This window comes from Pinus tabuliformis, chromosome 4_1, assembly GCF_031772625.1.
Source record: "Pinus tabuliformis cultivar Carrire ecotype Pingquan chromosome 4_1, CPIR1, whole genome shotgun sequence".
NCBI lineage: Eukaryota > Viridiplantae > Streptophyta > Pinopsida > Pinales > Pinaceae > Pinus > Pinus tabuliformis.
In genome coordinates this window covers 181,791,868-181,863,956 of record NC_142303.1, presented here as the reverse complement: position 1 = coordinate 181,863,956, position 72,089 = coordinate 181,791,868, and positions in this window count along the sequence as shown.

The window sequence follows — 72,089 nt, the reverse complement described above, 5'->3', positions numbered from 1 at the left end:
GAGCTTGGAAGTGTAGGGATCGCAACAGATGACAATGACATGGTGAGTCTTGCACTCTTTGGTCTTCCTAAGAGCTCGCATAGCTACTAGGAGAAGAATGGCAAGGAGAAGGATTCTATTTCCAATTCGAGTCCTTCCCATGGTGGGAAGAAGTTTGAAAAATCGAAAGTGTGATGTTTTCATTGTCATGAGGTGGCCATTTTGCTACAAATTGTCCACAGAGGAAATCCAAGAAGGGATCTGGGGAAGGATCAGAAGGTGAGGCACTTGCTTCACAGTTCGAGTTGGATTTCACACTCTTCGCATGCACGGTTTCATCCATAGTGGGAAGTGGTTGGTTTCTTGACAGTGGAGCTTCTTTCCACATGACTGGCAACAAGAGTTTTTTCAGTACCTTGGAGGAGAAAGATCTCTAGATACTCATAGCGATGGGTAATGATGAAAAGTATAGTGTCTTCGGTGTAGGCACGATTATTTTTCAGAGGGAGCATGGAGCTTGAATTACCTTGACCGCTGTCAAGTATGTACCAAGACTGAAGAGAAACTTGGTGTCGATCGCGATGCTGGAAGATAGAGGCTATGATGTAGTCTTCAGTAAGGGAAAGGTTTTCCTTAAACACATCTTCACTGGACAGGTGAAGCAGATCGGTCCAATGGTCAAGAACTTGTATGCTCTTGAGGTTCAAGATGCATGCAAAGCCTTGAGTAGCAAGGCAACTGCTGGAGACTTAGTGGTTGACAGACAGAGTACATTACCTCTCAACATGCAGTGCCAAAAGAAGTATCAAACGATTGTGGAGGAGCCATGATTGGTGAAGCAGCTTCAAGAGGTTGTCAAGCCGCCACAACTAGAGAAGATGAGAGGAGATCGAGTAGAGACATCTACTCATGCAGAGACCTCCAGTAGGGGGAAACTTTGAGCCAGGTGGGAAGTGGGATCACATGCGGCCATACCTCTAGGTAGGAGGTGGGGTGATGTGGAGTGATTTTCCAATGGAGGCTAGGGGCAGGACCCTTGAGGTACCCAACCTCTTTGATTCAAATTTGCTACAAGAGCCCCGACGAGGAGTAGCAAGACTGGCTAATTGGGTAGAGATAGATGCGGATGGAGCGGCAGAGAGAGCCACAGTGCAGGAGTCCCAGGATTGTGTAGAGCTAGCAAGCTGCAGAAATGTGAGAGGCACAAGAGTGTTGCACCAGTGTAGGATGGCACAAAGAGGTGTGCAACGATGCGAGGTGCATGGAGTGTTGCAGCAGCTCAGAGGTCAGAGAGGGAGCACTTGTCAGCAGCAGGTAGAGCTTCAACATCAGAGTATGTTTCTAGCCCAACAGAGAGGTCAGTTGGGAGGTTTTTTTGTTCCGAGAGTTGCTGGAGCAACCACACTTGGTAGGAGTGTTGCATGCAAAACATTCCATAGGTACAGGATCGGGTTCAAGCTGAAGCCTTTCTTGTTGAGAGGGAGTGTTGAAAAAATGGCAACAAAAAATGCTAAAAATGGAAGTGCTAAAAATAGCACTCCTAAAAATAGTAGTTTGTGTACCAGTGCTGGATTGAGCAATAGGGAGTGAAAAATGGAAGTGCTAAAAATAACATTCTATTTTTAGCAGTTCAGGATGGATTCCTATTTTAGTCAGTCCTTGGACTAAAAATAGGAAGTAAAATTTGAATTTGAACTTAACAGCTGTTTGAAAATAAATTAATTAATTCACCATGAGTTAATTAGTTGGGAAAAATCAAACATGAAGTCTATGTGAGGACCTGCAACAGTTTCTCTATTAGTTGAGGAATTTATCCATCAGTTAAAGAGATAAGGATGAATTCTAATTTGAGTAGTAATTAGTTGGCTCAGTTAACAGAGTCAAGTCCAATTATATTTGATTTAGACAATTTGTTTAAATTAAGTAAGTTTAGTTAGTTAATGCATACTAGCATATAACTATTGTACTTCAGATAACTGAAGATTCTCTCATGAATAACTCATGCATGTCAATTCAGACAGAGACCCGGTTGAGATCAGAGAAGGGACAATGCACTATTAGTTGGATGAATATTTTTCCTATAAAGGAAGCTCATCCATGATGAGGATTTATCTCCATCAGGACTGCGTAGTTGGATCAGAGGTTAGTGAGTGTGTGAAGAGGCCAATTCACACAAATGGCTGCACTAGACCCCAATTAGAATTGCGCAAAGAAATAGGAGGCTTGGAGGGCAGACCAAAGGTGAGATAGAGGCCTTTGACTATCTATGAGCAGCAGAGGTATTGCAGAGAGAGCATGATAGCTTTTGAGCTGATTCTTTTTGTAATATTGGTTATATTTCTACTTGTATGATAATACAGAGATGGGATTTTATGCTGGTGCTTTCCCTTGGTTATATCTTCTGTGTTATGTGTGTTTGATTTCTCCATATTAGTTATATGTGTTCTTATTTATGTTGTTCAAATTGATTAAGTTTCCGCTATATTGATTGTAGAAGTAGATCAAGTATTTTGCTTTAGTATATTGCATTATCAGGTGATCTACAGGTGGGAATTTCTATAGATGCAACACACTATTCATCAAGCACATGAATGTAGTTGGAGCATTAGTTAAGCCAAATGAAACAACAACAAACTCATAATGCCTATACCTGGTGTTATCGGGAAATCTAGTGTCTATGCAGAGCTGCTAGTCCCACTAAGGCTGGTAGCTACCTTAGAAACAAACAAACTAAAACCACTTTCGTTTTCCTTTATGAGAAGTAGATGAGAGAAGAATAAAGGAGACCAACCTTAGTCTTGCACTTGGTTCCTTGCTTGATTCCCCTCCCTTCTGATAGATCTTTGCCACTCGCTTCCTCGTCTACCCAGCTTCAAAGAGCACCTGCATAATCAAAGCAGCATAACACTATCCAAGAACAGAGATCTATTATCATAAACAATATAGGACCAAATATATATTGACCACACAAATGCATATAATTTCAATCATACAAGAATGTGGAGGAAAACTTGAATAGCTTTATTGATAATCAAGAAAGAGCGAAGAGGATTACAACCAATTGTTCTGACACAGCATCATCCTCTCAGCTAGAAAGCCCTTCTTCACCTCATGAAAAGCTTAGATCACCCAACACTATGATGTTACATCAAGAAACCAGCAGCACTTCCTTACAAGATACAAAATCCCAGCCTCTGGATCTCTAGGATGAGGGATCCATATATAGATGTTTGCAAGGGGGGTGAGTCAGCTTTTGAGATTTGATTAGTGTCCTCTCTTTGATAGTTCTTGAATCCACTTGGTGATTGATGATCTCTTACTCATCCCTGGGCGAATGCAGAGAGGCAAGTGTCATAGGAGAAGTTTCTAGAAGATTCTTTGCTCCTCCACCTTGCAGATTGACCCTGCTATTTGTCCACTCTCACCCATCGCACCCCATAGAAGGCCTTTTTAACATGCATCGCACCTACTATGTGTATTTAGGTGGGATGCAACGCACTTTCACCATGGAGCAGGTGAAATGGTCCAGTTTTGACTAGTTTTGAGCAGTTTTTCATGGAGAACTTTTGGGAGAAGATGTAATCAGTTGACCTTGTTCTTTTAGGGGTCGGAACAACACTTTTAGGGACTTAAGAGCCCTTGGTTTATGGACATTTATGATTGGGGTTGCAGTGCCCAAAAATGTCTATAACATTTGCCCCCTAAAGTATGAGGTCGTTAATTTGTTGATGTCGGGTGAAATGCTTTATCATGAGGGTCTGAAGTTCTTTCAAGCTGGAAGGCGACCTGTAATAAGATACAATACAATACATTATCTTCATAATATTTTCATGATCTAGCTGAGGCGGGCATTTCCCATGCTCAGCTTTATAAATTCATTTTCATGTACATGAGACATACAATCGTCTGAGTGTAGACTGATGATTCTGGTAGAGCCATCATCCCTTAGATTGGATGATTATCTGTGCAACAATGATGTACATTTGATGTATTTATTTTCCTGAATATATATCGCAGCCCGGATGGATGAAACTAGATCTGAGGTCTTCAATCTTGTTCGATCTTCACTCAAAGTACAAGTCGATCCATGTGAGAGATGTTCTGAAGTCGAACATGCAAAGACATCGCCTGATTACCAGCCAATGATGTAAGCTGTTAATAGGCACGAGAGGAATCACCGATAATGATGATGACCCTCAAGGTACTACAGTACAATTCACGTGGTGTGAATAAGTGACTTGGCGTCGAACACCACACAAAATCTTTCGGTCGAAGGCCATTGATGTAAACCTGTCGCCGGAAGTGAGAAACTTGCCATTGAGGCATGCAAGCTTCAAAGTACTGAAAGGGTTGTTCCTAGATCGACTTCTTGGATAATGAGCTGATGTCGACAAGAAGCGATCCATCATAGGAGGGCCTTAGTGAATCCGACATCAATGACACGGAACAGAGCAAATGATTTTAATGGAGGTGAAAACGATCTGGTGATATAAGGTTCAGGGTGGCGGTCATGAAAGAATGGAGCGTAAATGTATTGCAGTGGGTGAGACACAGGTGAATTCTCTGAGCGACTTCTCTTGAACATATCGGAGACACTGACATGATGGATCGGTAGCATTAACCCCAAATATGGATGGTGTGACGGAACCATGGTGATGTGACCAGTGAATGGAACAACCCAACCCAACTCGGATGCGAAGTGAAAGTGTCATGTTCAAGGGCGACTTGCTACCAATAAAGTTTCTTCAAGTTTTCTTCCCAAATTTTCCCCAGCCATTGCTGACCAGTACCTCTTTATTTTTGTCAAGCTTGAGGAGGATAACATATGCTTGTTCTATAATTTGCCCTTCGGGCAAACCCATCGCTATGTTTTAATGAGTCTAGCGATAGTGAAACCCGTTCTTGTCTGTTATGGAAATGTTTGTCGCTATTCGATTTTAATGAGTTTAATGAAAAAGGTAACTCGGTCCTTTTTAATTTTAGAGAGTCTGAAAAGGGACGTAAAGAAAACTCCAAAAATCCTTTTTCATCACATAATCCCTTGAGTCCGAAAAAGTATAAAACAATACAAAAGGGATGAATTTTCGGTACTTTTAACGAGTCGAACAAAACAAGCGCTCGATCTTTTTGTGTAATAATCCCTCAGGTCCAAAAAGATTAAAATCTAAAGGAGGGATAGCACTTCCGGTCACTTTAACGAGCTAGAGAGGCCAATGGCTCGGAAATCTTTTCATATTTTACGAGTCAGTTGTAAAGAGCTTAAAGGAGACTCGATTTTTGAGGAACGAGTGATAGATTCTGGTAGCAGCTGATTCCAGGTAAGGTTTGGAAATTTCTAATCATGACAGTGTCATAAGGATGGCTAACAGGATCACTCTTCGCAGCTATTCCTCAAAAAGGGTAAACAATCAAATGGGGGTGAATGATTGGCCAATACAGAGTGGAGGTGATGATGAGAACACGACCAAGGCTTCAAAGGCTGATGGTAATACATTCACAATGGTTATTTACCGGAAACTGGTTCATTTTTTAATGAGCTTAAACTCTGGAGGAACATTTGCTCATTTCTTATGTTTATTTTTTAACGAGCTTGAATTCTACGTTAAAACTGCTTGATGCTTATTTTTATTTTTTAACGAGCTTGAATTCCACGTTAAAACTCCTCGATGCTTATGTTTATTTTTTAACGAGCTTGAATTCCGCGTTAAAACTACTCGAAATAATGGTCATTGATTTTCTTGATTTTACCATTAATAACTTTGTTCCTTCAAAGGTTGTACTGCCTGCTCAATTGCTTCATCAAACAAGTTAGAAATGAACAATATATGTTTGAAAAATGAGTCAAAACATTAATATTTTACTTGAATTATGTGAAAAGTAATTTAAAAGTGGTTTTTTACCTCTCATTTTACCATTTCATTTGAACTTTGGTTTGTTGGAGCTTTGGAGGTGCTTTCCCCCTTGATTTTCACTAACTGATTCCAGGAGATTCTGTGGACGATTCTCGGCACCGTCTGGACTAGGTAGGAGCTAAACTTGAGCTCTTCAGTTTCATTCTTTCCTTTTTGAATTCTGAGCATGTTTTTTGGTTTTTCTGAGCCTCTGGGGTTTAAAAAACTTGCACTGGTGATGAGCCCCAAAAATGGATAATTATATGGGCTCATTCAACCTCCTAAATTGACTTAATCCACCATTCTCATTATTTTATTGCATGTTTTTGATTATATTTGTGCTAATAGAGTGAATTGGGTTAGTCATTATGCCAACAAGTCTAATGTGTGCTTTGTGTAGTCTTTTTGGTGAATTTGGAGACAAAATCAAAGGTTTTAATGAGAACTTGGTAGCCAAATACGTGGGAGAAGAAGGGAGAGGATTTGTAGGAAGGTGTCCCCTTCATTTATGGGCCCTTACCTCGAATTCTCCACCATCAGCTTAGAGTTCAAGGGCCACCAAATCAATTATCACAAGGGCAGCCGAGCAAGTGCTAGTAAAAGTGCTATTAACTACAAGTTTTGGCAGCCGAGTTCCTAAAGATTAGGAGGGCTATTGGGGTCCTCAATTTGTATAAATAAGAAGGCCTAGGGCCTCATTTTGGTTAGCCAGTAGTTAGTCACTTTGTAGGACAAGTTAGCTAGTTTGTATTTCGATTTTAGTCAGTAGATTAGCTTTGGATTTCAACACATTTTCAAGCTTTCCCTTGTGGTCAGTTTTGATGTAACTCTTCTTTTCTTGCTCAATAAAGATGAATCCAGCTTTGCACCAGCTCAAAATCTCTCTTAGGAGGCTGTATCTCTTGCGATCAGCCCATCACAAGTCCCCAGTACCTCCTTTGTTTACTTTCATGTGTCTTTGCTGTATTCTTAGAATAAACTCTCCTATTTAGATTTAAATCTTGTTTTGTTATTTAGGTTGCTTTTGATGATTAAAGTAGCTTTTCATGTTCAGATTGATTTGATAGGTTAATAACAGAATGGATCCTTGGAAAAAGGCCTCAAGCACCTCTGATCTCACCTCTCTCTCAGTGGGATCGTGAGCTGGGACAAAGGTGACATTGCTGCCAACAAAAACACTAGTTTGCTTTACCATGCAATCCTTAGTGTACTGTCTTGATTTGCAGAAGTTGGTTATGTGTTCAGATCTCTGAAATGTTTCATTTCATAGTTGATATACATGGTTCTCTCTCAAATAAAGCTGTTGTTCATTCACTTTATTGTTAGTTAGATAGCTAGGACTTTGATTACTTGCAAGACTTTGTTGATTCAGTTGAATGTATATGATGCAGAGCATCTATACCACTCTTTCATCCACCTAAGCTTCATCAGAGCCATCTTCTCCATCTCCTAGCTAGGTTCCTATTCTCACATCTGTCCTCATGCCCACGTAACCCTACCTTTTTGTGCAATCATTGTTTCAGCCTTCTTTGAGCCAATTTAACCATCTACACCTTCTCACCACTCCATCTACTAGTCCCTGGGCCACTTCAGACCCCTATCCTACCTCCATATCCATTCATGCATCTTCCCTCAGTCACCCATCCTCCAAAATCAAATTTTTAAACATCCTGTAGAAATTTCTGAACATCCTGTAGAAATTCCTGAACATCTTGTAGAACCTCCTCTAGACTTCCTGTAGAAGCTCACAAATGAGGTTTCTTGATAGCCAAACTTTGTGAAACTCTCTGGAATGGTGTTAGGGACTCCTTATACCCTCTCTGAACCTTCCCTACCTCTTCCAAGAATTTCTCCTCCTTGATCCACCCCTGCATAGTCAAAGAACAGTGAAAGCATATGCATGATGAAACTGACGACTTAATCAAAAATACAAAAAGATGTTTTCTTCGGATAGAGGTAGTCTAGAGACATGTATTTTACCTTCATAGAAGTAATGACATCTCTTTCAGTAGTTTGCATTCTCTCCTTTGCATCAAGAGGACTAGCTGGTAGAATTAGGGTTTGCTAGGGTTTGCGTTTTCCTTCAGTTTTTCAATCTCTTTTCGCAAATAGATTAGCTTCCTTCGGGTTAGCTTTAATCCATCAATTAAAAAGCTTCTTCTAAGAGCTCATAGAAGTTGGCTTAAGCTCCTAGCGGACTTGTGCCAGCTGACCAAGTGACAGCTACGACAAGAGCTAGTACTTGTGCATACAGCACTGTCGCTTCCAAGTTTGTTACAAACTACTGTCGCTTAAAATTTTAGATGAAGTTAAGTGCATCAGTTTGTTGTGTTCTTTATCAGATTCATGGGATAGTCTGGCTATTGCAATAGGTAGCAATGCAACTGCCTTGCATTTTGATGAAATAGTCTCATCCTTGCTGACGGAGGAGATGAGACGGAAAAATATGGAGCGCCAGAATGGTGATGCCTTGTCTGTACGAGGACAGTCCCAGAACAAAAACAAAAATAAGTCATCGAGTGGGAGATCTAAATCTCCAGGAAAACCTATAAAGGTGGCATGTTGTAAATGCGGAAAGGTAGGGCACTTTAAAAGGGACTGTAAATTTAAAGCTCCTGATAAAGGAAAGGGATCTGATGATGCTCCTTCTGTAGAGGCGAAAACCACCTCAGATGAAGGTGGAGATGTGTACTTGGATTCTTCAACTACACATGTAGATCACGAGGCATGGTTGATTGATTCAGGTGCATCCTTTCACTTCACTCCCCATAGAGAGTGGTTTTGTGAGTACGAGAAATACGACGGTGGTGATGTCTTCTTAGGGGATGATAGGAAGGCTCGAATCATTGGTCAAGGAAAAGTAAATTTGAAGTTGCAAGGTGGAAGGATTAGAACACTTCCGGGTGTTCTACATATTCCTGCATTGGCGAGAAATCTGATTTCTGTAAGCAAGTTGAATGATGCAGGTGTAAAAACAGTGTTCGAGAAGGATACCTGCAAGATGGTTTGGGGAGCACTAGTATTGATTTGGGGAGTTCATACTAGAACTCTGTACAAGCTGCAAGGTAGCACTGTTGTTGATGGGTGAAATAATTCTGTGGTTCTTGAAAGTGGAGTAGAAAATCTAGTGGTCTCTAGAGAAAAGACCATGTTGTGGCATCAAAGGCTTGGACATATTGGAGAGAAGGGCCTTCGAATACTTCATGGTAAAGGTATGGTAGAAGGTATGAGTAATAGCTCTCTGGATTTTGATTTCTGTGAAAATTGTGTATATGGGAAGCAAAATCGGGTGAGTTTCCCCTCTGGTGGTAAGAGGACAAAACAAATATTAGAGCTTGTGCACAAAGATGTGTTTGGACCTGTGAGGGTTCCATCATTGGGTAAGTCTGTCTACTATGTATCATTTATACATGACTTCTCAAGGAATACATGGATATATTTCCTTAAGAAGAAATCTAAAGTCTTTGATAGGTTTAAAGAATTCAAGGCTCTAGTGGAAAACTAGACAAAGAAGAAGATAAAGGTGCTGAGGACAAATAATGGTGGAGAGTTTTGCAATAAGGAATTTGAAGAATTTTGTAAGAAGTGTGGTATATCACGAAAGAAAACTACTCCACATACACCTCAGCAAAATGGAGTTGCAGAAAGAATGAACAAGAGGTTGATGGAAAGGGCAAGAAGCATGCTCAGTGGTGCCGGGTTAGGACAGGAATTCTGGGCAGAGGCGGTGGATACTGCATGTTACTTGGTCAATAGGTCACCTTCATCAGCGTTGGAGGATAAGACTCCACAAGAGGTATGGATTGGTAAGATACCCTCTCTTTCACATCTGAGGGTATTTGGATGTGATGCATTTGTACATGTTCCAAAGGAGAAACGAACGAAGTTAGATAGTAAATCTAAAAAGTGCATCTTTGTTGGGTATAGGGATGGTTTAAAGGGTTATAGCTTTGGAACCCAATCACACGAAAGGTTGTGTACAGTCGAGATGTGGTGTTCAGAGAGGTGAAAGATGTTATTAAACATGAAGTCTAACGAAAGGAACTTGAGAGGATAGAGTTTGAGCTAAAGGAGGAAGAATCACACTCTACAATAGAGGAGGAATCAGAAGATGAAGAGCCACAAACTCCGGCTGTGAGAAGATCAGTTCGAGAAAGAAGGCAGCCTGAAAGGTATAGTCCATCTACTTTTTGTTCAAATTTTGCTTTATCTATTACTGATGATGATCCCAGAACCATGAAGGAAGCAGTAGATTCAGAGGAAGGAAACCAAAATGAGGCTTGGGATCTGGTGGAGTTGCCGGCTGGAAGGAAACCCATTGGCAACAAATGGGTGTTCAAAAAGAAGACAAATGCAGAAGGAAAAGTGGAGAAATACAAAGCTCGGTTGGTAGCAAAAGGTTATTCCCAGGTGCCGGGAATTGATTTTGGTGATATTTTTTCTCCTGTTGCCAAGGTAACTTCTATTAGATTACTTTTATCTATTGCTGCTGATTTTGATTTTGAGGTAGAACAAATGGATGTAAGGACAAAATTTCTTCATGGGGATCTGGAAGAGGAAATCTACATGAAGCAACCTAAAGGCTTTGTAGTGAAGGGTAAGAAATAATTGGTATGCAAGTTAAAGAAGTCTTTGTATGGGTTAAAATAGTCACCAAAGATGTGGTATCAGAAATTTGATACATTTATACGGGGACTTGGCTTCACCAGAAGCAAAGCAAATCACTGTGTGTATTTTAAATTAATTGGTGACCATGTTATTTAACTGGTCTTGTATGTGGATGATATGTTGCTGGTTGGAAATGACAAAGAAATTATCCAAAATTTGAAGACCCAATTGTCCTCCAAATTCGACATGAATGATCTTGGTGCTACAAACTATATTTTGGGCATGGAAATTAAAAGATATCGGGCAAAGAGGAAGCTCTGGTTAAACCAGAGGAAGTATGTCGAGACAATGCTGTAGAGGTTTAATATGTAGGATAGTAAACTGGTGAAGGTTCCTATTCCTGTAGGGGTGAGGTTATCTGCTGAACAGTGTCCCAAGACACAAGAAGAGGAAGAGGACATGTCCCGTGTTCCATATGCAAGTGCAGTCGGTAGCTTGATGTATGCAATGGTCTGTACTAGACCAGACATTGCACATGCAGTGGGAGTATTAAGCAGGTTTTTGGACATCAGTGAAGTGGGTTTTCAGGTATATGCGTGGCACTAGTGATTATGCTTTGTGATACCAAGGAAGACCAGGATTGGATAGAGTGTTGGATATTTGTGGATTTGTTGATGTAGACTGGGCTAGAGATCTGGATCAGAGAAGATATACAAGTGGGTATGTGTTTAACCTATTTGGAGGTGCAATCAGTTCGATGAGTAAGAAACAATCTGTAGTGGAACTATCAACTATAGAGGCAAAATACATGACAACCACTCATGCAAGCAAGGAAGCAGTTTGGTTGCAGAGATTGTGTTCAAGTATGGGTTAGTACAGGAAGCTATAAGGATAGACTGTGATAGCCAAAGTGAAATTTTCTTGGCAAAGAACCCCGCATATCATTCAGAGACAAAGCACATTGATGTTCAGTATCACTTTGTGAGGGATATGATAGAAGACAAAAAGGTGTTGCTGGTAAAGGTGGACACTTTGAAGAATACTGTAGATGCATTGACAAAATCTGTGAGCTCTAAGAAGTTCTCTTGGTGTAGAGAAACAATGGGCATTGCAGGGCTAGATAAATGACTAAGCTCACTTGTGGCCCCCTGTGGAAAGAAAACAACAAGTGGGAGAATGTTGGGTTGTGTTATATTCTTTCCATGTAGTTAACAGGGGTTTTGAGGGGTACCTGTAACCCCACTTTATGGGGTCTAGGCCAGTGCCCTGGAAAATTTTGATTTTGGACCCTATGTTAGGTTGGCAGACCTACCTATGGTTTTGTGCATGATTTTCACACGTGTCTTTTGGACGCAATGGTTTTCAGTCCATGGTATTTGACGCAATGGTTTTTGGTCCATGGTATTGGATGCTTCGGCATGTATAAATATGTATTATAACATTGAAAGGAACATAATGAAAAATCAAGTTGGTAGTCCCAGTTTTGGGATCCAGGGGAAAATCTCTATGTATATGTGTTTTATGTGTTATGGTCTCGCATTGTTTATTTTCTGTGTTTTAGAATTCGTATGGAGGTAATTTCTATACGGGGTTAAAACCTACACCTTTTTTCTTGATTGCTTTGGTCTTGTTCTTTGGAGTTGTGACATTCTTCTTTGGCTTTTCAATTTGATCAACTTCCTTCTTAGAATCATCCTACGAAGCTGTGGAGCTTGTACCTTCATCAACTAGAGCTTTACCATCTTTAATTGCCTTCATTTTCGCTTCTTCATATGTCTTATCTTGTAAGTATTATTTTTGTGATCCCTTGAGTTTGTTGATCTCATCACAAGTTGCATCAAGTTCTTATTGCTTTTGAGCAAGATCTTCTTGGAACCATCTTTTCAAGATCTTCCTTCTTTTTTCTGCCTCCTCAACCTGTAGCTTGAGAAGAGTGGTCTTCTATACTTCTCTGTTGAGAACCTGTATATGTTCCTTCTGCTTCTCATTTTCAATCTTGAGCCTGCTTCTTTTTATTAAAGATGTTTCTAATTCCTTTTGATTTTGGTCAACGACGGATATGTATCTTTGATCAGATTCCTTCCTTTACATTTCTTCTTCCTGCATCTATTGTGTGATCCTGCTAATCTCTGCAAATGCTATGTCGAGTTCTTGTTGCTTCTGTTGGACTTCTCTCTTGAGGTCTCGTGTCGTTGTAATATTGATTTCTCCCAACTTATTTTGAAGTGACTGTTCAATACATTTGTGTTCTTCAACTTCAATTTTGAGACCTTGAACTTGTTTTTCAAGAGTATTGGAACATATCTTCTCAGCCTTGAGCTCTTTTATAAGCTTGATTGCCTCCTTAGAAAATTATTCTATGGTCAACCCTTCTTCATCATACTTAGAATCGTCCGAGTTTTCAATAACATCTTGACCTGATTTCTTTGTTGAATAGAGATTATGAAGCTTTTCCCAAAGAGATTTAGCCGTTTCACATTGACCAACTTTTGTTTTCATACAATTTGGAAAAAAATTGAAAATTACATTCATGGCCTTTGAATTGTACCTTTTAGAATTGTCAGTAGATGTGTCTCTATAAACAATTTATTCCCATACTCCATGTTCCTGCAAAGATACTTCCATCTTGGATTCCCATATCCAGTAATTATCTGCATGAAAATTAGGGGTTCATACATAATAATCACTTTCTTGAGATTTTGTTGTACCTGTACCTTCCTTTGAAATCCTTGTAACCTGCTTCTTTGAATTTCCCATCTATATGCTCTAAAAACTGACCTCCAGTGGTTAAGCTGTTACTAAAGAAACCAAGCTCTAATACCAATTGTTGGAAAATACTGAGAGGCGGGGGTGAATCAATATTACTTAGCAATTAGCACTTTTACATCTTTTTAGAGCATTAGTTAATCTTCAATTATTACTAATGTTTATGTAGTAATAACAGTAAATAAAAGAACCCAGGAGGCACAAAGATTTTAGGTGGAAAACCCCCTCCGGATCAAAAACCATCAAACACTTTTCTAATAATTCTTTAGTCTACAACTCCAATTGAAAAGAAAGCTCCAACTTCCTAGAATCTATAAAAGCATTCTTCTCCACCTCCCACCGGATGGATGCTCCAACACCTGATATTCTTCAGTAGTCAACTGAACGGATGCCCCAACGTCCAATGAGCTACAACTCACCCTAGCACCACCATACCACCCTAAAGTTTTCACAAGCTTGAACTTGTTGGTAACTTCATGCACCACCCTAGCACCACCCTACCACCCTATAGAAGAATAAAAGAAGAATGGACTACCGTACCAGGGAAAATGGTCCACTTTACAATGATATAGAATGATGTAGAAGAAGAAGACACACTAGACCATAACCCCAACTATGACACAACCACCTAATGATGATCCTAGAACTCCCAACACTGCCTCTTCAACTCTTGGTAGATATACACTTGTAGAACTTTTACAATGATGCTTTTACAATGACTCTGTACAATGATACTTTTACAATGATTGTATGTAGTGCTTCCCACTTGAAAACTTCATATGGTGAACTTCTTGCTGTTGTTCTGCACCTTTATTGCTACTCTTGTCATGCTACCCTTTCTCACTCTTCAGAACATTAGATTATGCATTGAGTCTTCTCTTGATGAATATATAATACCCTCAAAAAGTTTTCAAGGAAATACCCATGACATGATAATAGCAAAACTTTCCTCATCCTCCAGAGCATATGTCAGTGCTAAACAAAAAAAAAAAAATTAGAATACAAAGAACCTAACGCAATTAAAAAATGAACATGCATATATAGAAGATACTTATATTACCTGTAGCTTACCTCTACTACATCATTTTGTTGCACCTTGCTCTTTGTTGCCCTAGAAAGTATGGTCCTTTCCACCCTTTAACAACACTTGATCTAGTTTTTCTCGCCTTCTAGGAGCACGATATTTAATATGATGTATCTTTGTGATTTCATATCCCTAATATGTGATCTTCGGTCCTGTAGTATCCCTATGAGTCTGCTTTCCAATGCCATAGGTCTAACTCGATTTGGATGCTTCTGTTGTAGCATTTTTTGGTTATGATTAAATAGAATATTTGAAATGTTTCTATGCTCATAAGGAAATTATACAAGGCAAATGAAGGTCTACAGATCGATTAATTAACTTCCCATGTCCTCATTCATTCATCTATTGACTAATTTCCTCTTATTACATTCATACTCATTCATTTTCATAAAATCCCCTTTTCCTATGGTAAAAATCCTTTTGACCCAGGAAAAGTAAAAACCCAATGAAAAATCCATTTTTACTTTAAAAACCCATAAAAAGTCATTTTCCCTAAGTATGATGCATATATGAAAAGTTAAACAACTCATTTAAAACATTATACTTAGTCATTTTCCCTTCCGCTCATATTTGCATATTAACACTAACCTTATAGTAATAAATCCCTTAAAATTTCCTTTTCCCATATATAATATAGCTCCTTATTAAAATATATCGAAAACCCTTTAGTTTCGATAGAAAGTATGCATTATATAAAATATCGCATCGCAAATCGGCAAAGCCGCGGGCCTTTAAAAACATGCATATACATAGTTTTATTTGATAAAACTATGTAATAAACATATCGCATCGCATATAACCACGGGCCTTTAAAACGTGATATACATTAGTTTCGAAATAAAACTATGTATTATTTGAAAAAGCGCATCGGCGAATAGCACAAGTTCCCGCTCAAGCTTAACCCTCCGCCTATTGCAATCCCCAACTCTGATCTCTGATCGCGATGGGACCCAGACCCGAGACATATATATATATATATATATATATATATATATATATATATATATATATATATATATATATATATATATATATATATATATTGACCTAATCCCACATCGCATCTGCCTCCGTCGCAGTGTCCCGTTATAAGCATTCCCCTTCGCCGTTGCGATCTCCAATTATGATGGACCTAATGCTATATACATAATAGTCTATCACCACATCGCATCCACCTTATCGCCGCTCCCCACCAAAACAATACACCTCCGTGGTTGCGATCGCCGATGTGCGATAAGGGGCCTAGACCCAACCCAATATATAATACAATTCAATGTTATGTCGCATCTGGCCCATATCACAGTCCTTTGTAATGGGCCTCCCACCCGCTAACTCCGATTGCGATAAGCGATATCTGCCCAGACCCGATGCCGTTATCCGCTCAAGTTAATAAAATTTCAAGTCCGCCATATGTCTTTTGTGATGATTTTATGTGCTAAATTGATTTATGATTTAAATGTGGAAATGAACCAAAGAATCATTTTTATTATTAATCACGGTTTTTAACCACCATTAAATCATTCCCACAATGAATTAATCCCTCCGTATTCCTATTTTCTCTCCACCATTGATTCACCTTCGCACGATAGTTCAAAAGGAGACTATTTAACTGTTTCAAGGCCATTTTTTCCTTGATCTGCCTATTTTACACAACGCAACCCAATAATTCCTTTGCAGCCATTATAAGTCTTGGACTCCTTCCGATAGCATTTTGTGCTGAGCAGAGCCATCAAGACCTCCTTTGTCACAGTTTGAAATGAATATGAATATTTACTGTTAAAAATAACAGTAAAAACTGGAATGTGCAGTCATAATCACTCAGCCAGGTGAAAGCCAAAATTATAGAGTTTAAAGAAGATAGGTGAAAGGTCAGAATGAAGAAATCTGCCAGCGTAGAGGACACACCAGCTAAAGGTGCAAAATATCAAACAGAAAGCCAACACAACCTGAATAAAAGGGGACAACAAGAAGCAGTTCAACAGTTGCCCCTATCTTCTTGCCAAGAAGATCTTCTCCATTCCTTGATTAAATATTAAACAATTTTTAGATATTTGTAGTTTTATTATTGTATAAATAACTCTCTTTTTGAGATGTTATAGGTTCGGAGTTGAAGATTCACAGAGCATTGCTTATAAAGTTCTGACTGTTTATACTACTTTGAACCTGGAAGTGACCTTTAAAGGAAGCTTTTGTAGACACTTGATGTACTCAATCTTTCTGGGGCCTTAATACAAACAAGAGGATTCTGAATCTAGTTTTACACAGTTTTTTGTAATCCTGTAAGTTTTTCCAATTATAAATCATTGTGTTATTTCTTCATATGCTTATGACTTGCAGAGATATCTAGGTAAGAACAATTAGAGTATCAATTGATTCCTATAAGCTCCTGAAGTGATCATCTATTAAGATATTGGATTAATGCAACTGTCTGTGTAGCTAATCCCCTCTAATCGTAAATCCTCATCATCTTGTGTAAGCTTAAGTATACCACCTTGAATCTTTTGAATGTAGTTCAGAAGGTTTTCCTACTTATGATTGTTCTGTTTTACAGTATGGGAACTGTGATAATCATATTTTTTGTTGTCTTCTACTCACCACTATTTTGACCTATATCACTGTGTAAAGTCTTATAGTAGCCTTCTGCTAAGATATTAATATATCCCAAAGGATTAATTACATTAATTCTACATCTGTCTTCTTTCATTGGTCTTCCAAAATTAAAACCAAAAACCCCCAAAACAATTATTTTAGATGCTCTGGCATTGGTAGCCTAGCCAACTACTATCTCAGAGGTACAACATCAGAATGGCGTCATTGCCGGGGAGCGAAGTGACAAAGATATTTATCCAGGGAATAATATATTTTAGGTCTCTTTCTTACTGGTGAACAAGGAATAGGCATTTGTATTAGTTTCATTATTTTCACGTGGTGACTCCACTTTGTCGGATGGTGATTCCACTGGATTACCGATCTCACGCTTGTTTTGAAATTTCAGCTGCCTTTACTGCTATGCAAGGTTCATTGATACTTGAAATCAAGAGCATATGTCTCTTCCTCTCAGCCATGGTTAGAAATCTAAAATGTCTACAAAGGATGCAACTATATTGTACACTTGTGAGTATAAGTTTTCCATGGGATCATGTTCATATTGCATATATTCTTTAAATTTTCAGTTGCTGGAAACTTGGTTTGTCAAGAAATCCACTCCGCACTTGGTTACATTGGAAAACATATTACACCTAACAATGTAATGTTTTTCAGTTCAGTTAGATAGAGGTGTGGGAGTGAAGCTACTTTCAGTTTCAAGGTGCAGTAGATCTACAATTGTTTCAGTTATATTTCAAGATTGCAGTATCAAGTTTGGTTTGGTTGAGTGCAATGACTTCCAAGGGATTAACTGATTAACTCCATAGCCCGTGAATTAGGCACTCTTGTGCTTATTTCTGCTTACATTGTCAGTTGTTTCACTTCAACAGTTTTCAAGTTTCAGATTTCAGTGTGAAAGAGTATCTGAATTAGTGCAGGCATATCGTTGCATTCTACAGTTGTAGGTTGCAGTATGCAGTAGCAGAGTATTGAAATGACAACATTGATCCATGGGCATTGGTTATGTTTTTGCATAAGATGACAAACCAGTGGTTGGTGGTTTTATGGTATGACTCCATGCCCAATACTAAAGGAAACTAGTCTACTAGTTCTCTGCATTCTACAGGAGAAAGCAGTCCCCAGATGGAGCCAATGTTGTAACATTTTTTGGTTATGATTAAATAGAATATTTGAAATGTTTCTATGCTAATAAGGCAATTATACAAGGCAAATGAAGGTCTATAGATTGATTAATTAACTTCCCATGTCCTCATTCATTCATCTATTGACTAATTTCCTCTTATTACATTCATACTCATGCATTTTCATAAAATCCCCTTTTCCTATGGTAAAAATACTTTTTACCTAGGAAAAGTAAAAACCCAATGAAAAAGCCCTTTTTACTTTAAAAACCCATAAAAAGTCATTTTCCCTATGTATGATGCATATATGAAAAGTCAAATGATTCATTTAAAACATTATACTTAGTCATTTTCCCTTTTGCTCATATTTTCATATTAACACTAACCTTATAGTAATAAATCCCTTAAAATTTCCTTTTCCCATATATAATATAGCTCCTTATTAAAATATATCGAAAACCCTTTAGTTTCGATAGAAACTATGCATTATATAAAATATCGCATCGTAAATTGGCGGAGCTGTGGGCCTTTAAAAACATGCATATACATAGTTTTACTTGATAAAACTATGTAATAAACATATCGCATCGCATATAACTATGGGCCTTTAAAACGTGATATACATTAGTTTTGAAATAAAACTATGTATTATTTGAAAAAGCGCATCGGCAGATAGCACAAGTCCCCGCTCAAGCTTAACCCTTCGCCTATTGCAATCCCTGACTCCGATCTCTGATCGCGATGGGACCCGGACCCGAAACAATATATATATTGACCTAATCCCACATCGCATCCGCCTCCATCGCAGTGTCCTGTTATAAACATTCCCCTCTGCTATTGTGATCTCTGATTGTGATGTACCCGACGCTATATACATTATAGTCTATCACCACATCGCATCTGCCTTATCGCCACTCCCCAGCGAAACAATACACCTCCACCGTTGCGATCGCCGATATGTGATAAGGGGCCTAGACCTGACCCAATATATAATACAGTTCAATGTTATGTCGCATCCGGCCCCTATCACGATCCTTTGTAATGGGCCTCCTGTTATAGACATTTTTGTGCCTTGCATCACTGAGCATGAAATGTCAATAATCAAGGGATCCAAAGTCCCTAAACATGTTGTTCCTACCCCTAGAGGAACAAGGCCAAGTAACCACAGTAATTCACAAAAGTTCTCCACCTGAAAACACTCAAAACAAGGCAATTCTGGATCATGTCAACTGCTCCACTGAGCATCTGCGCTGAATGTCAACTGCTCCACTATCTACCTGCGTTGAATGTCAACTGCAAAGAAGGATACCTACACTGAGCGAGTTTGGACAAGTGGAATGTCATTCCTCAAGGTGTCAATGCCTAGGAAGCTTCCAAAATGACACTTGGATCAGGGAATTCGACTGGTGATGAGTAAGAGGTTCCAAATCTCCAAGTGGAAGCAAGAACCTCCAAGTGGACTCAAGAACTGAAGTGGGAGAAGACACTAGTCAGTTTTTATACCAACATGAAGCTGACTCATCTTCTCTCCAAAACTCCTATATATAGATCTCTTCTACATGAGATCAAGGAGGCTGGAAGTTTGTATTTGCAAAGAATTGCTGTTGGTTTGTGGCTAGAAATATTGGGTGTGTTATGCTTTGAAAGGAGCTGAAGAAGGAATTCCATTCTGCTGGGAAGGAGATGCTGGGTTGGAGCCCTATGGGTTGTATCTCTTCCTGAACCCTGTTACTTTCAATAAAGCTATCTTGATTCTTTCCTATATGCTGGTGTATTTTGTGTAATTGCATTAGTATATTTGATTTACTTCTAATCCTGAATCATTTATGAATATGTATATTTGCCTTTGTATTGTGTCCTTCTCTTGTTGCAAGTAGCTGTTCTCTTGTCACAGGTAGCTGTTCTCTTGTGATCTCGTGGGATTCAAGTAGCTGTTCTCTTGATCAAGCGAGGAGACAAGTAGCTGTGGACACACAAAGAGAAGAGGATCTAGTTCGAGGGACAACCGGAAGATAACGGTAAGTCTGCCGATCTCCTCTCTTTCATATTTCATAAAGGAAGAAATCATGATAGCTGTATTCGTTTGTTGCTAAGGCGCTGTCACACCTTAGGTGGATAGGATTGTCCTAAATAGGCATTTTTCCCCACAACACCTCCCACCCACCAACTCTGATTGCGATAAAGCGATAACTGCCCGAACCCGATTCCGTTATCCGCTCGGGTTAATAAAATTTCAAGTCCACCATATTTGTTTTGTGATGATTTTCTGTGCTAAATCAATTTACGATTTGAATGCATAAATGACCCAAAGCATCATTTTTATTGCTAATCACAGTTTTTAACCACCATTAAATCATTCCCACCATGAATTAATCCCTCGTATTCCTATTTTCACTCCACCATTGATTCACCTTCGCCCGATAGTTCAAAAGGAGACTGTTTAACTGTTTCAAGTTCATTTTTGCCCTATTCTGCTTGTTTTACACAACGCAGCCCAATAACTCCTTTGTGGCCATTATAAGCCCCAGACTCCTTTCGATAGCATTTCGAGCTTAACAGAGCCATCAGGAGATCCTCTGTCACATATTTTTATTAATAAATTTCTGGTTTTTATAGGGAAGACTGTTGTTGCAGGTTTATAAATAAAACGAGACTGCATAACAATTTGAAATGAATATGAAGATTTACTAATAACAGTAAAAACTGGAATGCACAGTCATAATCACTCAGCCAGGTGAAAGCCAAAATTACAGAGTTTAAAGAAGATAGGTTAAATATCAAAATGAAGAAATCTACCAGTGTAGAGGGCACACTAGCTAAAAGGGAAAAATATCAAACAGAAAGCCAGCACAACCTGAATTAAAGGGGACAACAAGAAGCAGTTCAATAGCTGCCCCTATCTTCTTGCCAAGAAGATCTTCTCCATTCCTTGAATAAATATTAAACAATTTTTAGATAGTTTTAGTTTTATTATTGTATAAATAACTCTCTTTTTGAGATGTTATAGGTTCGGAGTTGAAGATTTATAGAGCATTGCTTGTAAATTTGTGACTGTTTATACTACTTTGAACTTGGAAGTGACCTTTGAAGGAAGCTTTTGTAGACACTTGATGTACTCAATCTTTCTGGGGCCTTAATACAAAACAAAGGATTCTGAATCTGGTTTTACACAATTTTGTGTTATCTTGTAAGTTTTTCTAGTTATCAATCATTGTGTTATTTCTTCATATGCTTATGACTTGCAGAGATATCTAGGTAAGAACAATTAGAGTATCAATTGATTCCTATAAGCTCCTAAAGTGATCATCTATTAAGAGATTGAATTGATGCAACTATCTGTGTAGCTAATCCCCTCTAATCATAAATCCTCAGCATCTTGTGTAAGCTTAAGTATATTGCCTTGAATCTTTTGAACGTAGTTCAGAAGGTTTTCCTACTTATGATTGTTTTGTTTTACAGTATGGAAACTGTGATAATCATATTTTTTTTCTGTCTTCTACTCACCACTATTTTGACCTATATCATTGTGTAAAGTCTTATAGCAGCTCTCTGCTGAGATATTAATATATCCCAAAGGATTAATTACATTAATTCTACATATGTCTTCTTTCATTGGTCTTCCAAAATTAAAACCAAAAACTCCCAAAACAATTATTTTAGATGCTCTGGCATTGGTAGCCCGACCAACTACTATCTCAAAGGTACAACATCAGAATGGCACCGTTGTTGGAGAGCGAAGTAACAAAGATATTTCTCCAGGGAACGATAAATTTTAGATCTATTTCTTGCTGGTGAACAAGGAATAGGCATTTTTATTGGTTGCATTATTTTCACCTAGCGACTCCACTTTTTCGTATGGCGATTCCACTGGATTACCGATCTCACTCTTGTTTTGAAATTTCAGCTGCCTTTACTGCTATGCAAGGTTCATTGATACTTGAAATCAATAGTATATGTCTTTTCCTCTCAGCCATGGTCAGAAATCTAAAATGTCTACAGAGGATGCAACTTTTAATGTACACTTGTGAGTATAAGTTTTCCATGGGATTTCATGTTCATATTGCATATATTCTTTAGATTTTCAGCTGCTGGCAACTTGGTTTGTCAATAAATCCACTCTGCACTTGGTTACATTGGAAAACATATTACACCTAACAATGTAAAGTTTTTCAGTTCAATTAGATAGAGGTGTGGGAGTGAATAGCTACTTTCAGTTTCAGGGTGTAGTAGATCTACAATTGTTTTAGTTATATTTCAAGATTGCAGTATCAAGTTTGGTTTGGTTGAGTGCAATGACTTCCAAGGGATTAACTGATTAACTCCATAGCCCATGAATTAGGCACTCTTGTGCTTATTTCCGCTTACATTTTCAGTTGTTTCACTTCAGCAATTTTCAAGTTTCAGATTTCAGTGTGAAAGAGTATTCAAATTAGTGCAGGCATATGGTTGCATTTTATAGTTGTAGGTTGCAGTATGTAGTAGCAGAGTATTTAAATGACAGCATTGATCCATGGGGATTGGTTATATTTTTATAAAGATGAAAAACCAGTGGTTGGTGGTTTTATGGTATGACTCCATGCCCAATACTAAAGGCAACTAGTCTACTAGTTCTCTACATTCTACAGGAGAAAGCAGTCCCCAAATGGAGCCAATGTTGTAGCATTTTTTGGCTCTGATTAAATAGAATATTTGAAATGTTTCTATACTCATAAGGAAGTTATACAACACAAATGAAGGTCTACAAATTGATTAATTAACTTCCCATGTCCTCATTCATTCATCTATTGACTAATTTCCTCTTATTACATTCATACTCATTCATTTTCATAAAATCCCCTTTTCCTATGGTAAAAATCCTTTTTACCGAGGAAAAGTAAAAACCCAATGAAAAATCCCTTTTTACTTTAAAAACCCATAAAAAGTCATTTTCCCTAAGTATGATGCATATATGAAAAGTCAAACAATTCATTTAAAACATTATACTTATTCATTTTCCCTTCCGCTTCTATTTTTATATTAACACTAACCTTATAGTAATAAATCCCTTAAGATTTCCTTTTCCCATATATAATATAGCTCCTTATTAAAATATCTCGAAAACCCTTTAGTTTCGATAGAAACTATGCATTATATAAAATATCGCATCACAAATCGGTGGAGCCGTAGGCCTTTAAAAACATCCATATACATAGTTTTATTTTATAAGACTATGTAATAAACATATCACATCACATATAACCGTGGGCCTTTAAAACGTGATATACATTAGTTTTGAAATAAAACTATGTATTATTTGAAAAATCGCATCGGTGAATAGCACAAGTCCCTGCTCAAGCTTAACCCTCCGCCTATTGCAATCCCCGACTTCGATCTCTAATCGCGATGGGACCCGGACCCGAAACAATATATATATATATATATATATATATATATATATATATATATATATATATATATATATATATATATATATATATATATATATATATATATATATATATATCTATATTGACCTAATCCCACATCGCATCCGCCTCCATTGCACTGTCCCGTTATAAGCATTCTCCTCCATCATTGCGATCTCCAATTGTGACGGACCCGATGATACATACATTACAGTCTATCGCCACATCGCATCCGCCTTATCGCTGCTCCCCACCAAAACAATACGACTTCGCCATTAAGATCGTCGATATGCAACAAGGGGCCTGGACCTGACCCAATATATAATACAGTTCAATGTTATGTTGCGTCCGGCCCCTATCGCGGTCCTTTGTAATGGGCCTCCCACACACCAACTCCGATTGCGATAAGCGATAATCGCCCAGACTCGATGCTGTTAGCCACTCTGGTTAATAAAATTTCAAGTCCGCCATATGTGTTTTGTGATGATTTTCTGTGCTAAATCGATTTACGATTTAAATGTGAAAATGACCCAAAGCATCATTTTTATTGCTAATCATAGTTTTTAACCACCATTAAATCATTCCCACCATGAATTAATCCCTCCATATTCCTATTTTCGCTCCACCGTTGATTCACCTTCGCTCGATGGTTCAAAAGGAGACTGATTAACTGTTTCAAGGCCATTTTTGCCCTGTTTTGCCTGTTTTACCTATCGCAGCCCAATAATTCCTTTGCGGCCATTATAAGCCTCAGACTCCTTCCGATAGCATTTCGAGCTCAGCAGAGCCATCAAGACCTTCTCTGTCACATATTTTTATTAATAAATTTCTATTTTTTATAGGGAACACTGTTGTTGCAGGTTTATAAAGAAAACAAGATTGCATAACAGTTTGAAATGAATATTAAGATTTACTATTAAAAAAACAGTAAAAACTGGAATGCGCAGTCATAATCACTCAGCCAGGTGAAAGCCAAAATTACAGAGTTTAAAGAAGACAGATGAAAGATCAAAATGAAGAAATCTGTCAGCGTAGAGGACACACTAGCTAAAGGGGAAAAAATATCACACAAAAAGCCAGCACAACCTAAATAAAAGGGGACAGCAAGAAGCAGTTCAATATCTACCCTATCTTCTTGCCAAGAAGATCTTCTCCATTCCTTGAATAAATCTTAAACAATTTTTAGATATTTATAGTTTTATTATTGTATAAATAACTCTCTTTTTGAGATGTTATAGGTTCGAAGTTGAAGATTCATAGAGCATTGCTTGTAAAGTTGTGACTTTTTATACTACTTTGAACCTGGAAGTGACCTTTGAAGGAAGCTTTTGTAGACACTTGATGTACTCAGTCTTTCTGGGGCCTTAATACAAAACAGAGGATTCTGAATCTTGTTTTACATAGTTTTGTGTTATCCTATAAGTTTTTCCAGTTATCAATCATTGTGTTATTTCTTCATATGCTTATGACTTGCAGAGATATCTAGGTAAGAACAATTAGAGTATCAATTGATTCCTATAAGCTCCTGAAGTGATCATCTTTTAAGAGATTGGATTAATGCAACTGCCCGTGTAGCTAATCCCCTCTAATCATAAATCCTCAGCATCTTGTGTAAGCTTAAGTATACTGCCTTGAATCTTTTGGACGTAGTTCAGAAGGTTTTCCTACTTATGATTGTTTTGTTTTACAGTATGGAAACTGTGATAATCATATTTCTTGTTGTCTTCTACTCACCACTATTTTGGCTTATATCACTATGTAAAGTCTTATAGTAGCCCTTTGTTGAGATATTAATATATCCCAAAGGATTAATTACATTAATTCTACATCTATCTTCTTTCATTGGTCTTCCAAAATTAAAACCAAAAACCCCCAAAACAATTATTTTAGATGCTCTGGCATTGGTAGCCTGACCAACTACTATCATAGAGGTACAACATCTTCAAGACAAAGTTATGCCCAATCTCTCACAATGACCTAATTATTGACTAGTTTAGTAGAGTGAACTTGTATGGCATTCCACGTGTCACTATTTCCTCCATCGGCTCTTAACTTGGTACACAGAGCACTACAGTCCGTGCACTATCTGCCATTTTTTACAGAACTCCAATCCTCTTCTCTGAGAGAGAGTTATGATGATTTTCCCAAGGTCACTTCCTTGAGATTAAATTCGGCAGCCTACAACAACCCTAACTTCCACAGATCATATCTTTGAAACTATAGTGAACCAAGATTTGAAATTTGGTCACGACGTTCATTAGAATTGAAAATCACATGGGTTTTAATATTAGAATCTAAGACATCACAGAAAACAAGTTATAGCAAAAATTCCATGATCACTACATTTGGAGGATATATGAGATTTATTTTTATAGAGTTGAGAGGGGCTTCTATAGAGAATGTTGCAGGTATTTTAGGAGCTTAAAAATTATTAATTATTGACTATTCAATGACCAAAACCAATTATGAGTGCCATGCCAGAACCCCATAGGGTTTTAGCCCACTAATTGGGGTTACTAACTTCAAACATGAATATCTCTCAAACCGTGAAGAATTACTTGGCGTACCATATATCAACGCAAAAATATCGACGACTAGAATTTATCTAGAAGATCCTTGACTCAAAATAGAGTAATTTGTCAAGTCAAAATTCCCTTGCAATGTTAGGGTAGCCCCTGGTGTTGCTTGGGTTGACATCAACAACAACCTCAGATCATCTTTAGATCAACAATCTCCCCCTTTGGCATTGATGGCAACACAAGTAGTCCTCCTGCGATCAGGGCACCTGTTCCTACTGCCTTCTCTCCCCCTTTGACATCAATGGAAAATGGTAACTCCCCCTTACACACAACCATCCTACAGACCTGTACACAATTCCACTCCCCATTTATTTTCTGAATAAGGAAAAACTAATGAGAACTTGGGAGAATCCCAAGCTTCTGGTGAAGATATTCAAATGCTTCACGAGGTAAAGTTTTAGTGAAGATATCAACGATTTGTTCTTTTGTACCAACATATTCAAGTTTGATACTCTTTTCAGCGACTTGTTCTCTAACAAAATGATATTTTATCAGAATGTGTTTTTTTTGGATGCATGACAGGATTCTTGGAGATGCTAATTGCACTGGTGTTATCACAGAAGATGGGAATAGGCTCACTGAATTGTAATTGAAGATGTTGCAAAGTTTTCTTCATCCAAAGGACATGAGTACAACAAGCTGCCACTACAATGTATTCTTCTTCCGCTGTAGATAACAAGATTGAGGTTTTCTTTTTGCTCAACCATGATATGAGACAACCACCTATAGATAGAATGTTTCTCCACTAGTACTCTTACAATCATGAATGCTTCCTTCTCAATCTGCATCTGTAAAGGCTTGCATAATGAGATTGTTGCCCTTGGGATACCATAAGCCATATTCTATTGTGCCCTTTACATATCAAAGAATTCTTTTGACGACAATAATATGTGATTCTTTTGGTGTTGCTTGGAATATTGCTACTTGTCCAACTGCTTGCATAAACTCTAGTCATGAGGCTGTTACGTATAGAAGACTACCAATCATATATTTGTACAACCTCTGATCCACATCCTTAGATGAGTCGTCTATGCTCAATTTGCAACTTGTTACCATCGGAGTAAGGAAAGATTTGCAATCTTCCATTTTGAATTTCTTGAGCATTTCCTTGATGTACTTGGCTTGACATATAAATATTCATTTCTCTTGCTAAGATATTTGAAGCCCTAAGAAGTATGTCAACTCACCAAGTAAAGACATCTCAAACTCACTTTGCATCTTTGTAGCAAAGTTCTTACTTAGTCGATCATCATTGCTACCAAATATTATATCATCCACATATACCTCAATGATTGTTAAATTATCCTTATATATTTGTACGTAAATATTGCTATCATCATTACCTTTATTGAACCCTTGTTGACTTAGATATCCATCAAGACGAGCATACCATGCTTTGGGAGCCTACTTGAGACCACACATAGCCTTCTTTAACCTGCAAACATAGTATTCTTTTTCTGATAGTAGAAAACCATTAGGTTGTTCAATGTAAACTTCTTCTAATTCTCCATTCAGAAATGCTGACTTAACATCCATTTGGTAGACTTTTATTTTTCTTGAGCATGCATAGGTGAGAAATATATAGATGGCTTCCATTCTGGAAACTGGTGCAAATGTTTCGTCAAAATCAATTCCTTCCACTTTTGCATATCCTTTGCAGACTAATCTTGTCTTGTTCCTGGTAACCTGTAATGCTTCAACTATTTTGCTCCCCCTGAACCTTTAATGAAACTACCATCTTGTTCAAACTACCTTCTTGTCAATCGTAGACTTGTGCCACATACTGCTGCATAGACTCCTCTTGTACAAACATTAAGGAGTCAACAAGCCAGATTGTTCAATATAGTGAGTCACCTAACGGGCCATGTTGATTTGAGTCATTATCTGAAGCAAGTGCTAATTCCTCATGACCTTTTGCTTCTACAAATCCTAAAAGCATAACTGTTGAAACTTTGTTATTTGCTTTGTCTTCCTGTACCTGTTTCCTTTTCCAAACCTTCTTATTCCTGCAATATCGAGCCATGTGCCCATAGTTATGACACTTGAAGAATTCAATGTTGTCCATAGGTGATTCCATCTGATATCTACAACCACGAGTGTTATGGCCATAGTTATGTCATTTTAAACATTCAATATTTGGCCCATCTAGCATGTATTCTCTTCTGAAAAAATCATCGTGGAGCCTGTCTCGTGATCCTGCAAACTTGCTTCAAGGGTTTTGTAGATAATGATTGTACTTGTCAAAAACTTCAGAATCCCTAGGCATATGTGCATAGTTAGCATATAAAAAGAAATAGCCATTAAATAAATGAACATACCTGGATTTTTCATTCTTCTTTGGAGGCAGTGTTGTAGTTTCTTGTGGTCCTTTGTTCTTGATTACTTTGGTCTTGTTCTTTGGAGTTGCAACATTCTTCTTTGGATTTTCACTTTGATCAACTTCCTTCTTAGAATCATCCTGCGAATCTGTGGAGCTTGTACCTTCATCAACTGGAGCTTTACCATCTTTAACTGCCTTCATTTTCACTTCTTCATTCGTCTTATCTTGTAAATATTCTTTTTTTGATCCCTTGAGTTAGTTGATTTGATCACGAGTTGAATCAAGTTCTTCTTTCTTTTGAGTAAGATCTTCTTGAAACCATCTTTTCAAGATCTTCCTTCTTTTTTCTGCCTCCACAACGTATAGCTTGAGACGAGTGGTCTTCTCTACTTCTCTATTGAGAACTTGTATCTTTTCCTTCTGCTTCTCATTTTCAATCCCGAGACTGCTTATTTCTATTGAATATGTTTCTAATTCCTTTTTCTTTTGGTCAACAATAGATATTTATCTTTGATCAAATTCCTTCCTTTCAATTTTTTCTTCCTGCATCTGTTGTGTGATCCTGCTAATCTCTACAGATGTTGTGTCAAGTTCTTGTTTCTTCTATTGGACTTGTCTCTTGAGGTCTCATGTCGTTGTATTATTGATTTCTCCAACTTCTTTTGAAGTGACTCTCCAATACATTTGTGTTCTTCAACTTCAATTTTGAGACATTGAACTTGTTCTTCAAGAGTATTGGAACAAATCTTCACAGCCTTGAGCTCTTTTATAAGCTTGATTGCCTCCTTAGAAAATTCTTCTATGGTCAACCCTTCTTCATCATACTCAGAAGGGTTCGAGTTTTAAATAACATATTGACTTGATTTCTTTGTTGAATAGAGATTATGAAGCTTTTCCAAAATATATTTAGATTTTGAACATTGACCAACTTTTCTTTTCACAGAATTTGGAAAAACATTCAAAATTACATTCATGGCCTTTGAATTGTACCTTTTAGCTTCGTCGATAGATGTGTCTCTAGAAACAATTGATTCCCATACTCCATGTGCATGCAAAGATACTTCCATCCTGGATTCCCATATCCAGTAATTATCTGCATGAAAATCAGGGGTTGGTACATAATACTCACTTTCTTAAGATTTTGTTGTACATGTACCTTCCTTTGAAATCCTTGTAACCCACTTCTTTGACTTTCCCATCTCTATGCTTTGGAAACTGACTTCCAGTGGTTAAGATGTTACTAAAGGAACCAAGTTGTAATACCAATTTTTGGAAAATACTGAGAGGGGGGGGGGGGGGGGGGGTGAATCACTATTCCTTAGCAATTAGCACTTTTAATCTTTTCATAGCATTAGTTAATCTTCAATTATTACTAACGTTTATGTAGTAATAATAGTAAATAAAAGAACCCAGGAGGCACAAAGATTTTAGGTGGAAAACTCCCTCCAGATCAAAAACCACTGAATTTTTTTCTAATATTTCTTTAATCTTCAACTCCAATTGGAAAGAAAGCTCCAACTTCCTAGAATCTAGAAAAGAATTCTTCTCCAGCTCCCACTGGATGGATGATCCAACATTCGAGATTCTTCAATAGTCAACTGAACGGATGCCCCAACACCCAATGAGATACAACTCACCCTAGCAGCACCCTAGCATCCTGAAGTTTTCACAGGCTTGAACCTATTGGTGACTTCATGCACCAGCCTAGCACCACCCTACCACCCTATATAAGAATAAAAGAAGAATTGACTCCCGAACCAAGGAAAATGGTCCACTTTACAATGATGTAGAATGGTGTAGAAGAAGAAGACGCACTAAACCATATCCCCAACTATGACACAACCATCTAATGATGATCCTAGACCTCCCAACACTACCTCTTCAAATCTTGGCAGATAGAAACTTGTACAAATTTTGCAATGATGCTTTTACAATGACTTTGTACAATGATACTTTTACAATGATTGTATGCAGTGTTTCCCACTTGAAGACTTCATATGGTGAACTTCTTTCTGTTGTTCTACACCTTCATTGTTGCTCTTGTCATGCTACCCTTTCTCACTCTTTAGAACATTATATTATGCATTGAGTCTTCTCTTGATGAATATATAATACTTGCAAAAAGTCTTCAAGGAAATACCCACAACATGATAATAGAAAAACTTACCTCATCCTACAAAGCATATGCTAGTGCTAAACAAAAACAAAAAATTAGAATACAATGAACATAATGCAATTAAGAAATGAACATGCATATACAGAAGATAATTAACTATTTCTTATCTCTGCTGCATCATTTTGCTGCACCTTGCTCTTTGCTGCCCTAGAAAGTCTAGTCCTTTGCAACCCCTGACAACACTTGATCTAGTTTTTCTCGCCTTCTAGGAGAACAATATTTAATATGATGTATCTCTATGATTTCAGATCCCCAATATGTGATCTTCCGTCATGTAGTATCCCTATGAGTCTACTTTCCAATACCACAGGTCTAACCTGATTTGGACTCTTCAAGACAAAGTTATGCCCAATCTCTCACAATGACCTAATTATGGACTAGTTCAGTAGAGAGAACGTGTACGGTGTGCCACATGTCACCTTTTCCTCCTTCAGCTCTGAAATTGATACAAAGAAAACTATAATCTGTGCACTATCTGCCACTTTTTACAGAATTCCAATCCTCTTCTCTGAGAGAGAGTTATGGCAATTTTCCCAAGGTCACTTCTTTGGGATGAAATTTGGCAGCCTGCAAAAATCCTAACTTCCACAGATCATATCTCCAAAAATATAGCGAACCAAGATCTAAAATTTGGTCACGCCATTCATTAAGATTGCGAATCAAATGGGTGTGAATCTACGAATCTAATACTTCACAAATAACAAGTTATAGTGAAAAGGCCATGATCATTACATTTGGAGGATATATGAGATTTCTTTTTATAGAGTTGAGAGGGGCTTCTATAGAGAATGTTGGAGGGATTTTAGGAGCTTAAAAAATTATTGATTATTGATTATTCAATGACCAAAACCAATTATGTGTGCCATGCCACAACCCCATAGGGTTTTAGCCCACTAACTGGTGTTACTAACTTCAAACATGAATATCTCTCAAACCGTGAAGAATTACTTGGTGTGCCATATATCAACGGAAACATCTCAATGAGTAGAATCTATCTGGAAGATCCTTGACTCAAAATAGAGTAAGTTGTCAAGTCAAAATTACCTTGTAAGATCAGGGTAACCCTTGGTGCTACTTTGGTTGACATCAATGATAGCCTCAGATCATATTTATATCAACAAATAGAGACATATTTGAACCCTTTACTATGATATCCTCAAATAATTTTAATCATGCCAAGACTATTAGTGCTCCTATATGATTCCAGAGATTTTCTTCACCACCGGAAGATAATGCATGTGCTTCCTGTCGCTGATATGTACACCACTGAGGAGGAGAGGAATATCATCTTTCTTCACTGTGATCATCACTAAGGTTGATGAGGCTTTATGAGATCCTATACCCAATCGAGATGTTCTTCCTGCACCTCATACCCATCCAAAATTTCAAAGGAGAATGTGAGTTCTGTACTTGTGTTTTGCGGATACCCTAGCCACATATTTATATTGGTTTGCCCTAAAGTCGACTTTTCAAGTGAAATGCTTTGTCTATTTCCTTGAGCCTACATGACTATCTTTTATACATTTAATTCAATTTTGAAGCTGACATGGTGATCTCCTTGTCGTTTTTCTTGCAGAATTTTTGGTGCTTTCTCTTGGAGGATTGATCTTGATCTTGGAGGTTGATCTAGGCTTGAATATATTTTACATAGGCTCATGAGGAGCTCCTTCATACATGACTTGACTCTTTGACATATTAATACATCCTAAAGACATCAAGAAGAAGTCTCTGACCTAAGGACACTTCTTTCCCATGAAACTCATGCAGCAAGGCATACAAAATACCTTTATTTCCTTTTATTAAATCATTTACAAAGATCAAATCATTATGAAGACCTAACCTAGTTACACTTTCTTCAACATGAACTACATTCCGTATTCAAAGCCACGATTCAATGAAATGGGAAATATGCGTGTGTAGTATTTACACTCTGAAAATTGAAGATATAATTGAAGGAGGATTACACTCACTTGTATTCATGATGCTAGATACCTCTTACATATATAAGATTTGATTCTTGTTGAATGGATTCCTAGAATTTAAGAACTAAAAATTAGTTTTGGGAAAAAATTGCAAACAACATAACCAGTGCTATATTTAGCAGAATATTCTAGATTTCTACATTATTCCAACACACCCTTTTAATGGAGAAATGTGTTTTCTACCACTCCCAAATGATTCCCATATACTTCAATTTTTTACTTTCCAAGAGGCTCTGTAAATATGTCAGCCACATTTTCACTGGTATTCCAATAAACCAAATCAATTTCTTTGGACTGCATCTTTTCCCTGAAAAAATGATAATGTGTCACAATATTTCTTGTTCTTGCATTGTACACGAGATTGGTGGCTAGTTTGATAGTGCTGTGATTATCTCACTTGATAATCATTGGTATTTTATATACTTCTCCTACAGCTTCAAGAACTCGCCTCAACCAAACTGCTTCACAAATAGCACTGGACAAATATTTTTCCTCAAATTCAGTTGACGACAAAGAAACAATTGGATATTTCTTATTACTCCATGCCACAATCTCGGATCCAAGGAAAAATGCATATCTTGAAGTTGATTTTTTGTCATTGCGATTTCCATCCAATTTTGAATTAGAATAACATGCCACGTCAAAATTTAAATCATCATTATATTTAACACCAAAGTTAGCAGTTCCTTTTAGATACCAAAGAACTCGCTTTGCTGATTTTTGATGTATTTCAAGAGGTTTGGCCATGAATTAACTTCAGACATTAACTCAATCTGTTATGTTTGGCCCAATTGTAGTGAGATAATTTATACGTCCCACTAACTGATGATACATTGTACCATCCACCCCTCTTGTACCATAATTACTATAGAGTTTTGAATTCTATTCTAATGGTATTTATATTGTCATACATTGGTACATTTTGAATATTTTAGGTAACTCCTTGGTATACTTACTTTGTGTAACCAATGTATAGGAGTAATTCCTTGTGTTCTATTGATTATTGGTCTCTCTATTATCCCAGAATCTCCAATATGGATGGTGGAAAAGGTTAAAATTATTGAAATAAGTCCAATGAACTACATAAGTTAGAGAAATTTTGTAGGTGATGTTTACTGAAAGGGAAATCTTATCTATCATTTTTCATGTTGGGAGCAGGATAAAATAGGCAAGGAATCAGATTCTGAAGCTTCATTATGGCCTCTTCCAAGCATTATTGTTGATGTTTGAGTTGAAGAAGATGAAATTAAGGTACTAAGCTTTGTTGAAAATGAAACAAGATGATGGAGCTTAGTGAAAAGAAGTCGCCTTCACTAAGTGGGCCCGCAGGCTATTTTTGGCGCAAAGTCTATTTTTAGACTATGTCTATTTTTAGACATATGGATCATGGTCTATGAGTTGCAGTATGTTATTTGTGGATGATTGGTCATGTTGGTAAAAATAGATGGACTTCTATTTTTAGACATATGGGCAGGTTTCTATTTTTATACTGCCAGGCTAAAAATAGAACAGTCGAATATTATTGTCTCATAATAATATTTGGACTATGAACATTATCTTATCCTCTTGGAGCACTTCAGTTTGAGCTACAGATGTGGCACATGTAGTTTTCAGAAGGAAATATGCTTTCTTTGTGGGTCAGTTGAGCTATTGCATGTAGGAATTCAGTTAGAACTCAGTTGATGGAGTTGTGTTCAGTTTGACTTGGTTGAACTAGTTGTATTTTAGTCTAACTAAAGAATGATATAGTGATGAGTTGTGTGAATTAAATATTAATTAATTCACTAATTATTAACTCATAAAGTAACTAAAGAATACATCAGTTAACTCAGTGCATGTACAGTTCAGTGGAGACAGGTGTTAGAGGTTGAGATTGCTATCAGTTGTGACTATAGATGTGACTATAGTTGTGCATGATTTTTGCACATGCATGGATTGAGTAATGCCAATGAGGACTGTGCAGTGTGGGCCAATACCAAGGCAATTTTAGCTTGTGCTCACGTGATTTTCACTTTGGATTGTGCAGTGGAGGCAGGAAAAGTAGCGGAGGAGATTTGAACTTGTGACTTGTTCGGATTCGAGCTAGTTTTGTGTGTAACAAATGGAGATAGTATTGAGTACTTGTGAGGAGTATTGTACTATGTATTGTTAATTGTTCTCAATCATTATAATAAACATATAGTGTGGGGTTTTCAGCTATATGCTTTCCCCGAGTTACATACCATGTTAATGTGTGCATGCGATTGATGTTTCATTTATTTTAATGCTGCTAAATTGATGATCAATGTAGAAGAGGTTATGTATTATGCATGTATTCCAGAATAGTGTATAATCGGGATAATCTATGTGAATAATTGATTAATTATTCAAAATTTCTACATGGTATCAGAGCTGTTGATCATCAGATCTACTATTCAAAATGTGTTTACATTTTATTTCTTCAGGCAGAGTCTGCAATCGGGCCAGGTAGCCTTTGGATTCATCCTTCCTTTGGAAGGTGAGATATCTGGCAAAAGCCCATACAGTCAATCTCTGTACGAGAAATTCGAATTTGCATCAGTGTTTTCTTGGTGTCAAAGTTGAAATGTCTTTCAACGGATTGCGAATGGAGTATTCTCTTGAGGGCAGCTCGAATTATATTGCATGGAAAGACAAGATGGAGGTGGTGTTAGATGACAATGGGCTGAAGGAGTTCATAGAGATTGAGGTCCCAAAGCCTACTGATGCCGCTCACGTTGAGGTTTGGCAAAAGAAGACAGCAAAGTGTCGAAGGATTCTGTTGGAGGGCGTGAAGGATCACATTGTATCCAACTTGCGTGGAAAGGCTTCTCCATACTTGATGTGGAAAGCGTTGACAGATCTATTCCAAAGCAAGAGTGACCAGAGGAAGTTGGCGCTCAAAGATAAACTCAGAAACATTAAGTGTGAGAATGGAGACAATATGCCCAGGTATCTCACAAAGTTCACCCAATGCCGGGATGAGCTGGGAAGTGTGGGGGTGATTGACGATGATGAGGACTTGGTGAGATTGGCCCTCCTTGGTCTTCAAAAGGGTTGGAATTCTTATCAGGACTCTGTTAATGGTCGGGAGAAATTGCCAGCATGGGAGAGACTTTGGTCGGATCTTGTGCAAGAGGAGATCAGACGGAGCACCAGAGATAGTTATTCATCCATGCATGATGAGGAGAACTGTGCCTTAGCGAGTAAGGTGAAGAAGGGGAAGGAGAAGGGTTCTCTTTCCGAATCTAGTTCTTCCAATGATGTGAAGAAGGTTGAAAAGTCGAAGGTGAGATGCTTTCGTTGTCATGAGTTGGGCCATTATGCTACTAATTTCCCAAAGAAGAAGTCCAAGAAGGGATCCGGGAAGGATCTGAAGGTGAGGCACTTGCTTCACAATTTGAGTTGGATTTCACACTCTTCGCATGCATGGTTTCATCCATGGTGGGAAGTGGTTGGTTTCTTGACAGTGGAGCTTCTTTCCACATGACTGGTGGCAAAAGTTTGTTCAATACTTTGGAGGAGAAAGATCTCCAGATACTCATAGCGATGGGTAATGATGAGAAGTATAATGTTTGAGGTGTAGGCACGATTATTTTTCAGAGGGAGCATGGAGCTCGCCTTACCTTGACAGATGTCAAGTATGTACCAGGACAAAAGAGAAACTTGGTGTTGATCGCGATGCTAGAAGACAGAGGCTGTGATGTAGTCTTCAGTAAGGGAAAGGTTTTCCTTAGACACATCATCACTAGACAGGTGAAGCAGATTGGTTCACGGGTCAAGAACCTGTATGCTTTCGAGGTTCAAGATGCATGCAAAGCCTTGAGCAGTGAGGCAACTGATGGAGACTTGGTGGTTGAGAGGGAGCATATACTACCTCTCAACATGCAGAGCCAGAAGAAGTCTCAGACGATTGTGGAGGAGCCACGACTGGTGCAGCAGCTTCAGGAGGTTGTGGAGTAGCCACAACAAGGGAAGCTGAGAGGAGATCGAGTAGAGACATCTACTCATACAGAGACCTCCAGTAGGGGGAAACTTCGAGCCAGGTGGGTTAAGGGATCACATGCAACCATACCTCCAGGTAGGAGGTGGGGTGATGTGGATTGATCGTCCCAAGGAGGAGGGATAGGATCCTTGAGGTACCCAACCTCTTGGATGAGACCTTGCTACGGGAGCCCTGATGTGGAGTAGCAGGAACTTACTGATTGGGTAGAGACAGATGCAGATGGAGCAGTAGAGAGAGCGACAGTGTGGGGAATCCCAGGACAACACATAGCTAGCAGGTTGTAGCAATGCGAGAGGCACAAGTGTTTTGCACAGTGCTAGGTGGCACAGAGAAGTGTGTAATGGTGTGAGATGCATGGAGATGTTGTAGTAGCACAAATGTCAAAGAGGGAGCACTTGTCAGCAGCAAGTAGAGCTTCAACATCAGAGTATGTTCCTAGCCCAACAGAGTGGTCAGTTGGGAGTGTTTTTGTTCCAAGTGTTGTTGGAGCAAGTGGACCGGGCAAATGTGTTGCATGCAAAACATTCCAGAGTTGCAGGATAGGGGTTGCAGATAATCCATATCTTGTTGAGAGGGAGTGTTGAAAATGCAACAAGATGATGGAGCTTAGTGAAAAGAAGTTTCCTTCACTAAGTGGGCCCACAAGCTATTTTTGGCGCAAAGTCTATTTTTAGACTATGTCTAGTTTTAGACATATAGATCATGGTCTATGAGTTGCAGTATGTTATTTGTGGATGATTGGTCATGTCAGTAAAAATAGATGGACTTCTATTTTTAGATATATGGGCAGGTTTCTATTTTTAGACTGTTAGGCTAAAAATAGAACAGTCGAATATTATCATCTCATAATAATATTTGGACTATAAACATTCTTATCCTCCTGGAGCACTTCAGTTTGAGCTACAGATGTGGCACATGCAGCTGTCAAAAGAAAATACGCTTTCTTTGTGGGTCAGTTGATCTATTGCATGCAGGACTTCAGTTAGAACTCATGTGGTTGAGTTTCGATGGAGTTGATGGAGTTGTGTTCAATTTGACTTGGTTGAAGTAGTTGTATTTTAGTCTAACTAAAGAATACTAGTGATGAGTTGTGTGAATTAAATATTAATTAATTCACTAATTATTAACTCACAAAGCAACTAAAGAATACATCAGTTAACTCATTTCATGTACAGTTCAGTGGAGATAGGTGTTAGAGGTTGAGATTGCTATCAGTTGTGACTATAGATGTGACTGTAGTTGTGCATGATTTTTGCACATGCATGGATTGATTAATTCCAATGAGGACTGCGCAATGTGGGCCAATACCAAGGCAATTGTAGCTTTTTCTCACGTAATTTTCACTTTGGATTGTGCAGTGGAGGCAGGAGATTTGAACCCGTGACTTGTTCGGATCTGAGCTAGTTTTGTGTGTAACAGGTGGAGATAGTACTGAGTACTTGTGAGGAGTATTGTACTATGTATTGTTACATGTTCTCAATCATTATAATATACAGATAGTGTGGGGTTTTCAACTGTATGCTTTCCCCGGGTTACATACTGTGTTAATGTGTGCATGCGATTGATGTTTCATTGATTTTAATGCTGCTAAATTGATGATCAAAGTAGAGGAGGTTATGTATTATGCATGTATTCTGCAATAGTGTATAATCGGGATAATCTATGTGAATAAGTGATTAATTATTCAAAATTTCTACAAGCTTGTGGGTTTCTATCTTTGACATTCTTTGGTTTCAGTCTTCTTGTAATTAGTCTCCACATTGCTCATTTGGGAAATATGTTTTCCTTATTCTTTTTCTATTGCCATTTGTTTCCTCTTTTCAACAATTTTTTTGGATTTCTTATGTCCTTCGTCAATATTATTATGAAAATAATACTCTTGTGTTTTCATTAAAATCCTATCAAAAATATTTTGTTTTATTGCGTTCAGATTTGTAGGTTTTAACCCTGTACAGAAATTACTTGCATACGAATTCTAAAAATACGAAATAAACAATGGCAGGAGCATAAAACATAAAACAAATATACACAGAGATTTTCCCCTAGATTCCAAAACTGGGACTACCAGATTTATTTTTCATTATATTCCTTTCAATGTTACAATAAATATAAATACATCTTGAAGCATCCATAAACTTGAATCCGTTAACCCTGGATTAGAACATAATCATGGTTCCCTTGACCGGATCTACAAAATACCATGGGCAGAAAACATCATGCCCAAAACCATGTGCAAAGACCACACACAAAACCATAGGTAGATCCACCCACCTAATATAGGGTCCAAAAGAATTTCCCCCAGGGCGTTGCCCCAGACCTCGTAGAGGGGACCTATTGCCCCCCTCAAACCCCCTAACAGGGGGGTCTGTCACCCCCCTTGATGTGCCCAATGCAACTCGCATGGGCTCATCATGGAAAGAATATAACACACACCCATCATTCTCCCACTTGTTGTTTTCTTTCCATATGGGGCCACATGAGAGCTTAGTCATTGGTCTAGCCGTGCAACACCCATTGTTTCTCTACACCAAGAAAACATCTCAGTGCTCACAGACTTCGTCAATGCATCTACATCATTCTTCAAAGTGTCCACCTTTACTAGCAACACCATTTTGTCCTCAACCATATCCCTCACAAAGTGATACTGAACATCAATATGATTTTTCTTTGAATGATAAGCTGCATTCTTTGCCAAGAAAATTGCACTTTGGATGTCACAGTCTATCCTTATAGCTTGTTGTACCAACTCCATACTTGAAAAAATCTCTGCAACCAAAGTTCTTCCTTGCTTGCATCAGTGGCTTCCATGTATTCTGCCTCTATAGTTGAAAGTGCCACTATAGACTGTCTCTTGCTCATCCAATTGACTGTATCTTCAAACAGTTCAAATACATACCCACTTGTAGATCTTCTTTGATCTAGATATCCAGCTCAGTCTGCATCCACAAATCCATGGATGTCCAAAACTTTATCCAATCCTGGTCTTCCTTGGTAGCACAAACAATAATCACTAGTGCCATGAAAACACCTTAAAACCCGCTTTATTGTTGTCCAATACTCGTTCCCTGGTTTTGACATAAATCTACTCAATAATCCCACTACATGTGCAATGTCTGGTTTAGTATACCCCATTGCATACAGCAAGCTACCGAGTGCACTTGCGTATGGAACACGGGACATGTCCTCTTCCTCTTCTTGTGTCTTCGGACAATGTTCAACGGATAACTTTACACCAACAGGAATAGGAACCTTCACTGGTTTACTATAATGCATATTAAACCTCTGTAATATTGTCTCAACATACTTCCTCTGGTTTAACCAAAGCTTCCTTTTTTCCCAATCTCGTTTAATTTCCATGCCCAAAATATAGTTTGCAACACCAAGATATTTCATGTCGAATTTGGAGGGAAATTGGGTCTTCAATTCCTGGATAATTTCTTTGTTATTTCCAATCAATAACATATCATCCACATACAAGACCAAATAAATAACACAGTCACCAATTAATTTAAAATACACACAGTGATCTACTTTGCTTCTGGTGAAACCAAATCCCCGTATATATGTATCAAATTTATGATACCACATCCTTGGTGACTGTTTTAACCCATATAAAGACTTTTTTAACTTGCATACCAGTTATTTCTTACCCTTCACTGCAAAGCCTTCAGGTTGCTTCATGTAGATCACTTCTTCCATATCCCCATGAAGAAATATTGTCTTTGCATCCATTTGTTCTGCCTCAAAATTAAAAGCAACAACAATAGATAAAATTAATCTAATAGAAGCTACCTTGGAAACAGTAGAAGAAATATCACCAAAATCAATTCCCAACACCTGGGAATAACCTTTTTCTACCAATCGAGCTTTGTATTTCTCCACCTTGCATTTTGCATTCATATTCTTCTTAAACACCCATTTGCTGCTAATCGGTTCCCTTCCAACCGACAACTACACCAGATCCCAAGCCTCATTTTTGTGAAAAGATGCCATTTCATCAACCATGACCTCTTTCCAGAGTTTTCCATCTTCTAAATCTACTACTTCCTTGAAAGTTCTGGGATCATCATAAGTAATAGATAAAGAAAAATTTGAACAGAAAGCATCTTAACTATACCTTTCTGGTTGCGTTCTTTCTTGAACTGATCTTCTCACAGCTAGAGTCTGTGGCTCTTCATCTTCTCATTTGTTTTCTGTTTTAGAGTCTGATTACTCCTCCTTTGGATGAAACTCTATCTTCTCAGGTTCCTTTGGTAGGATTTCATTTTAATAACATCTTTAACCTCTCTAAACACCACATCGCAGTTGTACACAACCTTCTTTGTTTCTAGGTTCCAAAGCTTATAACCTTTTAAACCATCCTTATAACCAATAAAGATGCACCTTTAATATTTACTATCCAACTTGGTTCTTTTCTCCTTTGGAACATCTACATATGCATCACATCCAAATACCCTCAGATGTGAAAGATAGGATTTCTTACCAGTCCATACCTCTTGTGGAGTCTTATCCTCTAACGCTGATGAAGGTGATCTATTGACCAGGTAACATGCAGTCTCCATTGCCTCTGCCTAGAATTCTTTTCCTAACCCGACACCATTGAGCATAATCCTTTCCTTTTCCATCAACGTCCTATTCATTCTTTCTGCAACTCCATTTTTCTAAGGTGTGCATGGAGTAGTGTTCTACCATGCTATACCACACTTCTTATAGAACCCTTCAAATTCCCTCTTGCAAAACTCTCAACCATTATTTGTCCTCAACACCTTTATCTTCTTCTCTGTCTGGTTTTCCTTGAGAAGTCATCAATAAATGATACATAGTACACAGACTTACCAAGTGATGGAATTGACATAGGTCCAAACACATCACTGTACACAAGCTCTAATATTTGTTTCTCTCTCTTAGCACCAGAGGGGAAACTCACCTGATTCTACTTCCCATATGCACAATTTTCATAGAAATCAAAATCCAAAGAGCAATTAGACATACCTTCTACCATACCATTACCATGAAGTATTCGAAGGCCCTTCTCTCCAATATGTCCAAGACTTTGATTCCATAGCATGGTCTTTTCTCTAGAGATCACTATATTTCCTCTTCCACTTTCAGGAACCACAAAACTGTTGCACCCATCAATAACAGTGCTACCCTAAAGCTTGTAAAAAGTTGAAATCTGAAATCCCCACATCAATACCAGTGCTCCTGAACCATCTTGTAGGTATCTTTCTCAAACATTGCTTTTACACATGCATCATCCATCTTTCATACATAAATTAGATTTCTAGCCAATGCAAGAATATGCAGAACACCTAGAAGTGTTCTAATCCCTCCACCTTGCAACTACAACTTGAATTTTCTTCAACCGATGATTCTAGCCTTCCTGTCATCCCCTAAGAATACATCACCACCATCATATTTCCGGAAGTGTTCTAATCCTTCAACTTTGCAACTTCAACTTGACTTTTCTACGGCCGATGATTCCAACCTTCCTGTAATCCCATAAGAAGACATCACCACCATCATATTTATCATACTTACAGAACCACTCTCTATGGGGAGTGAAATGAAAGGACGCACCTGAGTCAATCAACCATGCCTCATGATCTACATGTGTATTTGAAGAAGAAGCCAAGTACACACCCCCACCTTCATCTGAGGTGGTTTTCACCTATATAGAAGGAGCATCATCAGATCCCTTTCCTTTTTCAAGAGCTTTACATCTACAATCCTTTTTGAATTTCCCTTCCTTTCAGCATTTCCAAAACACCTTTACAGGTTTTCGTCAAGATTTAGATCTCCCACTCGAGGATTTATTTTTATTTTTGTCCTAGGATCATCCTCATACAACTAAGGCATCACCATTCTAGCCCTCTATATTTTTCATCTCATCTCCTCTGACAGCGAGGAAGGGACTATCTGATCAAACTGTAAGGAAGTCACATTCCTACCTATCACAACAACGAGACCATCCCACGAGTCTGGTAGAGAACACAACAAAATGATGCACTTATCTTCATCTAAAATTTTTATATCAATAGATAACAACTAGCTTAGCACAATATTAAAGGCATTCACATGCTCTGTCATAGAGTCTCAATCCTTCATCCTCAAGTTATACAGCTTTTTCCATAGGAACAATTTATACACCAGAGATTTAGATTGGTACAAAGTCCCTAACTTGTTCCACAAATCCTTCACTGAAGCTTCCCCTGATACATTCAACGATACTAAATCTGAGATACACAACCGTATTATGCTCTTTGGCTTCTGATCCAATTTTTCCTAGTCTTTAGCTGAAATTGTCGTTGGTTTAGTACCCAGATCTACAACGATCCACTGATCTTTATCCATTAGCAGATCCTCCATCTTGAGTTTCCACAACTCAAAACTCTGACCATTAAATTTCTTGATCTCTATCTTTCCACTACTCGCCATCTTCTTCCACCACAAGAATTGATCCCGCAGATCTCCCACTCAACAGGGTCTACCACAAGCCCGAGCAAAAACCCTCATTAGCAAAGGCATCCCCTTGAAGCCAAAACAACTCTAATACCAAATGTAGGTTTTAACCCCGTACATAAATTACCTACATACAAATTCTAAAAACAAAAAATAAACAATGGCGACAACATAAAACATAAAATAGATATACATAGAGATTTTCCACTAGATCCCAAAACCGAGACTACCAGATTGATTTTCATTATATTCCTTTCAATGTTACAATACATATATATACATGCCGAAGCATCCATAAACCCCAATCCATTAACCCTTGAATATAACATAATCGTAGTTCCCTTAACCGGATCTACAAAATACCATGTGCAGAAAACCATCATGCCCAAAACCATGTGCGAGAGTCATGCACAAAACCATAGGTAGGTCCTCCCACCTAATATAGGTTGCAATTTTTTTTTCCTGCGACACTACCCCGGACCCCATAGAGGGGGGATACCTCCCCCCTCAAACCCCATTGTGACCCCTTTGCTGCGTCTGGTGCAATGAACAAGGGTGGCTTTCGCCCCCCCTGTGAATCCCCTATGCGTGGGGTTAGTTGTGGAAAGAATATAACACACACCCAACAAGATTGTCATTTTATGTCATTTAAACTTATATTGCAATAGGGGGAATTACAATTAGTCATTATAAAAGCGATATGCTTGCAAATAACACAAATTCCTATCATTTGAAAGGCTATAGAGGATTAGAGTGTTTGGTGCTTGAGATTTGAGGAGGCATGGACAACATGTTACTGAACTTGGTGTTATAGGCTTTGATTGAATTTTTTTTAATTTGTTTGCTATCTTTTATGAAGTTATTAGGAGATGTACATGGACTTCTAGGCAGCTCTATTACCTAAATAGGGTCCTTGTGTTTCATTCATACCCATATGTTGTTTTGGAGAAATTGGAACTTCCATGCCTTAACCAATGAGTATCTGTGAATTAGATAGCTCTTGGTACTATTTCCAGTTTATTTGATGTAATAGGTTGTTCTTAATATTCATTGCCTTTGGTTATTTCATGCTTATTTCATTAGAGTTTTGTGATTATCTTGGGTTAGCTATTATTTCTAGGTTATTTTGATAAAATATATGGCTCTCATTACTTTGGTATTTTGGTTATGTATAGGGTATTTTAATAAAATATATCGTTCTCATTACATGGTATTCTGGTTTTTTAATACTTTGATGAATAGATTCACATGATTATGTCAATCTAGGTGTTATCATTGAGTGAGTATTTTGATGGAATAGATTGTACAATATTGTAGTTGACATTTATTATGCAAGATAATAATATGAAGGTTGCAGAGGATTACGGAATTTAAGAGTATGTTGTGGGTCATTTCTTTAGCACAAGATTGTGAAGGATGTAGTTGGCTAAGTGTTGGAGTATATTTACTTTTGTTTTCAGTAATTTTTTTTGCATCCTTAACATTTCATGTGCAATAGATTATAACAATGGTCTTGTATACCTTGATATTTCGGCAGTGGAATATTGTTGAAGGAAAGATTCAATACTTGTTTGACGAAGATGGGTGTCAATACCTAGATGCTTATGCAGGCATCATGTGTATTTATTGTGGGTAGTGTCACCCTGAATTTGTTGATACTATTTTCAAGTGGACAAAGCTCTTGCAACATACTACCACTATATATCTTCATCATGCAGTCAAAAAACTTGCAGAGGTATTAACTATAAAGATTCCTGGAAATATTACGATGTTATTTGTTGTTTTGTTAAATTTGTCCTCTTTAGCTTAAGGTTAGAACATGTAGACTTATGTTATTTCGTTTTATTGGTAGGGCATTTCAAATTATCCCAAGCAAGCATTCCTGCAAATTTTGTTTTCATGATAGACTTTCTTATTTGAATGATATTTCTAGATAAATTCCTTTATGTTCATATTCTATAGCTTCTTTGTTTTAGCTATCGTCTTTTACTTCTGCAAGAGGAAGAGGGTTGATTTTAGGCATTTTCAATACCATAAAACTCAAGATTTAATTTCATTTGGTGAACCATTTTCTTTATAAGAGAATCTCAAGTTTTAACTTTTCATTCATTGCAAGTTGCAACTAGTTTTCTTTGTAAATTCAAGTACAAAGGAAAATAAATTTGCTACGATGATGGCTTGGTTGTACATTGGTAACCATATGATTTCAGTGAGAAATGCATACTGTGGAAATGGTGCTAATAAGATGTGATTGAACAGTCAGAGCACATGAAAATGTAATGTTGTGCAGGTTCGAAAATTAAAACCTCATGTGGAAACTTCTGTTAGGGAGCAAGGAGATTAGTATTCCCTATGGGTGTATAGGTCTGTGAGTGGTGAGATAGGGTTTCAATACCCATAATTCAATACCATGAAGGAAATGCTAAATGTAGGAATGATAAGCATCATTAATTGTGCAATTGTGTGTATGTTGTTGATTGGGCAGAACCCTGCGTATGGAGGTCAATATTTATGTTAGAATTAGGTCAGTGGGACTGCTAAGTGTATTAACCTCAATACATTGTGGGAGTCCAAGGGGAACTCCTATATCAAAAGACAAAAATAAAATTTAATCTAAGCTAGAAAAAAAGGTGTTGTTGGACTACTAAGGGCCAAAAAGAGTGCACTGGAGGGATACCTTCAAAGAAGGTAAAGGGGGAAGGGAAGATGCCTCAATGCCCTCTGGGCCTCTCACTTGAAGAGGAAAAAACATTGCTCTCCTACGGATTATCTATACCATTGGAGGATGAAAAGGAAACCTTGTAATATAGGACTATCTTAAAGTGCTAGAAGAAGAGATGGTCCATGGATCATTTCTTTGTCTTAAGTGAGTGGCCTGCTGGTACCATCTGGGAGTGGAGGACTAACTGCAGGAAAGGAGAGCTTTGTCTTGAGAGAACGGTACCTGTTGAAGTGACATATTTGGCAATTTCTTAGAAAAGAGTCGAAGACTATTTCTAAATACATTGGAAAGGGATATCTCATTCAATACACAACTCCCTTGGGAGAGCCTTCCTATTTGGTATTGTGATATAACAACTTCCATTCCAACTAAATTAGTCATGCATAACTGTTCCTTTCTAAGTTTTCAATGACTATCAACATTTCCCATTTCAAATTTGTTCAATGTTGCACATGTTTTTGGAATAGGCCGAAGGAATTTTATATTGATAAATTAAAGAGTTACATGATGAATATTGGTAAGGTTACGAGTATAAAATCAGTTGTTGATATGACCTTTGATGGTAAAGACATGATAGAAAAATTAAATATCTTTATGTAGCTAATATATCTCTAAAAAAGAATGTATTTGAAATATACATGGCTCGAAAGGTCTAGTGTATATTGTGAAAATTTTCTTGTCTGTTTCGAGCATTAACATTTGCCTATAGAAAATGGTTTTCTTTTTCTTTTGGTAAGATTGTTATTTTGTCATGTGTTATTCATTCATTTTGGCTCTTCTATTTATTGAGCATGAAATTACTTTACTTTTATGGATTGCAGGGAATTCTTGTACTACTTGAAGCTGGGTCACCACCTTTGCATGTATTAGCTTTCAACTGATGTGATCTAATTGAAGTGTGTATAAATACATTGACAAAAGCTTGCCAAATATTGAGGTATGTTACTGTTTTTCTATAATGATCAATCAACTATAGTCAACTCTTTGAGCATTACCTGTATTTCTCATAGAAGCATAGTCGATTTTTGGGGTGGTTTTTATCAATGAGATATATTTTATGTGCTTGACGCAGGCTATTAATTTGTATGGTCATTTCCAGGTTCCTTCAAAAGATCAGTGTCTTCATCCTAGTGTTCGTCTAAGTCTGAAGGTTAGTACTATGTATTTTCAAAGCTAAAGATGATTTGTTTTCCAATACATTCATGTTAATTCATTTCATGATCTCACTAAGTTTGGAATTTACAAGCATTTACGATTGGAATCTAGGGAACCTCTTGCTCTATAGCATCTTGATAGTTTGCAGTGTTCATGCCCTCAGTTGGAAATCCTTCACCTGATTTGGAACAGTTACAACGAACCAAGAGAAGCACAAATTTATCCCTTTACACATGAAGGCATTATGCACTATGTTCGATATGTTTTTATATAGATTCTACATTATAAAGGGGTTGAATTATTATGTGAGATGGCCATTTTAAATCAATGGCTAGGATGGACTATGTTAGATTTGTTTTTTTACAGATGTTGCATTGTAAAGGGGTTGAAATTCAAGTTGCAATGATTATGTAAGATGGGAAATTTAAATCAATGTCCTAGATGATTGAGAAAAATTCATTCACCTGCAGCGTATATTATGCCAACAATACGGAAACACGGTTGTTAGCAGGTTTTGTGGATGGTTGATATTATTGGTCATTTCATGCCTAAATTCATTCTTATGTTGATAATATGACATTGTAGCAATACATTGAACGGACTCCACAGGTTGTGTGGATCATGCTACAGGGTGTGATGTTGAGGTAATTTTAAGTTATTTTTTAGTAAGTTAAAAATAGAGGTTGCATGATTATAGATTTTATAAAAATTATGTGATTATATGTCCATCATTTTTTTAAAATTAATGCCTATATATGTAATTTTGAGGACTGTCATAAGTCCTCACATAATTCTTTAAAGTGTGTTAGCTCAATGGAAATGCACATGTCTTATAAGCAGGACATTGGTGGTTCGATTCCACTGTGCCCTAACATGAATTAATCGACGATTTTGTAGTTTATTTTTAATTAAATGATTTTTATATTGATTTATTTCAATGGTGAGATATTTTTTTTGATTCATTGTTTAATATTGTCTCTAGATAGACAAAAGCGATCTTGTATCATCTTTAAATATGATTTTTTATTGTCTTTAGAGATACAATAGCTAGAATTAAATACATATTTCCTCTAATCCTGACTATTGTCTCCTAAAAAAACAGAAAATAAGATTATCTCCTAAAAACAATAATACTTGTGTTATATATTATCTTTATAGAAACAGTTTTTTAAAACAATAAATTGAGAAACCCTTTTTAACACAATAATTTTTTTTGAATTAATATAATTTACCCGGTTTGACAGCCATCTGAATCGGAATAGAATAGAGTACTTAATAGTCTTTGCCAAAGTGGGTTTAACATCTCTGTTTCTGGCGGAGTATATGGCCTCCTCTTCCAGTGCAGGGTAGACCTGAGTGTCGACCAATGCTACACTTGCTGGCAATAGGCAACGACTACCGTACGACAACAATGTGGTTACGCTGTTGGGTATGCATACGACAAAGATGTGGGAATAGCATTGGCGCTAGTACATGGCCTTTTCACTGCTTCTTACGTTATGAAAACATCAGGAAACGGGGGCCCTCGTGCCCAGTGACTTTCGAGTGGTGGCCAAGAATCTCTTAAATAACTTGGCAGGTGAAGCAGCAAATAAAACTAAACGATATGCTTTCGGTACAGCTATGGAATCCTTGTCTCAACATATTTACGGTTTGGTCCAGTGCACCAGAGGTCTAAACAGAGAGGACTGCAACGCATGTCTATCCTACTCACTCAGTAAAATATTCACATTTAATACGACAGCAGGAGTTCAGTATTGGATTTCAAAACTGCATCCTTCGTTATGAAGTATATCCTTTCTATAATTCGTCTGTGCTTCCACAATCTCCTCCCCGGCGCACAGCTAACAGTCCACAGAACAAGTCTTTAGACAGAAGAAACAGAAATATAGGTGTCGCTGGTGGCTTGGTTCTCGTGTTAATCATTTAATAGGAACGAGCAGATATATGGGCGCACCTTAATCCCATCCTACTAGTTAAGATTGGACGCCGACCTGTCTCTACTCAAACTCTGGTGTTTAGCTATTCTTCAGGATACCACCATAATCCTAATCTCCAGCAACGGCATGAGGGGCATGTTATTGACAGCTAAGACATTACCATTTAAATCAAGGGCTTTGATGAACCTCTAGGGAAAATCGTGTGTGAATTAGATTGCACCCAGCCGGATATGGGTGTGAGTGACCATATTCAACACCCTTTTAGATTTACTACACCGTTACACAGGCCCACAAACACACAGTTGATAAGTCACATAGTCCCCCAAAAAGAGAGTTGATAGGTCATAAAGCCCTTATCTATCATAGTTGTAGGATATATCTTGAAAAGTTAGGTTTAATTATTTGAAGTTTAAGTTTTTTTTAAATGGAGTGATATAAATTTTTATAAAGTAATAATATTTTTTATTTATTTAAATTATATGTGTGAATGTATAATTACATGGTTATCCAGCAGCAAACCAGAAGAGACTTAGATAAGTAGTGAGTTGATAAATATATCAATTTAATTAAGATTTATAATTTTTTGTTTTTATTTTGTTTTGTTTTTATTAAATTATTTTTAAATTATTGTGCATATTAATGTAAGTGGTCATGTAATGTAATGTTGATTCAATCAACTTTAAAATAAAAAATTAAACAATAATAATTATATATTTTTAATTATATATAATTAAATTTAAAATTAATTTTGGATTTTATTATTCTTACAAATTAAGATGAATCTAAACTAGTATATAAAACATAAATGAGATGAGATGAAAATCATAACAAATGATAAGACACAACACAATAGTATGAAGATTAGCCTAATTTGCATAATTAAATTATGAGCAGAAGTCACAATTTTACTAGGAAACCAATAGAAATTTCGGCATGATTTTGAGAAGATTCTGTGATTTTTTTTGTTTGAATCTGAGTTACAGCTATTAAGCTTCAAAATTTTGTGTGCCCCACGAATTTAGTGGGTACCCAGGGTTTTTGATAATGATGAATCCATTTCTAGTATAAAAAAAATGATTTAAACACTCAAATTATCAACTCTCTTGAAAAATTTATCACCACATTCCAACGAAAAATTCACCTTCTCAACAAAATTATAACCAAGTTAGACAACACCTTATTTTAATATCAAGTCTCCTTTGTGGATCAACGTACTTAATAGTTAAAGTAAATGAAATGCTCGAATTAGGCCATTTCCTCATTAAATCTATCTCCCTACTTTTCTCAGTTTGGCTGGCTTCCTCGTTGAAACTTTTTAAAAATATTTCTGCAGAAAATTTTAAATAAAAATTGGGAGTAAGCTAATGGGTCAACAAAACACCCTTTGGGTTTCATGCCCCCTCGCCATCGGTGAGGCCTTTCCGGCAACGTCTCTGCAATGTGGGTCCCTTCCGTCTCTAGATGTAAAATCCCAACTCCATTTGCGTCACTGTTGGCATTACCGTCTGCGGACTTCTTAGTCTCACGCTTCATCGGCGTCGACGTTGGTGTCACTGTTGCGTTCACTCTTGTTTGCGAGCCCATTCGACGACACCTCGTAAACGTTCACCAATGGCCACCCACCGAATATATACAGAGTAAGGGAGAAGTTTCCAGGTGGTGGCGTCAATTTGAAATTTGAATACAAATTTTATGGGAGGGTACAGTGGAATTTTGGAAAAATATTCCACACGTGGGAGGACAAACAAGGCCTAGAACTTTGGAGAGATTTTACTGCTGAGTCCTTTCTTCAGAAGCTCCATTCTCATTTTCATTCTATCGAGTCCCATTCAAGAACTCAAAAGCTCATTCATTCCATCGAGCACCATTCCTTCAGGTAATCATCTTCGCCTGCCATTTTCCATTTTGAGGAACAACTCGCCTGCCATTCTCCTGCAACATGAATCCCTCGCCTGACATTCTCCTTTCTTAGGAACTCGCCTCCCATTCTCCATTTTCAGGAACTCGTCGGAGGTGCCATTTTCAGAGGGAGAGGAAACCACACATTGATTCGTTTCTATTTTTAGAGATAAAAACCAATTTCCATCGTAGTAAGCTAACATGTGTAGAATTTCAGAGGTTTTTCCGCTAATCCCATGCCTCAGAAGCCCTAGAGCTTTTGCCTATTATTTTTAGAAATTCACCGAGTGCATTTCTCCTCTGCTGAGCGAGACAAGGCTACCATTTTCAAAGGTAAATTTACTTTTTTTTTACAAAATAAGGCATTTTTTACCAATTATCTACAATTATCTGCATAATTTTTTCTCCGGGATGCTGTTATAGGGAGTTGCCGCAATGGTGAAAAGCAAGTTTCCGCAACGGTAACCAACAAGTTATCACAATGATGACCAGTGAGGTTCCACTTATCTGGGTCGCCATTGCGGAAAATCATTGGTCACCATTGCAATTATTCGTTTTCCACTGTTGTTTGTAATTTATTGGAAAAGTTTGTTTGTAATTTTATTATTAAACACAAAATTACAATACAACAAATTAAATTTGAAATCATGTAGGTTTTTTTTTATGTTAATTGAGTCATGTAAATGTTTGCAAAAACACACTTACACCGTTGCAACATTTACCCCATATTGGGGAACACACCTTGACTTAATTATTATTAACTTTTAACTAAATTTTATAATTACAATAACATAGTGGCCATACTTTATCAAATGAGGTGTCACAAGCCCCAAACTAAACAAGACTACATATCCATGTGGAATGCATCAAGCAATAAACAGGGTTTTGGATGGTGTTTAGAATGGGAGATTTTGTTGCATATGCCTTCCATTTTATTCTTAGATGGTATGATTTGACCATTGATCCCATCACATTAACCATCATGCCTCAAAAAGTGGCATATGTTTAAATAGTTCATTCATCAAACAAAAAATTATGCATAGAGGAATAAATAATGGTGGGCTTCATGAATTCTTTCGTATTACTTCCAAGTTTGTTCAATCTAGTTTATTTTAAATGTATTGTTGGTTTATTCATTTTCATTGTCTTGTTATCTAGTTTTGCTCAACATCAAACTTGGGTAGGAAAATCCAAACTAAAATGAGGGAAATTCATGTGTCAATCTAGGAGGCCTCTTTCAATTGTTTCTCTCTAACGGGTAGCTATCTGTAGCTCTTATCTAATGTCCTTAAATTGAAATGCTAAACTCTAGCAATGAACTATGATGTGAACAAATGCAAGCTCAAACAAGTGACCAAAAAATCTCCCAACGATCCCCTAAACTCTAATATACCTCATTTCATCATGTATGATTGTGATGCCATGAATGTGACATCTAAATAACACTATTAATTCTATATTTCTATCAAGGAAGACATTTCCATACCGAAAATGCGGTTAGGTATAAAATGAGAAATTTCTCCAGTCAACATGTTGAAGTAGAATTGGGGGACTCAGTTTTGAACATTAGGTTCCCTCAATCCAAGGTTACCAAAATTTTCAATATCACAAAACTTTTTTGTTGAACAAATTGTTCATAGCACATACTATGGAGGAAATAGATCATCAATAATGAGAAATTCTTCATAAATTGTTTCTGATGAAAAAACATTTGAAATAGTTTTTATAGAAATTTATAACATTAATAATTTAGTGAAAACCCCAAAGGATACTGAGCATAAATCAATGTAAAAAACAATACTTCCTCATGTTTCTAAAGATACCCCCCAAACCCATCTTCAATGACGAAGATGTTAAGAAGTATAAGGATTCTCAATAATGGTAAAAATAAGAACATGTCTACTTGTGTTGGGAATAAATGTTTTCATTTGACGAATTTTATAGAGGGGAATTATGGTTCCCCTTTCTGTTATGTCAATTATATTTTATGTTTCTTTTAAAAATATATATACGCAATATTACTAATAAGGTTATAGATGTAAAGGTAACTACCTGATAATCATGCAAGATAAACATTACTTTTATACTCTTTTTGGTCTTTGATTCTCTCAACGAAGGTCACACTTCATCTTAACTATATTCTACTTTACTAATATAAATATCATCAAGCTTAGAATGAAAAAAAATGGGGTTGTTATTTTTTTAGCTTTGGTTTATTGATAAAGTGATAGTGGTGTTGTTCTATTACTCATTGTTACAATGGCTATTATCCCAATGTGCGTGGGTAACACGGAGACTCACTGTTATAGTGGCTGCAACTCACTGTTACAGTGGCAACAACTCACTATTACCAAATTTTTCAATCTCACAAAGATTTTTTGTGGAAAAAGTTGTTCATAGAACATACTATGGAGGAAATGGATCATCAATAATGAGAAATTCTTCATAAATTGTTTCTAATGGATAAAAAGTTTGAAATAGTTTGTATAGGAGTTTATAACATTAATATTTTAATGAAAACCCCAAAGGATATTAAGCATAACTCAATGTAAAAAGCAATAGTTCCTCATGTGTTTAAAGATACCCCCCAACCCCATCCTCAATGACGAAGAACTTAAGGAATATAAGGATTCCAAATAATGGTAAAAATAAGACCACGTCAACTTGTGTTGGGAATAAATGTTTTCATTTGGCCAATTTTATAGAGGGGAATTATGATTCCCCTTTTTGTTATGTCAATTATATTTTATGCTTATTTTAAAAATATATATACACATTATCACTAATAAGGTTATAGATGTAAAGGACACTACCTAGTAATCATGCAAGATAAACATTACTCTTTTACTCTTTGTGGTCTTTGTTTCCCTCAAGGAAGGTCACACTTCATCTTCACTATATTCTACTTTACCAATATAAATATTATCAAGCTTAGAATGAAAAAAATGAGATGGTTATCTTTTAGCTTTGGTTTATTGATAAAGTGATAGTGGTGTTGTTCTATTACTCATGGTTATAGTGACTATTATCCTAATGTGCATGGGTAACAGGGAGACTCATTGTTAGAGTGGTGACAACTCACTATTATAGTGGAGGAAACTCACTGTTACAGTAGCGACAACTCCTTGTTACAGTGGCTGCAACTCCCTGTAAATCTGACTTGTCACCAATGTAATAGGGAGTTTTTGCCACCATAGCATGGAGTGTCATCCACTGTAACAGTAAGTTTCAACCACTATAACATTGAGTTGCCACCACTACAACAGTGAGTTGCTGCAACCTTGTTTGAACAAAATCTAACAATATTTTATTAAATTGTTTTTTTCATTTAATTGTTTTCTTGTTTTGAAGATGGTGGAAAAGTGGACATTAATCATTAAGGTTTGGTGCCATCCAGACCCAAGTCTGGCACAGACTAGATTTGTGCTTCACAATGAAGCATTAAGGCAAGTTTATCAAAATAGTAGAGAAATTACAGGGACAACCACCAACAATGAAGCCTATTATATAGCCCTAGTTTATGGGATAAGAGTAGAAAGGAATTATGGTGCAAGTCACATTTTCACTTACACCAATTCAGAATTGATAACCAATCAAACGATTGGAATTTACCAAGTTAGAAGAAAAAAAATTGAAACCCCTCCACAAGCAAGCGAAAAACATTGCTTCAGAATTTCAAAGCTTTAACATAACTTACCGATCATATGTCCAAAGGGTTGTTGATGATATACTCATTGAAGCAACATCCAATGGACACAGAGGTGCAAGATATGTGGAGGAGTCAACATGTGCTCCTCCAATTTTCATTGACAAACATCGATATACATGGTCTATTAATGAATTCATTGTTCTTGTGATTGCTATTGGGGTTATTATGGTCGAAGTCCTATTATGGTGTTCATATTTCTTTTCATAGAGTATAGCAGCATAAACAACCATTATGCCCATCCTTTTTGATGTATTTATAGGAGCTCTATTTTTTATATATGGTCTCACTTTATTTTTTGGTACCTTTTTTATATCTCAACACAACGTGTATGTAAGCAATGTGTTCTTCAGTCAATGCTATTAATGGAATTACATTGTGATTACAATTCAGATGTGTCATTTTTATTACAGTTCAGTTGTCTCTAACAGTTCAATTGTTTCATTTTGATTACAATTCAGTTTTGTCTTTCTACTAAAAATAATGAGAGGGGTGAGGGGTGAATTGTTATTTCTTTTTACAAATGTTATTTTACCAGTTACGATCACTTTAAACAGAACAAAAAATGAACAAAAAAATAAATATCTTCAATTCAGGAGATGTGAATAATTCTAGGGGTATTATCTTTAACGATTCAAAGGGTTACACCTAGGGTTTTGCACTCAGGGTTTTCTAGTTGAAAATGGCCCTAAAGGTTTTCACTTAGGGTTTTCTTATAGACAATGCACCATGGATTTACATCTAGGGCTTTACACTTAGTGTTCTATACTTGTCACTAGGGTTTATAATTTCACAACAACAACTTCAGACAAAGTCCAACTATTACCATAAGCAACTTCATAGCTAGTTTAGGAATTTATACTTAGTTAACAAGAATACATGGAGTTTCAAGGATGAAATTTTCAAAATGAATTCTAGGAACATTCATTCAATCTTAATCCATGAGTAGTACATGCAAAATGTATACAAGTCTCTAATAAAAGTTTAATGAGCTCGAATTCTTAAAGAAGCCCCTAACATAACAAATTATGTGAGATAACCTTGGTTATAATCCAACCAAGATAACTTATAGATCAATCATTATTATTTAATTTGTCCTTTACACATGGTTATGTGTAAAACGCAATTGTGATATCTTGCATTTTTCTAATTCATAGATTCAACCTCATTTAAGGGACATAATTGTATAAATATCCAAACAAACCATTCAATTTCTGTGAATTTCTCCATTATCAACATCTTCAGCCACAAGATCATTTGATTTGAATTGAGCATGTTCTGACATACATGACAGCAACAACAACTATGCCTCCAAAATAGTGAAAATAATATGAATAACCTGCAAATCAATGAAGTTAACTTGATAATCATGCAAAATTATGATATGCTTTCAAGGATAACTAATAAGTTGTAACCGATGCTTTTTAGGGAAAGTAATTAAGGAGTGAGATTAATGGGGCATGGACCTGCAAAGTTGCATGTAAACAAACTTTAAATTATTATGATGGAAAATTAGGTCCACCCCAAATCAATTGCATTTTTTGCGGCACCATTGCAGTAACTCCTTACTGCGTACAAGGGGAATATCCTGTGATCACAACAACAAGAAACGATTGATGCCAAATGGTCAGAAACTCGCCCTCCCATTACAATGGTCACCATTGCGGCAACCTCTAACTGCGTACAATGAAAAATATCCTTTGATCATGATACAAACTAATGGTTGGTGCCAAATGGTCGGAAACTCGCTCTCCCATTCTAATGGTCATCATTGCGGAAACACCTAATTCCATACAAGGGGAATCTACCTTTTTCATGGAAGCAATGAATAGTTGATACCAAATGGCTTCCACAATAGATGATGCCACGTGATTGCATCATTACTTGACTAATTATTACAAGCTTACCCTCAACTCTTCCATTTTTTTTCATTCTCTAACATTCAAACCGTTGCACTTTCCAAACACAACCATAATCACTATGAACTTTGACTAAATATGGGAGGCCCAAGAGTTCACAGAGAACCTGTTGAAGCATTATGCTCTAGAATTTTCCATGCATTACAGGGAGGGTAGATCTAAGGTAGAAGGGACATTGGTGCACAAGACAAAAGAAGTAATTTCATAAGTGATAGGGTTACCCTAGATGGGATTACAATGGTTTGCGCCCCGAAAATCCAAACCTGATATTGTGCGATAATTCATTGAGGTAGGTGAAAAGTTGCAGAAGATACACACACAATTTGACAAGAGGGAATTACCACAACCCTGGAAACATGTTGCATTCCTTGTCCAGAGATATTTCATGTGCATAGGAAGGTATGTCTCTATTTATTACCAGCACCTCTAGTTGTTAGACGGTAGACCTCTTGTGTCATGGAAGGTTGGTTTACATGCCTTTCTTTCTTGCAAAATCCCTAGAGCATATGGCCCGATCAGTGCAAAAATAAAAGTGGTCATTCGAAATCCTATCCCACAATTGCCTCATTAATATTTTGGTGGTTAGTATGCTCCAAAAGTAAGGGAGAACTTGGGAGGAACTAGTTGGAAGGGAATTGCATGCCGAAGCTACTACCCTACCAGAGGATGCCCTAGAAACTGCTACCCCGCTAGAGGATGCCCTAACAGTTGCAACTCCGCCTCATGACATTCCAGCTGAAACTCCACCACATGACATCCCAGATGCATAAATTCCCACAGAACCTTTCCATATGGTAGCTGAGTCGCCCAACGTTCAAACTACAAGGGTTTCCAAGGATTATGCAATTAAATACCCACAAAAAGGAGACAAAAAGATGATGAAGTAGAACTATTGGGAAGTAAACCTATCACCAGAAGATTGAGAGGATACATGAAACACCCGACAGTGATGCCAAAAGACAAGCAAAAGAGGACACAGCAATGTCGTGCTACTCCAGTTCTTGAAACCCTCCTCGTTGTTACATAAGAAACATCAGAAAATAAAGAGCAACAGTAAAGCATCTATAGGATGTATTGATGGAAGAAAGAATCATGGAGAAAGGATTCATGCAGAAAGGATGCATGGAACAAGGATTAGGCCACCTTGATAACACAAAAGAACAAGTTGAGAAGGTTACCTCTCCTGATTCTAACTATGACTACATACAAGGACTAGATGAATGGTATTGAACATATGGCCTTGCCTCAATTTAAATTTTGTATGCGGAGGATGACGAGGGCCAAGAAACTGCACCACCATAATTGACAATTGCATCACCAGAATTGAAAACTTCACCATGAGAATTGACAAAGAAGCACTTTGAAACAATATGTGCCCCTACAAATCTTCCTATTTATGTTTCATTGTTAAAGAAGAATAGGATTCTCCAGATGAAAAACAAACAACTACAAAACAAGATTAAAACCGTAACATATGAGCTTAGACAAAAATAAAGTTTTGAAAGATTAAATTGCTTGGCCCAGAGTTCCTTCCCGTTCATGTCATACATATACCTTCTCCAGGGGTCCAAGAAAATATACCCCTTGGAAAAAAACAAACTAATGACATTGTTGTGCAAACATAGGACCAAAAACTAGAGATGAAATTTGTCAAAGACACAACTGCGCAAACAGAGGAACATGAACCGCAGAAGAAACTGACAAAAGAAACAATTGTACAAATAAAGAAAAAAGAACCAGAGATGAAACTGAGAAAAGAAATAGTTGTACAAACAAAGGATCAAGAACCAAAGATGAAACTGACCATGGATATTGTTGTTCAACCAGAGGACCAGGAACTAGAGATCAAACTGACTAAAGACACTGTTGTCCAAATAGAGGATAAGGAACTGAAGGATAAATTATCCCTCTATATACCCTCTTACAATGGAAAACTAATACCTTTCCATTTGCACACAAATTTAATTCGTGACCTTTGCAAGACTTGGGAAGAATATATAAAAAAATTTGAAGGAAAACATAAAATCACAGTGGTTGAGCTGCAAATCAAGGTGTCCAAGATGGAGAATGATAAGAAACAAATTAGACAAATAATGGATGGTGTGCTTAGTTGTAGGTTTCCTTCAACCAATTACAATGTGTACTTGGCATAAATATTGCTGATGTTTAAAAATAATGTTATCATCAACAACAAGCCTTTTTAGGTTGAATACACAAATGGTTTCATAGATGCATACAGGGCTAGTACGAATCTAGAAAATACTTTCTCTGTGAATTGTACCGGCATAATTTTTTGTTCTATTTTGACAAAAAGTGAAATCCCAACCCTTATGTATGGGGATTTCTAATTGAGATCCTTTATATTATATTTGAGAAATCAGGCTAGTTGGGTGGAAGATCTTAAAAATTTTAAACATAATTCCGAGAGAATTCTAAGGTTAGAGGAGAATTTGAAATACCTGAAGAGGTGATAAAAGAACATCAACAGTTGGCCATTTTGTTAGAGGAAGTAGAGAATATCACCATGAAGAGGCAGCAGAACATTGAATATTGCGCAGCCTAGATTCAAATATTGGAGATAGTTGTAGAAGAAGGATGTAAAACAAGGTGGGATGCCTCGGGAAAACAAACCCGAAATAAAGATCCATTTAAATACCTAAACTTAAAGATAACCTTAACAAGGGTTGCTCAATATATTATTTCCATGGAAAAGTGTGGGAATAACTCGATCGGCCATAAATTTCCATATCCAATGATTTGGCTGCAAAAAAGGATATATAAAAAGTCCTATACCCTGAGAAAAAAAGAAGAGTTTGAATGCTAGAATGTTATTATGGAAACATGAGTGTATATTCATCCTGGTGAAGGAGGACATAGTGATTATTGTACCAGCAATATTAATGAAAATCCCCCTTGATCCTCAGATTTAGAGTGACCCTTATCTTCTTGCTAATATTCACTCCCTCACTTTTGCTGACACTCTCCCACTCACTGTTGTTGATACACTGGCTCACCATTGTTGACACACTAGCTCACCATTGCTGACACTCATTGCCACTGGTACAACAACTCATAGTCAACAAACGCATAATATTTGATGTTATAACATATATTATTCTCTAATAATATATCACCATTAGAATTGATAAGTTATAAAGAACTGGTAAAATTGTGTTTTACATGTTTTTTTTTATAATTTCGTTGCATTTACGCTACAAGTTTTGTTACATTTCTATTGTTTTTATTCCAATTTATATATCATATTCATGATTAGACACCAATATATGCAAACATAATGCAAGTGTGGAACAACCCCATGAAATTTATCTTCCATAACATACTAAATAATCGATATATTGGAAGTATGAGTGTAATGTATGGAGTTATTTGTTGACCTTAAATAATAATTCAAATAAATTTCCCAAATCAGTGAACATATCCTGACCACCTATTAAATGTACATGAACATATTAAACAAAACAATAATACATTAACTGCATCTAATACACTAATAAATATTAAAATCAAATTGAAAACAAATGTATCACAACAAACGTGGAAAACCATGCATTGTTGGAGTGAGGGAAACCTCGCCTGTTGAGTTCTTCAAACTCAGATGGTTCATCTTCATCTTCATCTGCAGGGATATTCAAGTCAATTTCTAATCTTGCATTTTGTTTGCTTGTTTTTCTTCTCTTTTTAGGGCTCAGGAAACTCTTCTTCCTCTTCAAAGATGACTCAAAAGAACCCAACTCACACATGAATTCATGATTCATAATATGAATATTGTTGGCATCATCCAACATTTTTTAGCCAAAGAAATCAATTGCTCAGTGTTGGTCAAAGTTGATTATTTCGAACTAGGTCTGTGTAGCCAAATAACTCCTCTTTGGCCAACCCAAGTCCTTCAACATTTACATCAACATTGTGACTATCCATGGAAAATGTGTTTTCATCTTCACCAAGATCCGATATTCCCTCTATATTTATCTCAGTAGGGTCATTGTATGAGTCAATTGTGTTTTGATGATTTAGTAATTTGTTTGAAGCCATTGAACAGGAAGACAACCAACCCACCTTGGCATGCTTGCAAATGTTGCCACGAATAGACCATGGCCAATGACAAGTTAATAAATTTGTGTAATGGCAGGTGAAAAAATATTTCTTATTAGTTTTAGATTGACTCCTCACCTAAAAAAGCATGAGACATTTTCTCATGAGGGTTGCAATCACTATATGGAACTCTTTTTTCTTTTTAATTGATGATTCAAATTATTTCTCTTTCGTGTAATTATTCAAAAATAATTCTTTTTTTAGAATTTCCTTAAACCGATAACATGGTTCACATTTGTTAGAAGAACATATATCGACCAATCCATCCTAGGAGCACATTTCTTTCTTTTATCAAATAGAAAGTTTGTCTTTAGGTAACAGTGATATGATTCCACAACATTGTTTATCTCCTGATTTGCATGGGGAAAATCCCGACAACCGTTTACCCACATCCCTAATTACAGAAAAGTAGGGTTAATGAAGATATTTCATCTGTATGAAAAACAAAAAGAGAAATGTAAGAAAGAGTTTGTCAACTTACAAATATTGTGACCAACAACCCAATTCTTGTGCAAATAGTCTAGGATCTTCTCCTCATTAGAATTTTTTTTGAACAAAGCATTAATTGCTTTTCTCACTTCATCACTAGAACAATAATTCACAACCAAACCCAAATCACTAACCATGTCTTTTTCTATTTCTAGAATACTAGCCAATTGATTCATTTTTTTTAGCCATGTTCAACATATGTGTCAAACACACAAGATAACATTGCACCGTGTGATTCTCTTGCCACATTCAATTCATTTCAAGCATGTTTTTTTTGTAATAAATACAAGTTGCACTATAAAATAAGAAGATTGAAGTTACCTTAAAGCATTGATTTCATCCAATGAATCATCAAGCATGAAGGCATTAGCTTTCCAACTATGATAAACTTGGTGACACCTATGCATGAGGTGCTCCAACCATAATGAAATGTCCTATGATTTATTATGTGATGCCACCACCCATGCAACTGGCGCCCCACTTTGTTGCTCATCAAACACCACGATTGTGTACAACTGGTACTATCACATTAAAAAAACATATGGAGTCAACTTCAGCTCATTAATCATTATCAGTCATTACTAATCAAATTATCATCTTGTTTTTTCCTATACCAAAGGTTAACACTCATTTCGCCCTTCTTATAGAACTGATACTTTCCTTTCATTAGATGATTATAGATGTTAAAAACATCTTTTCTACACAAAAATAAATCCCTATCTCGATATGTGGCATCCATGTCAACATATATTTTAACATGAATTTTGCAAATCGAGTCAATTGACACTTCCAAGAAGAAAAAACTCTCTACATAGAAAACCATGTCCCTTGGTAACTTTGGTTGATGCATGGACCTAGCATGACCCGAAGTGTCATGTTAGCCATGACAAGGCCATCCTTGGCTATCTACATGCTCATACATGTTATATGTTATTATCTCTATCTTAGGGATTTGAACCATAAATTTTACAATGAAATGGCATTTACAACCCCTCTTTTTGACAAATGAGGATCTTCGTTTCATTTATTTTTGTCCTCTTCTATCATCGGGGCCATATGAACAAGCATAAATGCATAAAAGTGTTTGAAAATGAAATACATATGAATCCATGAAAAATGATCGAGCACTATTAATACCAACATCTAAACAATGCATCTCTAAAAAACTTACACTTTGTATCGCAAGGAAGTAGTAGGCCTTGAGTCTGACATTTATTTTATACCTAGGTGAAAGAACATGGAGCATCTTAGTCCATTTCCTCTCCTCTAAAAAAGTCTCCAATTCTATTTGAATGGATGTTTTCAATGTGATCAATCTTCATGTGTTTTCCATGCACTTTAGAGCAATCTAAATCCTTCCTAGAAAAAACAATATTTTCTTTAGAGTCTTTCATCGGAAGGGGAATGGTTGTTTCCATTTGACTTGCTTTACCATTTTGTGACCCAAGGAGTTGTTGCAACGGTAACCCATAATGTGTTGCAACAATGACCTAGTGAGTTTCCACAACTGTAAACCAACGACTTGCTACAAAGTTGAACCAAGGTGCTGCCACAATGGTAAGCCAACGATCTACCTTAACGGTCAACCAATGAGTTTTTGCAATGATCAAATAACGAGTTTCCGAAATAGTTAACCAACAAGTTGTCATAAGGTTTAAAAAGTGAGTTGTCGTAACGGTTGAATAGTGACTTACCACAATGGTTAACCAATAAGTTTCCACACCAATCAACTAGTGAGTTGCTGCAACAAAAAACCAGCAAGTTGTCACAGCGGTGAAATAGTTTGTTGCTACAACAGTGAACTACTAGATTTTTTGCAATAAATTTTTTTTCTCTCCTAACCCTTGAAACAAAAACTAGCTATGTGCTCTCCTATTTCTTCTAGGGAATTGGTCAAACACTATAGTATTGTTTGCATAAATAAAGAAAAAAACCCATAACAACATTTCCTTTATATAATAGTCTACATAAATTATATAGCTGTCTGCTAATAAATTATATAATAGTATAAGAATAGAGATATATATACTGAGATTTATTTGCAGAATATAAATTAGTAATGTGTAGGATGAAGGGTTTTACAAAGAATCTAAATTAGTAATGTGGAGGGTGGAGGATTTTACAAATCTGGTTTTAGTAGTGTGGAGGATGAAGGATCTTACAAATTGGGTTTTAGTAATGTGGATGATGAATGGTTTTACAATTTTGGCTTTAGTAATGTGGAGGATGAAGGGTTTTAGAAATTGGTTTTTAGTAATGTGGAGGATGAAGGGTTTTAGAAATTGGTTTTTGGTAATGTGGAGGATGAAGGTTTTTACAAATTGGTAATTAGTAAAGTGGAGGATGAAGGGTTTTACAAATTGGTTTTTAGTAATGTGGAGGATGAAGGGTTTTACAAATTGGGTTTTAACCAGTGCCATAAAAAACAACAAAAAAACAAAGATTATGCTTTACTTGTTTTTGCACTATGTTTTTTCTTTTTGTGACTCAAAAACTGCAGTAGGACTGTTCTTACTATGCTCACAAATTTAAGAGCATTTCCAATGAAGTATAGGAAATTGATTTTCTCCATTCCTAGTTAGCGAACCAAAGGGATCTAAATCCCCTGTTTTAATGTACTTTCTTATTATCTATTTAACTGAAAGTGCTTTTCCGTTTTGGAAAAAATAAAATAGAGCTAGAATATGCATAGGTAGGAATCTGCATGGATTTTGACATTTGCTATTTTCAACTTACGATATGAGCGATGTCAAACTTCACTGCTCGTGTCCTGGGTACAAAATAAACACTCGCCTATGATTTTTGCATGTTTCAATCAATGGAAACACTATGCCCTGTCTCAATTTTCTATATCTAAGGTTGCAGGGGTTTGAAAATGATGTGGGAGCAAATGGAATTTAGAATAATGAAGCTGGGAAAGTGAGGCCTGCCATTAACTCATTTCAACGTGAGTTATGCGAGCCATCGTGTCGTAGTCGGTGAGTGTGCAAAGGAACCCTGCAGACAGTAATGCCAACGATGACTTGGACGGAGAGGGAGACAGACAGTAACACCAACAGTGACAGAGACGGAGTTGGGAGTTCACATTTGGATATAGAAGGGACTGACATCACAAACAGTTTGCCAGAAGGGCCTCACCGGAGGCAGGGGGCACAAAATCCAAAGAGTGTTTCATTGACATGTTAGCTTACTCCTAGAAATTGTACTGTAATATAAATTTATTTTATAAAATATTAAAAATAATTTAAAATAAAAATAAAAAATATTTTTTAATAGTTAATACTAAATTAACTATTAATAAATGGGGACCCTTTATAAAAATTCCTCCATAAAACTTAGCACTTAAGCGCTTTCTTTATTAGAAATAAATTGCTAAATAATATAAGGTATCAAGTCAAATCCCTTTACGACTAGCAATTCTCGCTTTATCGCATATCGCTAGATCATGCGTGTCAAGGTTAATTAGCAAACCAAGATTTGCAAATTGCCATAAGAAGGGATCACCGTAATAAACTTAGGATATCATTAAACTTTCCAGTTAAAACTAAGACTTAAGGTATTTCTTGTAGAATAAAGTGCCTACTGAGATCGCATATCAACATTCACGAAAAGCACAACTGACAAATCTGTTGGAATATGCGAATTGTGATATTTTGACATAACAAGCCAACACTCATCGCATCATGGTGCTTTACTCAAAGGCCAATCTTGTGAACTATGAAATGTTTGTGAAACGCGATATGACCCAGACTCGTTGAAGGTATGTGATAAATATTATAAACTATAGTTAAGTTCGACACTTAGTAAAAGGTCACTTTATGCAATAAAAATTCAGTCAAGCAAACTGCGCTTTAAACGATAAAATATATGTTGCTCACCTCACATATCGCAAAATTCTAAACAACCCAAAAAAACACATAATCGAAAATTTGATATTGCGATTTGTGATATTGTGATAATCTAATCGTAATCGCATAATCGACATTTCAAACTTCAAACTCGTCACCTTAAGTTTTTCCTTTCCCGTCTGCGATTCGATGACTTAAATGAGTAATAAGGGCCATAATAAAAGATCTTAGTGTGTATTTAAGAAGTGTTAATGGCATTTATGTTTAAAGCAGCTCGACGTGATTTGATATCTTTCATCTGCATTTTCGAATAAAAGCTCCTTTCTTGTCACCTTTCGGAGTTAACTATATCATTGAATTTTCACTGTCATTTTCGCTTTGTGTTTATCCGATAATTTCCATTACTCCATTTCAGGGAACCTCCGAAGAAAATGTCACGCGGAAAGAGTCGTTAGTGCGGACACAACCGACCTTCCTAGAAAGCCTAAGACTTTCTAATGACAAACAAGACAAATAAGAGCAATCCTTCCCTAAATATGCTTTTACAATATGAGAAATCAAGTGTTTAGATCCTACCTGTAATCCAACGCTATTGCAGTAGTCCAGCTCCGTTGATCCGGATGAGCTCCTCCTTCACTTCGAAACCTGCATTCACCAACAATCAAACGATTAAATAGCACCTGAATATCACATAAAACAAAACATATTTAACATATAGACCAAGGAGTATATGAAACAACTCATTAATAACAAATTGTTGAGAAGAATGGACTAATTTGTATTAAAAGGTAACAAAAGGAACCATTACAACCTGAGCCTTGGTGTTGTGCAAGCTCCTCCCAGGGTCCACAAGAGTTCTCCCTTACTCTGATCAGCTCACCCACCTCCCAATGGAAACAAGTAAAGATGGTAATCTCTCCTCACAAGCTTCTACAAGGAAGTCCTAATTCCAGCAGCATCTACCCTTAGGAATGTTCAGCTTTCAACCTCCCCTCCCTTTGGCCCAATGCTTGTATTTATAGTGCTCTAGAGGAAGTTATTCAGGTCCACCATCAATGGGATAATCCCCTCTTTGGATGGGATAGCTCCCCTATTGATGGGATAAGTTCCTCTTTGGTAGGGATACATGAACCATCTGGAGGCGCTTCATACACGTCAAACATACTTCTAGAAGACTCTAGAAACGACCACAAGTAACTTTTTTGGAGTGAAACTTGCGCCTTTTGACCTTTATAGGAGTACGCACCCACCCCTTTACATATAGAGCGTACAAGTACGCAGGTATTGTGAACTTGGGTCGCGTACCCGCAGGTAAGGCTAAGAGAAACTGCGTACCAGAGATAATTTGACTTTAAATGACTTTTCTCTCTTTCTTGAAGTTTGACATGGAGAGCAGAGGCATGAGACTTGCCAAGGAGGATAGTATGACAGGGGATGGAGCCATACTAACTGCAAATAGTCATGGTGACATTTTTTAGTGTAACAGATTGCCCCCTAAAGTGCGAAGCCTGTAGTAGATTAGGGTTTTTATGATCTAGGAAGGGTGAAGTACTTTATCATTTCAAGGAGTATCTTGCGGAGGACCCGGTCAGAACCTGCAAATATTCAACACAAAATACATATATAAGATGATATCATCGCTGAGGTAGGCATTCCCATACTCAGATTGAAAACTTTAACTAACAATCTAACTACTGCTCTGATACAAGAATGATTTTGCAGTACATCACAATCATAGAATTTTGTAGACACAGTATGGACGCAGCCATCTGTTTATGATTAGTCTACTGTATAATGAATACAAAACTCCTCGCAGCCTGGATGGTGGAAACTAGATCCAGGGTCTTCATTTCTACTTCCCGAATTGGTACGATTCTATCCATGCGAATAAATGAGTTGATGTCGAGCATGGTAGAAACCACTTGATTACCAGTCAATGATGTAAACTGTTAACAAGTGTGAGAGAGACCACCAGTAATGTCAATGGTTCTCAAAGTACCCAGTACAATCCATGAAATGTGAATGAATGGGTTGATGTCGAACACGTCACGGAATCCTTTGATCGAAAGTCAATGATGTAAACTGTTGTCAAAGGCGAGAAACCTGCCATTGATGCATGCAGACTTCAAGGTACTGACGATTTCTAAGTCACCTTTCTAGATAATGTGCTGATGTCGATAGAAAGCGACCCGTTGCAGGCAAGCCCACAACACGAAATCATTGTTCAAGTTGAAGAAATGTTGTTGTAAGGACTGACTCAAGGACGGTCAAATGGATGACAAGTATTTTGCATATGAATGGTTTATTTGCAGAGACCTCTTGAACACATAACGACACGACAGATGGCTTGGTGACGATTGACCCAAAGTTAATACCCGAAAATGGTTGAAGACTTTCAAAGTGGTTCGATCAACTTTTAAGGCAAAGGATTTCCCAACCCAGGTGAATGAAAAGTGTCGTGTTCAAGAGCGGTGATAAGGTTCTTTTGTAACAAAGGGTAACAAATTGGTTCATTCTTCTCTCTTTTCCCCCACCATTTCTGGCAAGCACCTCTTTATTTTTTACAAGCTTGAGGAGGATAACATATGCTTGATTATAAGCTCATCCTTCGGATGAGTCCAACTTAGTTTAGATTCGGACCCTAAGAAGGAGTGGTCCGTTCCTGTTTGTAATCGAACAGGTCCTTTACTGTGAAATTTTAACGAGTCCAGTATAGGAGAAACTCGGCGTTTTTCAATTTTAGAGAGTCTGAAAAAACTAAAGAAGACTCCAAGGTGAACTTTTTCGTAAATTTGTGTCTCCCAAGCCCGAAAAAGTATAAAATAATACCTGAGAGAACCGCTTGATCTTGCGACCAAGGAGTACTTTCATGATTAGTGTCTCTGACCTGAAAAGTAAAAAGCGATCAAGGACACGTCGTTTTATTTCCGTATCGAGTTTGAAACGACAAAAACCCGGCAATCTTTTCCTGTTTTTACGGTCAGAAAAGAGCTATAAGGGGACCGTCTTTTAATTCCGTTTTAACGAGTGTAAAAGAAACGCTCGGCAATCTTTTCATATTTTAGGAGTCAGAAAAGAGCTTAAAAGATGACTCTGATGTTTTGGTTCGTGAAAAATGATGATTTTACTTTAAAGTCCTTTTGTCCTGCACAAAAACGACACATTACTCATACCTGTTTAAGATGGGTAAAAATACATTGAAAAATGTCCTTTCATGGTGAAAAATAAACAAACTTAGCATTCATTCATCCAAAAAACCTATAAAAAGACTTTTTACCATGTCATTTTTACCATTTTACTGTTGAGGTTGAGAAAAGGGCTTTTGACAAGAAAACTTCCCGTGGACTTTGCGGAGAATCCGACCGTCAGAATCGAGCGCCGTCTCTTTCAGGTATTTCACAACATCCTCCTCTTCAATTTCATCCGTTTAGAATTTCATTTCAAGTTTTAGTTTGATTTTTTGGAGGATTTAGGGTTTTAAAATTCGTTTCTCGGGGGACGCAGGTGCCCCATGGGCGACCTGCGTACCCTGACTTTTTCGTATATGGGAAAAAGGTCGAGGTACGCAGCCCGCCTTCAGAACAGCTGCGTACCGCCGCTCTGTTTTCTGAATGCGGGGTGCGTACCCCGTGAAACACGGATTTTGAAACCCCAAACCCCAATTTTAACCAACCAAATTTTGTTTAATGAATTCTAATCATTGTTTTTTTGGTGTGTAGGACACTCACCATGCTAGATTGGCGTGAAAGAGAACACGAAGACGTTGATTTGGCCGCAATGGGTCATCAACCTTCTATTGATGCGTTAAAGGCATGCGGTCTCTACAAGTACTGGGCCATACCTGGCATGAGGGCCCAGGTGCCATTCTTAGAGTGGCTGGTTGAAAGGTGGAATATTCAGGATCAATGTTTTTACATCGGAGAAAACCAGCTCGAGATAGAGTCCTCCGACATATACTTTCTCACTGGCTTGCCTAACAGGGGTGAGCAACTCTCTCTATTCAGAACTAGGTCGGGTGGCCAATCCCTTGCTAGTCTCCGACTAGAGTGGTGCAACAATCAAAACCAGGAGAAGGGGATAGAAATAAAATACATATCCCGACCTGAACTCATGGTAATTGCCTTTACAGTTACCAGACTTTGCGGCGCTGCCGCTTTGCACATAGCCACTGGTTCCCAAATGCGGATGGCTATAGATTGCTTCCAAGGCACCATTTTCAACTGGTGCGATGCTGTGTTGGCCAATATGAAGGGCCAACTAACCAGGGCAAAGAGAGGACAACTGAAGACCTTTGGATACGGGCCTTTAGTTGTGAGCTTTGCCCTAGAGAGAGTTCCAATGCTGATCCCCCAGCATCTTACAGTTCCAGTTGGGGCTCCTCGGGAGCCTAAGTTGACGAGATGGGTTGCGGTAATGGCCCAACATCCTGATGAGGGAGCAGCAGTTGTTCGATTTCCTGATGGTTACTTTCACTGGCTGGAGGGCCAGGTCTTTGCGATTCAGGATTTTCCGTACGCCGGAATGGATTTTCGCAATGATCCGGACATGGTTCTTCCATAGGGAGAACAATGGGACGACAGAGGTATTTCATTTTTCACAAGTTTTTAAATTGTCTATTTTTTTTTATTTTTTATATATCGTCTCAAAACTGACAGCACAAATTTTCAAAATGCAGATGTGGGTCCGCGGCGTCCGGCCAACCTCCGGGCTTTTGAGAGGAGAGTACCAGCTGTACCAGCGCCGGCCCCACAGGATGTGGCCGCAGAGACCTTAGCCGAGCTGGAACAGGATCTAGAGCGTCTGACGGCGGATATACCAGAGACCACTATAGATGACATTCCTATCCGACTTCAGCGCTACGTGGTCGCAATCCCAGGACCTTTCAGGAGGTTCCTATGTAGGGTAGCGCGGGCAGTGGTCTCGTATAGAGAGCACCACCAGTGATTGGCTAGTCACTTTTGTAGACACATGACATTTTTGGTTTTTTGTACTTATCATTTTTGCCGATCATAAGGTGTTTTTCAACCTATGATCGAAGACGATGTATATTTTTGACACACTCCTATCTATATATATCATTATTACCGGCTTATTTTGTTAAACATATGTGATCAAATGTTTATAAATTTACATTTATGATTGTTACAAATGTCTATTTAACATTCGAGACGCCATTGCATCTGCTAATGTATTTAAAGACCTTGGAATATGCTGATATTCAATGTAATCAAATTCACGTTCCAAGAGACGCACCCTCAAAAACAATCTTAATAACACTGGATTTCTAATGGCATAGACTCTATTAAGCTGTAATACAACGAGTTCAGAATCTAACCTCACTATCAAACTCCGAATCCCAAATGAAATAGATTCAGATAATAATTCAATCACTGCACTGTATTCTGCAATGTTGTTTGTTGTTTGACCGAGGCTCACCCCATGCATAGAAACTAACTCGTCAGAGGGCGAATAGATAACCCAAGCTGCGGAAGAGATATTCCGTGTACTATGACAAGCACCATCAGCAAATCCAATGTACGTTTGGAGAGGCGTCGACATCTGCAATATCAAGAGTAAAACCAAGATAAGCCAGAATAACGACAAAAACACACTCTTTAAACTAAGCACACAGCCTAAACTAAGCAAACATACCAGCTAGAAAGAAAATTAACCTAACTAGAACTAACTAAATCTCCATACCCATCATTTAAGCATAATACCTCTTTAGGTAAAGTCCATTTCTGGGCTTACCCAAAGAGTCCCCATCAAAATCTACCAGCTCATAGGCCCCTTTTGCCAGCTTTCGCTTGACAATGTAGGGCCCATGCCACATGGGAACGAATTTTCCAGCACCTAATTTATCGTTAGCTTGATCATATAATAGCACTAGGTCTCCTTCCGAAAAATTACGAGGGGTCACGTTACGATCATACTGAACTTTCATCCTTTTTGCGTGAGTCTCGATTGCCAAAGCAGCATCACGTCAAGTCTCATCTAATTTAGCTAAGTATAACAGACGCTTCTCCTCTTCGGAAGTAGCTGGAAGTAATTCGATAGCCATTTGAAGTGATGGGATTTCGCATTCAATGGGAAACACTGCTTCCAAACCATAAACTAGTTGGAAAGGAGTGAACCCTGTTGATGTTTCTACTGAGGTTCGATATGCCCAAAGCGCTGAAAATAACATGTTGTGCCAATTCGACCGATGAATACCAATGATTCGTCGGATCATGATAACTAGAACTTTGTTGATAGATTCAACCAAACCGTTTGCTTGAGGATAATAAGGAGTAGAACTATCATGGCGTAAACCAAGCTGGCTTGTAAGTTCTGTCATCATAATGTTTTGAAAATGGCGCCCATGGTCAGTGATGATCGCTTGTGGGACACCAAATCTAGCAATAATATGATTGAATACGAAAATCGCTGTTGTTTTGCCGCTTGCCTCGAATGTAGGCATCGCCTCGGCCCATTTAGTAAAATAATCAACCGCAAGGATGATATACGCATTCCTCCGGCCGAGTGAGGGTTACAAGTAATAAAATCGATACCCCATTTAGCGAAAGGACCAACGACAATTATAGGGTGGAGAGGAGCACGTGGTGCGCGCATCTTGCGATCAAACACTTGACAGTTGTGGCATTTTCGGACCGCAATGATACAATCTTTAAACATGGACAGCCAGAAATAGCCAGCACGCAACACCTTCTGAGTTGTGGCATACCCAGACATATGACCGCCACACGCTCCAGAATGACAGTCATTCAAAACCCTTTCTGCCTCTTCATGAGTTAAGCAACGACGAAAAACCAAGTCCGCCCCACGACGATAAAGAGTATCTCCAATAATTCTGTATTGTTGGGACTGGAATCGAATTTTCCGGCGTTCCGACTTTGAAGCTTCGGGCCGAAAGGATTGGGTTTGGAGATAGACGATTATATCCCCATACCACGGATCTAAAGTGCTGATAAGAAACAGAGATTCGTCCGCAATGGGTTCCTCTGCCACAGTTTCCGTGTCAGCACGCGGGAAGTCACACATTAATTCCGCAAAAACTAAGGATTTCTTAGACTTGGACTTCTCGAACTCCAAATCAAACTCCTGCAGGATAACAATCCATTTGGAGTACTTGCCCCCTAGCAATTGTTTTGTCAAAATGTAGATCATAGGGTTGCAATCCGAAATCACTGTAGTTTTACGGAGAAGAATGTAATGACGAAAACGCTGGACAGCTTGAACAGCTGCCAGGGCCAATTTCTCCACATGCGAATATTTTAGCTCAGTGGGATTTAACGTCCTACTAAGATAATATATC